Here is a 72,089-nt window from a genome sequence, read left to right as displayed (position 1 = left end):
AGCTCATAGGCATTCTAGAAATTCCCCATTTTGGGATCCAGCGTCAACCTGTTTTTCCCAATTTACCTGAATATCGAAATCCTCCATGACTGTTATAACATTGCCCTTTTGGCATGCATTTTCTATCTCCCCTTGTAATTTGTAGACCTTATTCTTACTACTGTTTGGGGGTCTATATATAATTCCCATCAAGGTCTTTTTACCCTTTTAGTTCCTCAGTTCCACAACAATTCAACACCTTCTAACCCTATGTCACCAATTTCTAATGATTTGATTTCATTTTTTACCAATGGAGCCACACCACCCCTTCTACCTACCTGCCTGCCCTTTCGATACAATGTGCATCCACAGGCATTAAGCTCCCAGCTATAATCTTCTTTCAGCCATGATTCAGTGATGGCTACAAAATCATACGTGCCAAACCGTAACTGTGCTACAAGTTCATCTACCGTATTCTGTGCACACTGAAATATAACACCTTAAGTCCTGTATTCACCCTTTTTGATTTTACATGGCAACTCATGCTGTTGACTGCAATTTGTCCTATCATCAACCTCTACTTGCTAGCAGTTTCACTATACAATGCCTCTGTTTGTAAATCAACTACCTCATCCTCAGCACTATCACTCTGGTTCCCACCACCCTGCCAAATTAGTTTAAATCCTCCCAAACAACCTGCCCTCAGGATACTGAGGGTACAGATGTAACCTATCCCATTTCTACAGGTCATATCTTCCCTAGAAGAGATCCCAATGATCCATAAATCTAAACCTTTGCCCCCTGCACCAGTTCCTCAGCCATGCATTCATCTGCTAAATCGTCCTGTCCTTACCCTCACAGGTAGCAAAGTAGAGGTTACTTCCCTGGTTTACAACCACTTTGACCATCCTGCACTAAAATCGACTTTTTCTGTTCTAATTTTGTTTCCTTGTAAAATTATGTATCATTTATGTTTAATTTATGTTTTTCTGGTGAATATTGCTACTATGATTCTTGAGCAAGTAAGTTTTTTGTTGCACCTGTGTATATAGGTACGTACTTGTGCACATGATGATAAACTCGATGTTGATATCTGTAGCTCAGTGAGTAACTCTCTTACCTCTGAGTCAGAGATATATGGGATCTCAGCATGTTTCATTGATTTTTGAGGGAGATTGTTGTTTTCTGAGGTGCCACCTTTTGGATGAGATGTATAAATGATTGCATTTACTAAAAAAATACATACTAAACTCTAAAACATTTTGGAATCTTCTCAGAGTGCAGGGATACTGAAAATTGTTGGAGAATTGGATAATGGGTTGTTTGGTAAAGAGGCAATGTGGACTTGATGTGGGAAACTATTTCCTTTTGTGCTATAATATTTTAATGATTCTGCAAAATGAAATATTGTTCTTGTTTCCTGTTCACTAACACATCGCCTTTGAAGAATGGGCCTCTCATTAGATCTCTCATTTGGAAAGCTGATATTTAATTTCAAAAGTTAGGAACTAATTCTGAGCCCCTTGTCTGTTCCATCTTTGGAGAAGGACATCTCTGTTGTACTACATTTGGGTGCCAATTGCAGTTGACATGAATGTTGGTGGAGTTGTGGATAGTATGGAGGGTTGTTGGAGGTTACTGCGGGAAGTAGAGCTGGCTGAGAAGTGACGGATGGAGTTTAACCAAGAAAATTGTGAAGTGATTCATTTTGGAAGGTCAAATATAAGGGTTAATGGCAGGAATCTTGACAGTGTGGAGGAACAGAGGGATCTTGGGGTTTACATCTATATATCTCTCAAAGTTGATGCAGAAATTGATAGGGTTGTAAGAAGATATATGACATGTTGGTTTTAGTGAGTCGGGAGATTGTGTTTAAGAGCAGTGAGGTATCGTTGCAACAGACGCAGTGACCACTATTTCTCTGGGTGTAATAGTTCGGCTGTCCCCTGCATGTCGTTGTTATGATCGGAAAATGCTGCTGACTATTAGATTTTATTCTTACTTTTCTAAGTTATTGTGTGTTATGTGTACTACTGTGCTTTACAGCCTAGTCCAGAGAAACATCATCTCGTTTGATGGTACACATGTATATAGTTAAATGACAATAAACTTAACTTGACTATAAAATGCCAGTTAAACAACACTTGAATATTGTGTTCTGTTCTGGACATCTCATTAAAGAAAGGATGGGGAAAGTTTAGAGAGAGTGCAGAGGAGATTTACCAGGATATTACCTGGATGAGAGAGCATGTCTTATGAAGATAGGCTAAGCAAGCTAGGGCTTTTCTCTTTGGTGTGAAGGAGTATGAGAGACAACTTGATAGAGATGTTTAAGATTATGAGAGGGCTATACAGAGTAGACAACCAGCACCTATGACCCAGGGCAACAATGGCTAATACCAGAGTACCTCTGTTTAAGGCGAATGAAGGAGAGTTTAAGGGGGATGTCAGAGGTACTGTAGATTTTTCACACACAGAAAGGTAGGTGCCTGGAATGCACTACTAGGATAGTGGTAGAGGTTGCTACAATAGGGACAAATAAGAGACTTAGGTAGGCACATATTGATCATGGAGTAGGCTTATATAGTATAGGTTTGTACAACATCTTGGGCTACATCCTGTCCATATCCCATTCTATGTTGTATATTCTAGAAGCTAAACCAGTCCAGATGGGTTAGTAAAATGGGAATTTGCTACATGCCAGGAACAAGAAAATATAGAAATGTGAAACAAAATAAAAAGAGACAAAGGAACAGGCAGTGTTGCAATGATATCTCTTGTGCATAGATCAGATTCTGTAACTACTTGGTTTATACACATGCAGCTAAGCTTTCATTCCCACGATATCTCTTTCCCAGAATGGGCTGGAAATGGAGACAATGCCAGGTTTTCCAGGAAGGGTGAGACAGAAAATGAAGCCATAAAATTTGCTTCAGCTTTCATGAGGGCCCATCCCAGTGCTAACACAGAGCAGCTGCCTGCTTTGCAACTCTTGAGAACAAGATGCAGATTTTAATCTGCACACAACAATCCTTTTCCTGTGCTGTTGTTTATCACAGTGACAGGTCAGGTCTCAAAAGGCTGAAGCTGAGCACCAACAATATGACTCCCACACCCCAGCCCAGATCCCATCAGATTTCTTTGCCCTCTTTTTATGACCCTGCTTTCAAAATGTTGCTGTGATATGGGATTAACAGGACCTGCTATCTCTCTTGTATCTCATACAAATACTCTGCTTTTCTATATGAGCTTAGAGAAAGAATGCCGACAGGAAAATAACTGTCAGAGGCTTTGAAATCTCAGTGTCTAATTGCAGTGCTACTGCGTATGTCATAAGTGTGACCAGGACCCTTGCATCTCTTTTCTACCTGTTCCTTTCCATATGCATAGATAACCACAAACTAATTAGGTATCCCATATCCATTAATTGTTTAAATAAAGCCTAGATTAAGTACAGGGTAAACCTTGCACCATTAAATATCCTCAGGCTCAGATTGTACAGGTTAAGGATGGAGTAAAGCTCCCTCTTAAAGCCTTGCAAGCCAGCCACAGTGAATGGCAAGGGTGCAGAGAGCTCAGTGATTTAGGTTGAGTCCAAACCAACGAAGCAACTGAATGACAAACACTGGTGGGGGTTGACTGAGAGGAGCTGCTGAAGACTTCTTGGTTGCAGATCTACCTAGAGAAAATATTCATAGCAGAAAATAAATGATATAGGGAAATGCTGAGAAAGTGTTGCAGGCTGAAGATCTTTCATCAGAACTAATCAGTTCTGATATGATCTTCAAAGCCTTAAATCGCTGCATTTGGTGTTGAGTCTCATTGGCAGTAATATTCCCACTTAGAAAACTCAGTAGTGTTCCTTGAGCTTCTATTGAGTTTCATTGGAACAATTTAACAGACCAAAGACAAAGAGTAGGTGAGAGATGGATAATTAAAATGACTAGCATCTGGAAGGTCAGGGTTACCACTGATAACTCAATGCAGAGGGGTTTCCTGATCTCCTTTTGGTTTCTCCAGTGATCTAATCTTTCAGAAGATCACTTTGTGAGCAGTGACTTGAAGGAGGATGACTGAATCACTGCTTCACGTGGAAACTGTGTTTGGGTCTTTGCTAACCGAAAAGGAAGAGGTAAAGTGCCATGTGTTGCACATCCTGTGGCTACAAGGGAAGATGGGAATGGGTATTGGTGGGTAGGAGTGCTACGGTCAAATAGCAGTTAGCGTTCTGGGGTTTGGAGTTCAATTCCAGCACTGTTCTGTAAGGATTTTCTGTGTATCCCTGTGGAATGCATGGATGTTCCCCCGAAGTTCCAGTTTTCCCCACAGACCAAAGATGTACCAGTAGGTTAATTGGTCATTGTAAGTTGTTCTGTGATCAGATGAGGGTTAATCAGGTTTGTGGAGGTCGCTGGGGCAATGTGGCTCAAAGGGCCAGAGGGCCTACTCCATACTGTACCAGTAAATAAATAAATAAATAAATAATAAAAAGACAGGAGAATGAAACAGGGAGACATAAGGGGAAGAACAGTTCATGGGGAATATTGAAAGGAGAAGGGAGGGAAATAAGTGTCTGGTGGAGACATGGTGAAAATGTATTGAGTTTTATTAAATTTATTTGTGCATCTCTGACAATGTTTCCATGTATTGTTCCTGCCTAATTGGACTCTGGCATGGTGCCAGAGGACTGGAAAATTGCAAATATCACTCCACTCTTTAAGAAATGAGGAAGGCAGCAGAAAGGAAATTATAGACCAGTTAGCCTGACCTCAGTGGTTAGGGAGATGTTGGAGTCAATTGTTAAGGATGAGGTTATGGAGTACTTGGAGACACAGGACAAGATAGGACAAAGTCAATGTGGTTTCCTTAAGGGAAAATTTGCCTGACGAACCTGTTGGAATTCTTTGAGGAGATTATAAGTAGGATAGATAAAGGGGATGCAGTGGATGTTGTATATTCGGGTTTTCAGAAGGCCTTTGACAAGGTGCCACACATGAGGCTACTTAACAAGTTAAGAGCCCATGGTATTTTAGGAAAGTTATTCGCATGGTTAGAGCATTGGCTGATTGGAAGAAGGCAGTAATTGGGAATAAAAGGATCCCTTTCTGGTTGGCTGCCAGTGACTAGTGGTGTTCCGCAGGGGTCGATGTTGGGACCAATTCTTTTTATGCTGTATATCAATAATTTAGATGATGGAATAAATAAATTTGTTGCCAATTGCAGATGATATGAAGATTGGTGGAGGGGAAGGTAGTGTTGAGGAAACAGGTAGGATGCAGAAGGACTTAGACAGATTAGGAGAACAGGCAAGCAAGTGGCAAATGAAGTATAATGTAGGAAAATACATGGTCATGCACTTTGTCAGTAGAAATAAATGTGTAGACTATTTTCTAAATGGGGAGAAAATCCAAAAATCTGAGATGCAAAGGGACTTGGGAGTCCTTGTGCTGAACACCCTAAAGATTAACGCAGTTTGAGGCGGTGGTGAGGAAGGCAAATGCAATGTTAGCATTTATTTCAAGGGGTCTAGAATATAAGAGCAGGGATGTGATACTGAGGCTTTATAAGGCACTGGTGAGGCCTCATCTTGAATATTGTGAACAGTTTTGGGCTCCTCATCTTAGAAGAGATGTGCTGGCATTGGAGAGGGTTCAAAGGACTTTCACAAGGATGATCTTGGGAATGAAAGGAATATCATACAAGGAATGTTTGATGGTTCTGGGTCTGTACTCGTTGGAATTTATAAGGATGAGAGGGGATCTCATTGAAACTTTTTGAACGTTGAAAGGCCTATACAGAGTAGATGTGGAAAGGATGTTTCCCATGGTGGGGGAAGTCTAGGACAAGAGGGCACAGCCTCAGGATAGAGGTGCCTTCATTTAAAACAGATGTGGAGACATTTATTTAGCCAGAGGATGGTTAATTTGTGGAATTTATTACCACAGGCAGCTGTGGAGTCCAAGTCGTTGGGTGTATTTAAGGCCGAGCTTGGTAGGTTCTTGATTGGCCACAGCATCAAAGGTTACGGGGAGAAGGCATGGGAGTGGGGTGTAGGAGGGGAAAAAAGGATCAGCCACGATTGATGGCAGAGCAGACTCGGTGGGCCAGATGGCCTAATGCTGCTGGTCTGTCTTATGGTTTAATTGCCCTGAAGTTTGGTGGGCCTGGTTAAACTGACCTGGTAAGGATGGCAGGTTTCCTTCCTTGAAGTATATTTGTGAACCACATCATTTAAAATATACCACAAATAAATAGTTACCATCAATGAGTCCAGCTTTCTTCAAAATGCAACATTTGTATTTAATTTCTTGAATTAAGCATCCAGCTGGGTTACTGGGATTCAAACTCAAGCTTCTGGTGCAGAAGTGAGGCTATTAGTCGAGAAACAATTACTACACTACCGTACCAACATCTGCTGAATGGATTAGAAAAATGAAGCAGTGTTCAGAAGGGGTGGAACCAGCTGCATTGACTATTGCAGGTCATTAAGTCTCCTGTGAATCTCCTCAGGGATTGAATTATCCATGAGTTTGACTTGAATGGGCCTCATGTCTGAGCTACAGGGGAAACCACGGCAAACATTTGAATACCTGGAAGGGTCCAAGCCCAAAAGTGACCAAACCAGTGAGACACAGGCTAAAGATCAGAATCCAAGTAATGAATTTAATCAGTGGCTTTCTTGTGTTTTCGGAAAAGTCCAACACCTTTTCATTTCCTTCTCTTCTTTGTGAAAGTAATTGAATTTGATTTCATACATTACGTCAAACAGTGTGCTTAAAGAAAGCACAATGAGGAGATATAGGTACTCATAGCTGTGCCTGTTCCCTCGTGACACATTGAAATCTGTGGCAATTGTGGGCAGCCAAGCACCAGCCAGGAAAACTAGTTTGTCTGTGGACTCCACCCACCCCCCACCCACACATTCACAGTAAAGTAAGACTTACAACATTTAACAAACAAACATGCAGTGAAATCCGGTTTATTCAATGATAGCTGCTCCGCCTTGATTTAGACTATTGTAGTTACAAGTAGGATTCTATCGCATAATCTAATCTGTCACATTATTGCAAAAATTGAAGGGGTGGAGTTATGTCAAGTGGAATTTTAGGATGAAAAATTAAACAAAAACCTAGTAGTTTCTTCTGGTTGAGAATCCAACTGTTAGAAGAGGATCTGAGAGCTCACCCGAATTATTCCAAAAACCTTCATTCTGGGACAGATTACAGTGGATTTCACTCTGTGGGACAGTGTATTAGACACTGTATTTTCACATTCATTACACCATATTGCAGTGTTCAATATCTCAGTTGTTGGTCCATCAGAGAGTGTGTGTCAAATGCAGACCTTTCGCTCTCTGGGACAATTAAACATGAAACATTTACACTTTGAGGCAATGAGTGCAGGCTATTTTTACATTCTGAAACAGTGGGCCAGTCATATGCAAATGCAATTGACTGTTTATGAAACAATATATTGTCCTGTCATACTCTGGAATAGTGGGGCAGGCACACAGAATTCACTCTATAGAATTAGTCAGATACAGTCCTTTCTCTCTGGGATATTGGGCCAAATACTGTGCTTTCACTGTCTGGGAGTGTGGGTCAGGTACTTTCTTTTGTCTCTCTATGACAGTAGGTCACATTCTATCCTGATACTCTCTAGTACAGTGAAACATATACACTGTATTCATTCTGTGTAAAAATAAATCAGATTTTTCTTACATTTTCTGTGAAAATTCAGTCTGGTGATCTGGCCAAGTCAACTGTCAATTATCATCAAAACATTAGAAGATTTTGTCGAGAATGCTATCAGGTTGAACTTGCTCTCCAATAAAGTACTTACTGATATCTAGTTTGGATTCTGTCAGGATCTCTTGCCTCTAGAGTTTTTCACAGCCTTGGTCTAAACATTGAACAAAGAGCTGAACGGGAGAGGTGAGGTGAAGGTGACTACCCTTAACATTAAGACAACATGTAATTGATAGACATTTTGGAGTTCAAATGGTGGAATTGCATTGCTCTGCCAAACATTTGCAGAAAGATACATGAACTTTCTGATAGGAATTACATTTATAATGTGTTGAATAATCTCCAGTTGCATAAACGCTGTTGTGCTTGGAGTCCAGACTTCAGTAAGTCTTTTGATTGTGAGAACTCTGAAAATGTGGGCACTATTATTTCTTGCATGTAGATTTCTGTCACACTGATTAGTAAATACACCAACCAGCCGTATTCATGTAGTGTTTCACTGCCAAGAAACTAAAATTCTCAATTTAATGGCCTCATCACTCTCTGCTGCATTAACTTTCTGCAGACGTGGTTTTGGCCAGAGCCTGTCATAGAACTCGTCCATGCTGACCAAGATGCCCATCAACCTAGTTCCATTTTTCTGTGTTTGAATCATATCCCTCAGCCATTACTATCCATCTTCCGGGTTTTAAGTGTGCATTTCCTTTGTCATTATAAACTTCAGAGTTATTTTATTATTTAACCACCACTCACCATGTGGAATGAGTGATGAGCTCTGGAAATCTCCAGGTCTCTTAGTACATTGTGTTCAGGTGCTTGTGAGACTCCTTATTGCTGGCCTTTATACCAACAATTGGCAAAAGAAGTGGCTCCTTTTTAGTGAAGAAATGTGGAACAATAAATAGGGTTTGGTCAGCTTTACCAAGTTTTCACATTATTTTTAATTCACTACTTCCCTTTCCCCTATGCAGCTTGCCCTGGTCTTATAAACACTCAACTATAAATCTCACCTAATTATTGTATATCTTAATCCTCCCTACCACACTTTCCTAATCCCTCTATCCCACCTACCCATCTTCATACCATATCCCTCAATTTCCTGACATTATCATCCTCGACATTTTTGTCATTTTTGTCTGTGGTAATTGACATTTCCTCAGCTATCATTGATATAGATGACAATCGACAATGGACCTAACACTGATTTCTTCAGCACACCACTAGTCACAGGCCTCCAATCAGAGAGACCACCATCTGCTACCATTCTCTGGCATCTCCCACAAGGCCAATGTTGAATCAAATATACTACCTCATCCTGGATGCCTAGCAAGTGGGACCTCCCATGTGGGACCTTGTCAAAGGCCTTGCTAAAGACCGTGTAGACATTCACTGCCTATTTGGCCTTGCCTTTGTCAACTTTCCTGGTAGCTTCCATGAAAAACTCTAGAAGATTGATTAGATATGATCCACCATGCACAAAGCCATGTTGACTATCACTAATCAGGCCCTGCCTGGCCTGGGAAATTCTAGACCAGTGAGTCTGATATCAGTTGTGGATAAGTTATTGAAAGGTATTCTAATGAACCGGGTATATAAATATATGATATAGATATATGTTAGAGCCTTTCTTAAACAACAAACAACATTAGTTATCTTCTAATTCTCTTGCACCTCACCAGTTGCTAAGAACATTTAAAATATTTCTGCTAGGGCCCTTGCAATTTCTGCACTAAACTTTGTAATCTAAATCTTTTTTCCCAGGTAAGGGTATCAAACACAAAAGGGCATAGGTTTAGTTTGAGAGAAATAGTATTTAGAGTCATAGAAAAGTACAGCACAGAAACAGGCCCTTTGGCCCATTTATTCTGTGCCAAACAATTGAAACTACCTACTCCCATCGGTCTGCACTGGGATCATAGCCCTCCAAACTCCTACCATCCATGTACTTATCTAAACTTCTGTTAAACGTTGAAATCAAGCTTGCATGCACCACTTCTGCTGGCAGCTCATTCCAGACTCTCATGATCCTCTGAGTGAAGAAGTTTGCCCTCATGTTCCCTTCAAACATTTCACCTTTCGCCCTTAACCCATGACTTCTGCTTCACCCTACCTCAGTGGAAAAAGTCTGTTTGCATTTGCCTTATCTACTCCCCTCATTATTTTGTATACCTCTATCAAATCTCTCAATCTTCTCAGAAGATGGTTTTCATGGTTTTAAGAAGGCATTTGATAAGGTGCCACACATGAGGCTGCTTGTCAAGATAAAATCTTGTGGTGTTACAGGAAAGATACTGGCATGGATAAAGGAATGGGTGACAGGCAGGAGGCAGTGAGTGGGAATAAAGGGGGCCTTTTCTGGTTGGCTCCCAGTGACTAGTGGTGTTCCTCAGGGGTAAGAATTGGGACCGCTACTTTTCACATTATTTGTCAATGATTTAAATAATGGAATTGATGGCTTTGTGGCAAAATTTGTGGATGATAGGTAATACTGAGGAAGCAATGCGATTGCAGAAGGACTTAAGACAAATTGGAAGAATGGGTAAAAATGTGACAGGTGGAATACAGTGTTGGAAAATGTATGATAATGCATTTTGGTAAAAGGAACAATAGTGTGGACTATTATCAAAATGGGGAGAAGGTTCAAATATCAGAGGTGCAGAGGGACTTGGAGCCTTCGTACAAGACTCCCAAAAGGTTAATTTACAGGTTGAATCTGTGGTAAAGAAGGCAAATGCAAAGTTGGACTTTATATTCAAGGGGAATAGATTATAAAAGGAAGGAGATAATGCTGAGCCTTTGTAAGACACTAGTCAGGCCACACTTGGAGTATTGTGAACAGTTTTGGGCCCCATATTCCAAAAGGATGTGTTGTCATTTGGGGGCCGATGTACCTGATCTGTTTTGTTCATTTTTTTGAGCGAGAGGAGGGATTTAGGGGTTGATGATCATGCTGCTGTTCTTTCTTTTCTTCATGGCAATCCAGAGTTGTATATTTTGATAATAAATGAACCTTTGAAAAATGTCTTATACAGCTTCAACATAACATCCCATCTCCTGTACTCTCCTGTATGAAGGCCAATGTGCCAAAAGCTTTCTTTACGACCCTAACTACCTGTGACACCACTTTCAACCAATTATGGACCTGTATTCCCAGATCTCTTTGTTGCACCACACTCCTCAGTGTGCAAGATCTACTCTGGTTGATCCTACCAAAGTGCCACACCTCACATTTGTCTGCATTAAATTCCATCTGCAACTTTTCAGTCCATTTTTCCAGCTGGTCCAGGTCCCACTGCAAGCCACGATAGTCTTTCTCACTGTCCACTACACCCCAATCTTGGTGTCATCCACAAATTTGCTGATCCAATTAACCACATTACCGACATCGATACAGATAACAAACAACAACAGAGCCAGCACTGATCCCTGCTGCATTCCACTAGTCACATGCCTCCAGTCAGAAAGGCAACCATGTACTACCACTCTCTGGCTTCTCCCACAAAGCCATTGTCTAATCCAATTTACTACCTCAGCTTGAATGCCGAGCAACTGAACCTTCTTGACCAACTTCCCATGTGGGACCTTGTCAAATGCCTTACTAAAGTCCATGTAGACATTCACTGCCTTGCCTTCATCCACTTTCCTGGTAACTTCCTCAAGAAACTCTATAATATTGGTTAGACATGACCATCCATGCATGAAGCCATGCTGACTAACTTTAATCAGTCCATGTCTATCCAAATACTTATATATCCAGTCCCTCAGAATACCTTCCAATAACTTTCCCGCTACTGATGTCAGGCTCACTGGTCTATAATTTCCTGGTTTATTTTTAGAGCCTTTCTTGAACAGCAGAACGACATTGGCTATCCTCCAGTTCTCCGATACCTCACCTGTCACTAAGGATAATTTAAATATCTTTGCTAAGCCCTTGGCAATTTCTGCACTTGCCTACCGCAGGGACTGATGGAACACCTTGTCAGACCCTGCGGATTTATCCACCCTGATTTGCCTCAGGACAGCAAAACATCTCCTCTGTAATCTGTACAGGGTCCATGAAGTTGATGCCACTTTGCCTCACTCTGTGTCTGGCTCCTGAGTAAATACAGATGCAGAAAAATAATTTAAGATCTCCCCCATCTGTTTTGGCTCCACACATAGATGACCATTCTGATCTTCCAGAGGACTAATTTTGTCCCTTGCAGTCCTTTTGCTCTATCTGTAGAATCCCTTAAGATTGTCCTTCACCTTGTCTTCTAATGCATCCTCATGCCTTCTTTTAGCCCTCCAGATTTCTTTCTTAAATTTTTAAGTTTCTTGCATTTCTTATACTCCATAAGCATCTCATTTGTTCCTACCTGCCTATAACTACTAGGCACCTCCTCTTTTTTTTCTTAATCAGGGCCTCAATGTCTCTTGAAAACCTATAATCTTTACCTTTTATTCTGTCAGGCACATATGAGTCTTGTACTCTCAAAATTTCACTCTTGAAGGTCTCCCACTTACCAAGTAAACTTTTGCCCAAAAAAAACCAGCCTGTCCCAATCCACAATTGCCAGATCCTTTCTGCTGCCATCAAAATTAGCCTTTCTCCAATTTAGAATCTCAACCCATGGAACAGACTTATCTTTCTGCATATTTACCTTGAACCTGTGATCACTGGATGCAAAGTGTTCCCCTACACAACTTCTGCCACCTGCCCTGTCTCATTCCCCAATAGCAGATCAAGTATCGCACACTCTCTTATTGGGATTCTACATACTGATTAAGGAAACTTCCCTGAATACATTTGACAAACTCTATCCCATCTAATCCTTTTTACAGTATGAGATTCACAATACTGTATGTGAAAAGTTAAAATCACCTACTATAACAACCTTATGTTTCTTGCAACAGTCTAAACCTCTTAAGACTTTAAAGGGGATTTTAAGGCCAAGTGTTTTACTCAGAGAGTGGTTGACATCTGGAGCTGACTGCCAGAGGAGGTGATGCAGTCCTATAGGATCAGGACCTTTAAAAAGCATTTAGACTGACACTGCATAGCATAGAAGCTGAGTAAATGGAATTAGTGTAGATGGGCAAAGAGGTGGACTGAAGGGACAGTTTCTATCTAAACAATTGTGGGGAATTTGGCAGAGTGATTGGAAAAAGGTTTGGGTTCAGAGATGGTCACGCCACCTTATTTGTTCTCACTCACTAATCTTGAGTCGCTGTTGTACCTAAAAATGCTATCCAAAAAATTGTAGAACTTTATTCATGAAAAGAGGCCAGTGCTGGGGCAGTGAAACAGGACTTTTATTTAGTAAGCTGGTGTACCGTTCGATAGAAGGTATTCCATTAAATACTTAACGAAAATATACACTGATTCGAGGTCCCGTTAAATTCACGCACGCCACTTGAAGCTGACCCCAGGATGATCAAAGTGAAACTGGGAAGCTGGACCATCAGAACTTCGGATGGTTGGGGCGAGCGAGATTTGCGAGATTTTGAAATGGGAAAGTGCGGGACATAAAGATGGCGGAGGCGGGGCGGGGGGTGCCGGAACAGAGCAGTACTGAAATAAGGTCTGCAGCTGAGAGTTCATTTAGCTCCACGCTGTTTTATGTCAGATGGAGAGAATTTCTACCACGTTATCGAACAACTACATTTCTCTTATTTAAAAAAAGACAAATAGTCAATTTAAATCGTCGAATCAATTGTGACACAGGTTAATGAAGTAAAAGCGGGAGTTCACCTGACCTGTGGCCAGCGGCAGCACTTCTGGAGACAGCAGGGAAACAGACAGAGAGTGAGCGCATTTTGGGGTTGGGGTTGGGGGTGGGGGTGGGGGTGGGAAGAGAGGGGAGAGAGGGAGACGGACACTATGAAAACTAGGAGGTAGAAGAACGTTTACGTGTTTAAACATTTTTGACAAGGTGCATCCCGGGTAACTGCGACAGAGTCCGCCGTGTGCGAAAATAGAGGTGTCAATAAATTAGTACAAATTTACACAGTAGGAGCTCCAGTTCGACACTGGCTGCTGTCCGGATCTCGCTGGCACTCACACAGTTAGACGCGAGTAATTAATTGCTCGGTTCCTTTGAATCCTCGGTTCTGAGAATAGCTCCATTTTGCCTCACAATCAGGTTTAATATCACAGGGATATGTCGTGAAATTTGTTTACCAAGTCCACATTTATGCGATTGAAATTAGCTTTTCCCCAATTCAAGACCTTAACTTGAGGCCTTAATTTGATGAAGAGATAATGGAGAATTTCTTTTTGTTTCACGAATTCTTGAGAAGGATCGACGTTGAGAGGTATTGGTAAACCCGGCGTTGAACAATCCATGTAGTATTGTCATTGCGAACTTCCGTGAGTTCAAATTTCCACCAGTGGCTTTAGGACCCAGGTAAAGTGGCTTGGACTTCTTGAATGGAGGGAGAATGTTTCCTAGATGATCATTTCTCTGCTGGTCATTAGTGCAGTCTGACTTTCTCTCCTCCTGGCTCGCTTTCTGCACTGTCTCACTCTCCAGCACACTGCACTGGACATCACCAGGAGGAATCCCAGTGCCAGCAGGACAAGCCCAAACACCGAGATGACTGAACCATGCGAGTTGAAACTGTAGGCGACAGCAGTAACCACCACGCCAGTAATGAGAATGACCAGGCCAAAGGGCACAGTGCACCTGGAGCAGGACAGTTCGGCCCCACCGGTGGCTGCCGTCAGCTGGTCCTGGCGGCCCAGGAGCTGATCAGCCGCGGGGGGCGGACAGTCAGATCCTTTATCCGGGATGCTGGGAAGGACCGGTAGCCCCGGCATCTCCTTCACCGGTTCCTCTATCATCCTTGACTTTCCGAATTCGTTTCTGTTCTCTCTTCACACGTCCATAACGTTCAGTTGGTACCTCCCTGGATCTAGGTTCAGAGACAATAAGATTGTTTATTGTTCACCAGGGTACTGAGCCACCAGAGTAACATTTTACACAGAGTGGGCGGCTGGGAAGGAAGTGCTCTTAATATTGTAGGTGTATCATCGCCAAAACGAACCTATAACACAGCTACAATAATAAGAGTAACCCACACAAAATCCTGGAGGAACTCAGCAGGTCAGGCAGCATCTATGGAGAGGATTCAGACTGAGACCTTTCATCAGGGCTGAAACGTCGACAGTCCGTTTCTTTCCTTAGAAACTGCCTGGCATGCTGAGTTCCACCAGCATTTTGTGTGTTACTCCGGGTTTCCAGCATCTGCACAATCCCTTGTGTTAATGATTTGCTGTCATGAAAACGCGGGTTGTTCTTCATAAATTCACGAGCTATTCGATCCGTCGTGCATGTACTGGCCTCAGTGTATTCCCGATCGACGACACTTTCCCTAGACCCCTGCTCAAACTCTCTCTCAGGCAGATGTTCACTGAGAGTTACTACTGAGTCGCTTCCTTCACTCATAACGGATCACTCCGGGGATGTCCCGGCCCGAGCGCCGCTGCTTTACTTGTTTGGGAATTCACACACTTACTTACCTTCAATGCCGCTTCCAGTTGCTGCTCTCAGTTTTCTGGTTCCTTGCAGTCGCCAGACGTTGCGCACTATGGTACTGGCAGCCGGGCTTGCAATTGCTGCTCAGGTACATTTAGCAGGACGGCATTGAGTAGGGAAAATATAACCTCCGACGGCGAGTTTCTGCTGTCCGGCGCCGGGTCGCGATCTCAGTCCTTGCTGCGCTGCGCGCGGACTCTTCCCCACCCTATCTCTCTGTATTAATCCCACGGCCCTGGCACGAAGAACTTGTCCTTTCTGTAACTACCGCTTATTTCAAATATTGTGAGTTAAGCAAAGACATCCCACCAACTTCAAAGAAAGCCGCCTCCGCAAGAAAACGTCAACATATTAATAATTTATTATAATACATTAAATTACTAAAAGTAGGAATTATTGCTTGTCTCTAGGCAAAGCCAAGTTCCCATCTCCAGAGGCAGTGAAACGATCAGGGTTCAGAGTCAATGCTGGATGTTACCGCCCATTAAAGGGGTTGCCGTTATATTTTCATCCCTTCCTGTGTTCCTGAAATTTGCCTTTAAAGAGACATGGCGCATGAAGTGAGACTGAGTAGGAGACAGGGACTGAGGCAGGCTGGGAGGCTCAGCTTCTCACACTCTTGCTCGAGGGGACCACTGCCACCTCCCACTACACAAAACAAAACTCATGAACACTTTGTATTCACACATCCAGTCTTTCACATTCTGACCCGTGTGTCCTCAGACAAACACAAACCTGTCACAATTCCACATATATTCTCATTGCCAGCTGGGTCTGCAGCCAATTACCTCGAGTCATAAGGGAGACACAAGAGGCTGTAACACTGGAATCTGGAGCACAAACAAAATGCTGCAGGAATTTGGCAGATCTAGCAGGGTCCATGGAGGGAAATAGCTTTTTTGGTAAGGACCCTTATCCTGGGCCAGAAGATTAGAGGGGAGCAGCCTGTAGAGAGGTGAGAGGGAGGCTGGGGCAAGAGCTGGCAAGTGATGGGTGGATATGAGTAAATTAGTTTAATATTGTTACCTGTACTTTGCATGCCATCCATACAGATCATTTCGTAACCCCAATGTGTTGATTTTCCTTGCATTGAGGCAGTTTAAGGGAAAAGTTTAAGGTAAACAGTGCAGAATGAAGTGATACAGTTGCGGAGAGAGAGGGCAGTGCAGGCAGACAGATTCATAATGAGGCAGATTGTGAGACAAGTTCGGGCAGATGGAGAAAGGTGGGGGAGGGAAGACTGGAGTTAGAGACAGAGGCTGAGAGGTGATGGGTGAAGACCACAAGATCTACCCGCCCTAACCCCATTTTCCATTGGTATGAACAGAAAAGAGACATCAGATGCTAGAATATGGAACACTGGAAGAACTCAGCAGGCCAGGCAGCATTTGCAAGGACAAAAGGTGTAAGATGCTGTTTTGGGTAGAGATTGAGAGACAAGGGGAAGGATCGCCAGTATATAGCAACAGTGGAAAACTAAAGTTCAAAGTTCAAAATACATTTATTATGGAAGTATGTATACATGGATAGCAAAGGAATAGGGGAATGTAGCCAAAATGCAAGAAAACACAATTATCATAGACAGGTATTTCAGTTAGCATGGATGAATTGGGCTGAAGGCTTGTTTCTGTGTTGTTTTCAAATCACAAACAAGACAGATTCTGCAGGTACTGGAAATCCGGGCAACACAGACAAAATGCTGGAGGAACTCAGCAGGCCAGGCAGCATCTATGGAAAAAAATACAGTCAATGTTTCAGGCGAAGACCCTTCGGCAGGACTGGAGAGAAAAAGACAAGGAGTAGATTTAAAAAGGTTGGGGAGGGGAGAGAGAAACAAGGTAATAGATGAAACTGGGAGGGGGTGGATGAAGTAAATAGCTGGGAAGTTGATTAGTGAAACATATACAGGGCTGGAGAAGGGGGGGTAGTCTGATAGATGGGGATAGAAGGCCATAGAAGAAAGAAAGGGGGTAGAAAGGGCACTAGAGGGAGATGATGGGCAGGCAATGAGATAAGGTGAGAGAGGGAAAAGGGGATGGTGAAGGAGAGGGCAGGGCATTATTGGAAGTTTGAGAAATCAATGTTCATGCCATCAGGTTGGAGGCTACCCAGACGGAATATAAGGTATTGTTCCTCTAACCTGAGTGTAGCCTCATCACGACAGTTGATATATCGTAATGGGAAGTGGAATTAAAATGAGTGACTACTGAGAGATTCCACTTCTTCTGGGGGACAGAGTGTAGATGCTCAGGAAATGGTGGGTCTCACTGATACCCTTCATCCACCATCAACACTGTCCTCAACAGCATCTCTTCCATTTCACACATGTCTGCCCTTACCCCATCCTCCCTATACCCTAACAGGGATAGGGTTCCTCCTGTCCTTAACTACCACCCCACCAAACTCTGCGTCCAGCACATACTTCTCTGAATTTCCGCCATCTCCCACAGGATCCCACCACCAAGCACATCTTCCCCTCCCCCTATTTTCTGCTTTCCACAGGGATCACTCCCTACGTGACTCCCTTGTCAATTCGTCCCTCCTGGCACTTATCATTGCAAGTGGAATAAGTGTTACACCTGCCTGTACACCTCCTCCCTCACTACCATTCAGGGCCCCAAACAGTCCTTCCAGGTGAAGTGACATTTCACCTGTGAGTCTGTTGGGACATATGTTGCATCTGGTGCTCCCGGTGTGGCCTCCTGTATATCAGTGAGACCTAACATAGATTGGGAGACCACTTCGTCGAGCTCTGACTACCAGAAGAAGCAGGAGCTCCCAGTGGCCGCACATTTTAATTCCACTTCCCATTCCCATTCCAATATGTCCTTCTCAGATTGTGGAAACAACATTTTATATTCCATCTGGGTAGGCTCCAACTTGATGGCATAAACATCAACTTCTCGAACATCTGGTAATGCCCCACCCTCTCCTTTACCAGTCCCCATCCCCCTTTTCCTCTCTCACCTTCTCCTTGCCTGTCCATTGCCTCCTTCTGGTGCTCCTTCTCCCCCTCCCCCCTTTTCCTTCTTCAATGGTTTTTATCCCCACCTATCAGACTCCCCCTCCTCCAGTCCTGTATCTCTTTCACCAATCAACTTCGCAGCTCTTTACTTCATCCCTCCCCCTCCCGGTTTCATCCATCACCTTGTGTTTCTCTCTCCCCTCCCTCACCTCTTAAATCTACTCATCATTTTTTCTCCAGTCCTGCTGAAAGATCTCTGGCCAAAACGTCGACTGTACTTTTTTCCATAGATGCTGCCTGGCCTGCTGAGTTCCTCCAACATTTTGTGTGTGTTCTGCGTTGTATGACTCTCTCACTCTCCGTCAGTTTGGCTCAGCTGGAGTTGTTTCCTTTGAAACAGGACAAGCTGAGGGGAATCCTAATTACAGCATTCATTATTCATTCATTTTGAGAGGACTTGAATACAAAAGCAAATATGTAATACTGAGGCTTTATAAGGCATTGGGCAGACTGCACTTGGAGTATTGTGGGCAGTTTTGGGCCCATTATCTAAGAAAAGATCTTCTGGCATTGAAGCGGGTTCAGAGGAAATTCATGAGAATGATCACAGGAATGAAAGGGTTAACATATGAGCAGTGTTTGATGGCTCTGTGCCTTAACTCGCTGGAGTTTAGAAAAATGAGAAGGGATCTCATTGAAATCTATTGAATACTGAAAGCCTTAGATGTGTAGATGTAGAAAGGATGTTTCCTATAGTAGGGGAGTCTGGGACCAGAGGGCACAACCTCAGACTTGGTGGGGGGGGGGGGGGGTGTCCATTTAGAACAGAGATGAGGAAACATTTCCTTCGCCAGAGGGTGGTGAGGCTATGGGGTTCATTGCCACAGACAGCTGTGCAGGCCAGTTCATTGGGTATATTTAAGGCAGAGGTTGAAATGTTCTTGTTTAAATGAGGTATCAAAAAGTACAGAGAGAATAGGATTGAGGGGGATAATAAATCAGTCATGATGGAATAGCAGAGCAAATTCAATGGGCTGAATGGCCTGATTCTGATCCTATGCCATATGATCTATAGTGTATGAAAGGCCTAGATAGATTAAACTCATTTACAACTCAATGGTACGGGCAGTTGAATTTTCTGATTTCAGGTCACTCAGACCCCTGTGTCCACCTCATTATCTTCTCTCTTTGTTTGCTGCTCCATCCGGTTCCATCTGTCCATCATCCACTGTAGGTCCATCTATCAGCTGCAAGCCTCAATCCTCATCTGCTGCCTTTGCTATGTACTGGCGATCTGTCTTCTTTCCTTACAGTTCTGATGTATTGTCTCAACCCAATACTTTGACTTACAACTTTTGCCTCCAAAGATACCGCTCGACCTGCTGAATCATTCCAGCATTCTTTTTATTTGTCCTTTTTTCCATCTTTTGGTTTGTGCCTTGTAGGTTACAATACTTTTTAACTGTGACAAGGACATCTGGCTCAACCAGACTGTGAATTTCAGGCCTCCATCTCCATCCTTTGGGGGGGGAAAGATTTATTTTGACAATATTAACCCTGCTAGAAGAAATGGGTCCTCCCTTTCAACCCAGCTAGGCCTCTCATAGTTCTACACATTGTAATTAAGTCACCCCTCAGCTTGAAAGGAAACAATTGCAGCTGAGCCAAACTTTCATCATAACTAATCTTGGCCAGTGGAGCCACATGTTCATGATTCTGTGCTCAATCTATTGAAACGTACCGACACAATTGTTAATCCATTGCAGCTTGTAAAAGGGTTGCAGGTTGCAATTCTTGAGGAATGTGTGTGCTGAGTTTGCCAAGAGGGTTGAACTGTTTGCTGCACTCCCTCTGTTCTTACAGCTGTGTGACCCACCGCTGGGAGATATACATCTGTCAAAGTTGGACAAGGAAGAGCGATGGGATTTGGCTGCTCTGCATTTGCAGCCCAACGCCCTTTAGAAACCTCATCTGGAGACTCCACAAATAGAGGTCATTGGGTGGGTTGCGTGGCAGAAGTAAATCATGGAACTGAGATCACACACCCTCTCTCATATCCATATAAACATAGAAACACAGGCACAAACATTATCTAATTCATGTAAGTAACAGAGATTCACACACAAGCAGTTAAAAGCAGGTAATGGACAAACTAGGAAATATAGGCCATTGAGCTTTGCGTCAGAGTGGGGAAATCAGTGAAGATTCTTGGGGACTGAATTTAATCTCATTCAATAAAGCATGGACCTATTGCATGTACTTAGCATTGCTTTCTGTGGTGAGGTCTTGTCTCACAAATTTGATAGGGATTTTTGAGGAAATGACAAAGATAATTAATGAGGGTAGAGCAGTGAATATTGTCTACATGATAGGTTGGTCGAGATCAAGGCACCTGGGATCCATAGTGAGTTGGTAAATATGACAAATGTTGGCTTTGTCATAGAAGGAGGACAGTAGTGGTAAAGATGTGTTTTATGACTGGGAGTCTGTGAGCAGTGGCGTTACACAAGGGTCAGTGATGGTAATGATTAATGATTAAAGAAACGTGTAGGTGGTCCAATAAGCTACTTTGTAGATGCCATGAAAATTGAAGGAGTTGTGCAGAGTGAGGCAAGTTGTGAAATGATACATCTGGGTATAGATCAGTTAGAAATTTGGGTGAAGAAATGGCAGATAGAGTTTAATCTGGAGAACTGTGACATCAAATGCAGCAGGAAATGGCAAGACACTTAGGACCACTATTGTGCAGATTGATTATGGGATACAAGTCCATAACTCCTCTAAAGTGTCAAAGCAAGTAGATAATGTGGCAAAGAAGGCAAATGGCATGTTATCTTTTGTCAATTAGGGCACTGAGTACAAAAATTAGGAAGTCATGCTGCAGCTGCATGAAACTTTGGTTAGGCCACCTTGGGTGCTGTTCTGGTCACCAAATTACAAGAAGGATGTGGAGGCCCACCAGTGGGCACCCATCCACATTAACCCCATCTTCCAGAACAAGACCATAGCCCTTAATAGCCTGGATGATTCTTCTTAAGTGCAGTTAGCAATTCTGCTTCCCCACACTCTCCGTTAGTTCATTCCAGGTATTGACCACTCTATATGAAAAGGATTCCCCTCAAATCTTCTTGAAATATTTTACTCCTTATCCTGGATCTAGGTCCTATAGTTTTATTTACCATTCAGAAGGAGAAAAGATCTCTGTGGTCTATCTTAGCTATACTCCTTGTCATTTTATACACCTCAATTATGTCCCCTCATACTGTCTTCCACTCCAGGGAAAATAGACCTATTGTCTCCTCATAACTAAAACACTCCAACCCAGGCAACCTCCTGGTAAATCTCTTCTGCCCTCTTTCACAGCCAGTCTATTGTGTGGTGAGCACAACTGCACTCAGTACACCAGCTGAGGTCTGACCTATGATTTATAGAGATGGAACATAACTACAATGCCCCAACTAATGAAGGCCAGTATCCCATTTCCCTTAGCCACATTATCTATCTGCACTGCTACTTTCAAGGTTCGTAGACCTGCACACCAAAGTCTGTCTATCCACAGTACTCCCTCAGTCCCTACCATTCAGAGTGTGCAATATGTCCTGGCCACATAAACACTCCCCAACTGCATCACTTCACTTTTGTTGGGATTATATTTCATCTGCCATTCTCAACCCAATTACTCAGCCTATCTACAGTATTAATGTAATGTCTTCATCACAAGGCACCCTTCCATGTACTTTCATATCATCAGCAAACTTGGAAGTCTTATATTTTGCTACCTCCTCCAGGTTATTAATGTAAATAGTGAACAATGGAGGACCAAGAACCAATCCCTGGGGTACTCCACTAGTTACATTGTTCCAGGCTGAAGACACATACTACCAGGTCTAAGGACAACTTCTATCCCACTCTTATAAGACTACAGAACAGTTCCCTTGTGTGATAAGATGGATTCTTGACCTCTCAATCAATATTATGGTCTTATTGTCTACCTGCACTGCTCTTTCTCTGTAACGGTAACACATAATTTTGCATTCTGTTATCGTTCCCCTTGTACTGCCTCAATGCACTGTTGTAACAAATTGATCTGTATGAATGGTGTGCAGGATAAATTCTCACTGTACCTCGGCACACGTGACAATAATTAACTAGTTTGCCAATGGCTTTTATGGGATGAAATCTTTTATTCTTATCCAGTTTAGCCTACATGTGGTTCCATACCATAGCACCATTGTTTATCCTTAAAAGCCCTTCAAATAGCCTAATGATTCACTCAGTTCAGTGACAATTTGGGATGGATAATACATATTAAGCCAGCCAGTCATGTCTGCATTGCGTTGCGTAAATAAAAATTAACCCACAACGATATAGTGATCCATCCCAAACTGAGGACTTATAACCTAACTATATCATGGCTTTCCTGATGTCCAGTAATTGGAATGAAGCAGGAAGTAATTTGGGTGGCATTTTTTGCACATGAAAAAGTAGAAAAAAAGACTTTTAAAAATGTATTAATAGTGCATTTGTTTTAAAAATATTGAGCTGGCTCAGACCACATTTGAGACACAGAATATAAAGTTAAAGTTTGGGTGGCAATGTATAGTGAAGAGAGGTTGTTGATAGGGCAAAATTGCAGTTGACAGGATGAGTTGCACCATAAAAGGCTGACAAACTCAGAAAGGTGAATACAGTACTGGACTGAAAGTGTTGTATCTAAATGCACGCAGTATATGGAATAAGGTAGATGAACTTACAGCACTATTGCAGATTGGCAGGAATGATGTTTTAGGCATCACTGAAGCATGACTGAAAGGTTATAACTGGGAGCTTAGTGTGCAAGGATACACGTTGTATCAAAAGGACAGACAGGAAGGCAGAGGGGGTGGCATTGCTCTGTTGGGAAAAAATAAAATCAAATCATTAGAAAGAAGTGACATAGAGTCAGAAGGTGTTGAATCATGTGGATAGAGCTCAGGAACTGCAAGGGTAGAAACACCCTGATGAGAGCTGTATACAGACCCCCAAACAGTAGGAAGGATATGGCCTACAAATTACAATGGGAGATAGAAAACGTATGCCAAAAAGGCAATGTTACAATGGTCATGGGGGACTTCAATATGCAGTTAGATTGAGAAAATCAGGTTGCTGCTGTATTACAGGAGAGGGAATTTCTAGAGTGCCTATGAGATGGCTTTTTAGAGCAGCTCATGATTGAGCACACAGCAGGATCGGCTATTCTGGATTGGGTGTTGTGCAATGAACCAGAATTGATTAGAGAGCTTAGGATAAAGGAACCCCGAGGAAAAGTTCAGATTCAGATTCAGATTCAGTTTATTGTCATTCAGAAACCACAAATGCAATGCAGTTAAAAAATGAGACAATGTTCCTCCAGAATGATATCACAAAAGCATATGACAAAACAGACTACACCAGAAAATCCACATAACGTTTGGCAATCCCCAATCCAGAGTCCGGAGAGGCTGCTGCATATTAATATCGCGCTACCATCTAGCGCGTTCCCCGGAAAGGAGCTCCAAATCCACCAGACAAAACAAGACCAAAAACTAAAGCTACAAGACCTGCACAAAACCACATAGTTACAACATATAGTTACAACAGTGCAAACAATAGCATAATTGATAAAAAAAAAGACCATGGGCATAGTAAAAATAGTCCAAAGATGTTAAAGGAATATAAGTTCAAAAGAAATCACCACACAGTTTCCACAAGTCCCCAGGGTCCCGACAGACTCGCCATCCCATGCCGGCAGCAGAAGGGAATACCCCTGCTATGGACTTCCACGGTGCCGTCCGACTCAGCCTCGCAAACGCAGCACACAATGAAGGCTCCGTCGAACCCAGCCTTGCAGACACAGCACACACCGAAAGCGACCTGACTGCAGTGGACTCCGAGTCCATCGAACCTCCGAGCCGACGACTATCCCCTCCGGCACAGCTTCTCCGAGCACCATCCTCTGCCGAGCGTATTAAGATGGCCCCGCCAACGGCCATCGGCAACGCAACCCCGAAGACTGGGGGCCTGTTCTTCCCAGCAGAGTCCCAGACCTCACAGCAGCAGCAGCAACGAAGAGATGGCTAGAGATGGCTATATTCCTAGAGATTTCCCGATGTTCCTCCATGCTCCCACGTCCGTTTTCAATCGATTATGATTGCGCACGGCACCCCACTTCACAAATAACAGATAATCAGCTCCAGAATGGCCGCTGCAAGCTGCGTCACGCCGCCATTTTGGAAAAGTGATCATAATATTACAGAATTCACCCTGAAGTTCGAGAAGGAGAAGCTAAAGTCAGATGTATTAGTATTAGAGTGGAGTAAAAGAGATTACAGAGACATGAGAGAGGAGTTGGCCAGAATTGATTGGAAAAGAACACTGGCAGGGATGACAGCAGAGCAGCAATGGCTGGAATTTCTGGAAACAATTTGGAAGGCACAGGATATGTACATCCCAAAGAGGACAAAGTATTCTAAAAGCAAGATGACATGACTGTGGCTAACAAGAGAAGTCAAAGTCAACATAAAAGCCTAAGAGGGGGCATATAATAGAGCAAAAATTAGTGGGAAGTTAGAGGATTGGGAAGCTTTTAAAAACCAACAGGAGGCAACTAGAAAAGTCATTAAGAAGGTAAAGATAGAATATGTAAGTAAGATAGCCAATAATATTAAAGAGGTTACCAAAAGTTTCTTCAGATACACAAAGTGTAAAAGGGAGGCTGTTGGTGGATATTGGACTGTTGGAAAATGATGCTGGAGAGGTTATAATGGGAGACAAGGAAATGGCAGATGAACTGAATAAGAATTTTGCATCTGTCTTCACTGTGGAAGCCACTAGCAGGATGGTAGAAGTTCCGGATGTCAGGGTGGCATGAAGTGTGTGAAGTTACTGTAACTAGAGAGAAGGTTCTTGGGAAACTGAAAGGTCTAAAGGTAGATAGGTCACCTGCACCAGATGGTGTACACCCAGTGTTCTGAAAGAGGTGGCTGAAGAGATCGTGGAGGCATTAGTAATGATCTTTCAAGAATCATTTGATTCTGGAATGGTTCTGGAAGACTGGGAAATTGCAAATGCCACTCCAGGGAAAGAGGCAGAAGAAAGGAAACTATAGGCCAGTTACTCTGACTTCAGTGGTTTGAAAATGTAGGAGTCAATTATTAAGGATGAAGTCTCAGGGTACTTGGAGGCACATAATAAAATGGGCCACTTGCCTGACAAATCTGTTAGAATTCTTTTAAGAAGTAACTATCAGGATAGACAAAGGAGAATCGGTTGATGTTATGCTCTTGAATTTTCAGAAAGCTTTTGACAAGGTGCCACAGATGAGGCTGCTTAACAAGCTACAAGCTCGTAGTATTAAAGCAAAGATTTTAGCATGGATAAAGCAGTGTCTGATTTGCAGGAGGCAAATAGTGGGAATAAATAGAGCCTTTTCTGACTGGCTGCTGGTGATTAGTGGTGTTCCACAGGGGTCCATGTTGGGACTGATTCTTTTTATGTTATATGTCAATGATTTGAATTATAGAATTGATGGCTTTGTTGCAATATGAACAATATGAAGATGGCTGGAAGGGCAGGTAGTTTTGATGAAGAGGCTACAGAAGGACTTAGATAGATTAGGAGAATAGGCAAAGAAATAACAGATGTAATACAGTGTTGGGAAGTGTATGGTCATGCACTTTGGTAAAATGAAAGGGTTCACTATTTTCTAAATTGAGAGAAAATACAAAAACCTGAGGTGTAAAGTGACTTGGGAGAAATATTAGCATTCATTTCAAGAGGACTGGAATATAAAAGCAAAGATGTAACATTCAAACTTTATAAAGCACTGGTGAGACCTCTCTTGGAGTATTGTGAGCAGGTTTGGGCTTCTTGTCTTAGAAAGGATGTGCTGAAACTTTAGAAGGTTCAAAGGAGGTTCATGAAAATGATTCCAGGCCTGTTATATGAAAAGCGTTTGATGGCTCTGGGAATTCAGAAGAATCAGGGGTGTCCTCATTGAAACCTATTGAATGGTGAAAGGCCTCGAAAGAGTGGATGTGGACATGTTTTCTATGGTGGGAGAGTCTAAGACCAGGGGACACAGCCTCAGAATAGAGGGGCATCCTTTTAGAATGGAGATGAGGAGGAATTTCTTCAGCCAGAGAGTGATGAATCTGTGGAATTCTTTGCCACATGCAGCCATGGAGGCCAAGTCATTATGTATATTTAAGGCAGATGTTGGTAGATTCTTGATTGGTCAGAGCACAAAGGGATATGAAAAGACAGGATTGAGGCTGAGTGAAATATTGGTTCAGCCATGATGGAGCAGACTCTGGGGGCCATAAAGCCTAATTCTGCTCCTATATTTTATGCTCTTATGGTCTTATTTCTATAACTTCAATAATCTATTTGTACTTATTTGTCCACTGTTATTCCTGATACAAAGGTAAAAATGGACAAGGTATGTTTACAAAGCAGCTGGTTCTGTTTGCACACAACCAAATAAACTCCTGATGAAGGGTTTCGGCCCGAAACGTCGTTATTACCTCCTCCGATAGATGCTGTCTGGCCTGCTGAGTTCTGCCAGCATTTTGTGATTTTTTTTTTCAAATAAACATTAAATCTGTACACCATGTTCGCAAAAGTACACTTTAATGAGGAAAGTTAAAGTATTTGTATCATCCTTTCCTGAATAAGCCTCATTCAAGAAGTAAAGGAATAGAAATTGTCAGCCACTCAACTTATGTGACTGCTCTTACATTCAATATGATCATGACTCATTCTTTACTTACTAACCCTACAAACTCACTTTCAAGGACTCCACAACTCATGTTCTCAGTATTATTTATATATTTGCACCATTTCTCTTCTTTTGCACATTGGTTGTTTATCAGTCTTTGTTTATGTATATTCTTTTCATAAATTCTACTGTATTTCTTGATTATTCCTCCAAGAAAATGTATCCCAGTAAGTATACAGTAACATATACCTACTTTTATAGTAAGTTTACTTTGACTTTACCTTTCAAGCTATTTTCCTGCACCGCACCCATGTTCCTAAATTCTCTTCATATCCATAAATCCATCAAATTATGTTTTGAGTATGCTCCATCACAGAAGAGTATTTGTTAACCAGTGGGACTGGCTGGTGCTGCTGTTGAAAGAGCCCTAGGTATGCTTATTGAAGGATGTGCAGGTGCAACAAGTAATCAGGTGGGGAACTAGCCCTTGTTACAAGAGGGTGCAAATGGAAGGTCTTATTGCCATTCTGTGGTGTGTTGGTGGACTGTTTTAAGGAAGAATGTACATGCCGTGGAGAGTGTGCAGGAAAGCTTGGGTGGACTGGTTCCAGGATGGCAGCACCACTGGAAATTCATTGATTTATTGTTGTCACATGCACCAAAGAACAGTGAAATCTTTGTTTTCCATTGCAGATCTTCTGAGAGCAGCTTGCAACAAGTTGCCACACTGCGGTGCCATGTTGCATCAGAGATTGAGTCGAACTGGAATGTATTCGCTGGAGTTTATAACAAGGAGAACAACCTCCAAAATTCTTAAAGAGCTTGTCAGGCAGGATGTTTCCCTCGGCTGAGGACTCTAGGACCAGAGACAACAATATCAGAGTAAGGACCAGGCCATTCAGGACTGCACATTGGATAAATGTTTTCACTCAGAGAAGGTGAATCTTTGGAATGCTCTTCCCTGCAGCACTGTGCAGAGATTGCCTCTACTGCCACCCTCAGTTTGGAGGAACAACACATATTCCATCCGGGTAGCCTCCAACCCGATGGTATAAACATCACCTCCCTCTGGTTCCCCTCCTCCTTTCTTTCATGCTTCACTGTCCTCTACTATTAAGAGTCTTCTTCAGCTCTTTACCTGTTACACCTATCACCTCTCAGCTTCTTACTTCACCCCTCCCCCATCACCTACCACATGCCAGTTTGTACTCCTCTTCCCTCCCCACCCACCTCCTTATTCTGGAGTCTGACCGCTTTCTTTTTAGTCCTGATGAAGGGTCTCGGCCTGAATGTTGACTCTTTATCCCCCTCCGTAGATGCTGTTTGACCTACGGAGTACCTGTAATAGGTCCTGTGTGTTGCCAGACAGTGTAGTTGGTATATGAAGGGAATTCAAGCATAGTACAGGGAAATTGCACTGAGGTAGATCAGCTGTGATCTTGATGGATAGCAGAGCTGTCTCAGAGAGCTTACCCTTCTGAACCTTCACAGCCCTCTTGGGTGGACAGTTCCAACAATTCACTCCACTCAGGGTGAGAATGTTTCCTGACTGAGTGATGATGTAATCCAAGAGTCCTGGCTAATCACTGGGACTAGGGTCTATAGGGCAGATGGCATTTAACCTGGAGGTACAGTGAGGGGGCAAACACGTCAAGGACGGTTGAACTGGCCTGATAAGTGTCAGGTGAAATTTAATGCTGAGAACTGTGGTGTACATTTTGGTCCAATGAATGAAAGAAGGGCTACAAAAAGAGGGGGATATCTGGAATATCTTCAGTAAATCATTGAAGGTAGGAAGCCAGATTGACAAAATATTCACAGTAGCATACAAAACACCAGGCTTTACAAATAGCGAGCAGGAGAACAAGTGTAAGGAATTCCGGTGAACCTTTATTAGAACACTGGTTCAGCTACAGCCAGTGTGTTGTGTCCAGGATGGACACCACTTTCAGGAAGATGGAAAGGCTTAGGAAGGAGAGGTTGCAGAAGAGCTTTACCAAGATGGTGCCAGGGATTAAGGATTTAAGTTATGTGGATGCATAGAAGAACCCCTCAAAACAAAGGTAATTGGGGGAGCTGATAGAGGACTTTAACATCACTGAAGGTAGATACACCCAAGGTAAATAGAAACTTCCCACTCTTTCAGAGTTAGGAACTAGGGATAGTGAATGAAGAACAGAGTAAATGGAAGGTCCTCTTTTCCTGAGCAGAGGGGCCAAGAGTTTAGATAGGGGGAATGAATGGGGAGGTGAGGAAAAAAATTGTCACACGGAGGATACAGTGTGGGGACTTAGGCAGGCAGCACTTTCTTACTAGTAGGTAGTCGGCAGACCGAACGGCCTGCTTCCTGTTGTACTTTCCGTGCTTCCAGGTCTGGCAGCATTGTCCTGGGCGGGGGTAGCCAGCACCGACAGGCCGCTCGTCCCGACGGGCGGGGAGCCAGCGGCGCGCCCTCCACCGGGCAGAACTTGCCGGCACAGTGGCGTCAGCCGCCCGGGGCCCGCACGGTGGCCATGGCTCAGAGCTGCCTGGAGTCGATGTGGCGAGAGCTGGACGAGCCGCAACTAGGTGCGGGCTGGGAACTCTTCGTGGACATCGCTGGGATCCGCATTTACCGCTTCTACCGCGAGGTAGGGCCAAGCAGCGGAGCCTCAGGCTCCGGCTCCGCGGAGGGGAGGGGAGGGGAGAGTTGGGACCGTCATAGCGAGGGCTGTACTTAAGTTATTTGCCAAAAGATGGCAGTTTCCCTCCCACTAAGTTTGAAATTTAGAACAGGGAACAAGCCCTTCGGCCCAGAATATTGTGCCGGAATAATTAGATTAGTAATCTAATGCCAAACCAAACTAATTCCCACAGTCTCTACAGTTCCAGAGAAAACAACACCAACCCCACTTCTAATCCAGGCAGCATCCTGGTAAACATGTAGAAGCCTCCACATCCTACTGTAGGGCAACCAGAACTGAATTTAACTCCAGATGCGGCCTAACTAGAGTTTTGTAAAGCTATGACATAACCTACCAACTCTTGACCTTAGTTGCTCAACACTGTAGAAAAGATCTGTGGTATTCTCACCCATCTGTCAACGAGTGATCTTCCAGCAAGAACTTGTGAAGTGTTAACAATCTTACTCAGAATTTATGCATCTAACCCAGCAGTTTGCTTATCCAAGGAGTTTGAGTCGTGAAACTAAAAAATGGAAGCTTCTAGATGTCACTATTATGCTTTAGTGATAGGAATGAGAATGAGAAATTTAGAATAAATATGCTTGTATTGATTTTGTCTGGCACTCCGAGCTCTAGTACTTGTTCATACCAAGTGAGGGGAAAGGGATATTGCAGGGGGATCAGATGAGATGGGTGTGTTTTAGTAGAGTTAGTTTTGGTCAGGTATTGTCAGTGGATTGGGGGTAAAAGATCACTCCCCTCTCCTGCAAAAGAGCAAAGATTTCCACAGCAAATACCTTAGTGAAAAAAATCACATGAATACTGGACAAGAAATACTAAGTAGCATTGGACAGTTAGGAGGGGGAAGGGGAAGAGTCAGGTACTAGAGAGTACCCCAGTAGTTGTACCCCTTGACAATAAGTACTCCTGTTTGAGTTCTGTTGGGGAGACAGCCTACCTGGGGGAAGCAACAGTGGCCGTGCCTCCGGCACAGAGTCCAGCCCTGTAGCTCAGAAGGGTAGGGAAAGGAAGAGGAAGGCAGTAGTAATAGGGGACTCGATAGTTAGGGGGTCAGATAGGCGATTCTGTGGACACGATCAGGAGACCCGGATGGTAGTTTGCCTCCCTGGTGCCAGGGTCCGGGATGTTTCTGATCACGTCCAAGATATCCTAAAGTGGGAGGGTGAGGAGCGAGAGGTTGTGGTACATATAGGTACCAATGACATAGGTAGGAAAAGGGAAGAGGTCCTGAAAGCAGAATATAGGGAGTTAGGAAGGCAGTTGAGAAGAAGGACTGCAAAGGTAGTAATCTCGGGATTACTGCCTGTGCCACGTGACAGTGAGAGTAGGAATGGAATGAGGTGGAGAATAAATGCGTGGCTGAGGGATTGGAGCAGGGGCAGGGATTCAAGTTTTTGGATCATTGGGACCTGTTTTGGGGCAGGTGTGACCTGTACAAAAAGGACGGGTTACACTTGAATCCTAAGGGGACCAATATCCTGGTGGGGAGATTTGCTAAGGCTACTGGGGAGACTTTAAACTAGAATGGTTGGGAGGTGGGAATCAAATTGAAGAGACTAGGAGAGAGGAGGTTAGTTCACAAATAGAGAAAGCTAGTAGACAGTATGTGAGGGAGGATAGGCAGGTGATAGAGAAGGGGAGCGCTCAGACTGAAGATGTAGGGGAGAAAGAAGAAAAAGATAATAAAGTTGATCACATTGTTAGGGATAAACAGAGAGGAAGAGGTGGAGAGTTTCTTAAATGCATCTATTTTAATGCTAGGAGCATTGTAAGAAAGGTGGATGAGGTTAGAGCATGGATTGATACCTGGAAATATGATGTTGTAGCTATTAGTGAAACATGGTTGCAGGAGGGGTGTGATTGGCAACTAAATATTCCTGGATTTTGTTGCTTCAGATGTGATAGAATCAGAGGGGCAAGAGGGGGAGGTGTTGGATTGCTTGTCCGAGAAAATATTACAGCGGTGTTTTGGCAGGATAGATTAGAAAGCTCGTCCAGGGAGGCTATTTGGGTGAAATTGAGGAATGGGAAAGGTGTAGTAACACTTATGGGGGTGTATTATAGACCACCTAATGGGGAATGAGAATTGGAGGAGCATATTTGTGAGGAGATAGCAGATATTTGTAGTAAGCACAAGGTTGTGATTGTGGGAGATTTTAATTTTCCACACATAGACTGGGAAGCCCATACTGTAAAAGGGCTGGATGGTTTGGAGTTTGTAAAATGTGTGCAGGATAGTTTTTTGCAGCAATACATAGAGGTCCCAACTAGAGAAGGGGCAGTGTTGGATCTCCTGTTAGGGAATGAGATAAGTCAGGTGACGGAGGTATGTGTTGGGGAGCACTTCGGGTCCAGTGATCACAATGCCATTAGTTTCAATATAATTATGGAGAAGGACAGGTCTGGACCCAGGGTTGAGATTTTTGATCAGAGAAACGCTAATTTTGAGGAGATGCGAAAGGATTTAGAAGGAGTGGATTGGGACAATTTGTTTTATGGGAAGGATGTAATAGAGAAATTGAGGTCATTTAAAGGTGGAATTTTGAGGGTACAGAATCTTTATGTTCCTGTTAGGTTGAAAGGAAAGGTTAAAAGTTTGAGAGAGCCATGGTTTTCAAGGGATATTGGAAACTTGGTTCGGAAAAAGAGGGAGATCTACAATAAATATAGGTAGCATGGAGTAAATGAGGTGCTTGAGGAATATAAAGAATGTAAAAAGAATCTTAAGAAAGAAATTAGAAAAGCTAAAAGAAGATAAGAGGTTGCTTTGGCAAGTAAGGTGAAAATAAATCCAAAGGGTTTCTACGGTTATACTAATAGCAAAAGGATAGAGAGGGATAAAATTGATCCCTTAGAGAATCAGAGTGGACAGCTATGTATGGAGCCAAAAGAGATGGGGGAAATTTAAAAAAAAACTTTTAATTGAATTTTCAAATGGGTTACAAAATAGAAGGAAAAAAATATATATATATCAACCCTCCCCCCCCCCCCCCAACATATCCCTATATATAGAAAAAGAGAAAAAAAAGAAAAAAAAAGAAAACAGAAAGAAAGAGTGCCTGGATATCGGAAGATCCCCACATGCTCCATGGAGTTCAAATTAGCTTTAATGTATATATATGTTTCTTTCCCCAGGTGACCAATAATTTTATCTTCGGAGCACCTATATATTTAATCCTATCTTTTGTAAATAAGGGCACCAAATTTTCAGAAATATATCATATTTATTTCTTAAATTGTAAGTAATTTTTTCAAGTGGAATGCAGCTGAAAATTTAATTCTTCCAACGATTTATACTTAAGTATAAATGCAATTTCCAAGTAACTAGAATGGCCTTTTTGGCTACTGCCAATGCAATTTTTATGAACTCTTTCTGATATTTGTTCAATTTGGGTTTCGGTTTTATCCCTTCAATATCACCTAGTAAGAATAATATTGGATTGTGTGGAAGCTGTGTTCCAATAATTTGTTCCAGTAAAACTCTTAAATTTGTCCAAAAAGGTTGAATTTTAAAACAAGACCAAGTAGAGTGTAAAAAAGTACCAATTTCTTGATTACATCGAAACATTGATCAGATAAATTTGAGTTTAATCTATTTATTTTTTGTGGTGTAATATGTAATTGATGTAAAAAGTTATATTGTACTAATCTTAGTCGAACATTTATTGTATTTGTCATACTGTCAAGACATAATCTTGACCAACTTGTTTCATCAATTTTAATATTCAAATCAGTTTCCCATTTTTGTCTTGACTTATGAATTCCTTGTTTAATTGCCTGTTTTTGAATCAAATTATACATACCAGAAATAATTTTTAAAATTTTTCCTTTATGAATTAAAGTTTCTATTTCATTAGGTTTCGGCAATAACATTGTTTGACCCAGTTTATCTCTTAAATAAGCCTTTAATTAGAAATAACAGAAAAGAGTATTATTTGATATTTTATATTTATTCTTTAATTGGTCAAATGACATTAATATACCTCCTTCAAAACAGTCTCCTATATATCTAATCCCTTTGTGAAACCAGTTATATAAAAGTTGATTATCCATTGTAAAAGGAATAAGTTTATTTTGAATTAAAGGTCTCTTTGCTAATAAAGATTTCTTTATCTCATCATCAACACTTATCTTATTCCATAAATCAATCAAATGTTTTAGTATAGGAGATTCTTTCTTTTCCCGTATCCATTTAGATTTCCATTTATATATAAAATCTTCTGGTATATTTTCTCCTATTTTATCTAATTCTATTCTAATCCATGCCGGTTTATCTTCATCAAAAAACGATGCAATAAATCTAAGTTGATTTGCTTTGTAATAATTCTTAAAATTTGGTAATTGTAACCCTCCTAGGTCAAATTTCCATGTCAATTTTTCCAACGATATTCTTGACATCTTACCTTTATCTAATCCCTTCTGTTCTTCCGAATTCAATTTTGGAAGAGTTATTTGTGATAAAACCTTTCTATCTCAACAATATCATTTTGTGATTCTGATTGATACAGTTCAGAATAAAAAAATTTATAAGTTTCATTGATTTCTAAAGGTTTATAAGTAATTTTATTTACACTTGTTCTAATTGCATTTATCGTTTTGGAAGCCTGGTCTGTTTTTAACTGCCAAGCAAGAATCTTGTGTGATCTTTCACCTAGTTCATAATATCTCTGTTTAGTTCCCATAATTGCTTTTTCTGTTCAGTATGTCTGAAGTGTATTATATTGTAGCTTCTTATTAACAAGTTGTCTTTGTTTTTCTTCTGTCATATATCTTTGAGATTCTTTTTCTAATTTTGTAATCTCTTTTTCCAATTGATCTATTTCTACCATATATTCCTTCTTAATTTTAGAAGTATAACTTATTATCTGGCCTCTCAAATATGCCTTCGTCGCTTCCCATAATATAAATTTATCATCAACTGAATGTGAATTTGTATCTAAAAAAACTGAATCTGTTTTTTTCATAAAATCACAAAAATCTTGATGTTTTAATAATATTGAATTAAATCTCCATCTGTAAATCGATTCCTCCTTATCCATCATTATCATTGTCATTATCAAGGGGGAATTATCTGACAATATTCTTGCTTTATATTCCATATTTTTCACTCTGTCTTGAATATTCGCTGATAGTAGGAAAAAATCTATCCTTGAATAAGTTTTATGTCTATTTGAATAAAATGAATAATCTCTTTCTCTTGGGTTAATTCTTCTCCATATATCAATCAAATTTAAATCTTTCATCAATGATAAAGTTAATTTTGCTACTTTTGGTTTTGTAACAACCTTTGTTGACCTATCTAAAACTGGGTCTAGACAAAAGTTAAAGTCACCTATTAACATTTTATCATGTGCGTCAGCCAAATTCAAAAAAGCCTCTTGTATAAATTTTACATCGTTTTCATTTGGTGCATGAATATTCATAAAAGTTCTGAAAAGATTTGACAATGTATAATTACATATCTTCCCGCAAAATCAATTAATACATTTTGTATTTTAATTGGTAAAGTTTTGTTAACCAAAATTGCAACTCCCCTTGCTTTTGAATTAAATGAAGCTGCAATAACATTTCCGACCCAATCTCTCTTTAATTTCTGATGTTCTATCTCTGTTAAATGTGTTTCTTGTATAAAAGCTATATCTATTTTCATTTTCTTAATGTATGTTAAAATTCTTTTTCTTTTCACCAGTCCATTAAGCCCATTAACATTAAAACTTTAAAAATTCAGTAAATTAATCATTATTTTTAATGGTGTTACTTCAATCTATAATAATACATAATATTTCAACTCTCATAGTACCTTGGGGAATTATTTTAAAATTCTCCATGTTGCTATGTGTCTCCCCTCCGATCATCCAGGCAAAGAAAGAAAGATAAAAGAAAAATAGATTATAAAGAAAAAAACAATGAAAACCCCCCCCCACTAATGTTGTGAATGAAAAAAAACACAACATTACCCCCCTCCATTGTACAGGTCATGGCAAACGCCATGGTTACACACGTGAATCCCGTAGCGATCGATCCGAAGCTCCCCCATAGCATGAAAAAAGTATATGTAAGAGAAGAAAAAATAATATCACTACTCTCGATTAATATTTCTCAAATTTTTACCTTTCTCCCCCGTATCATATAATTAAAAGTATATTTAAATATTCTTCTGTCCTTAATGTCCATCAACTCACTTCACTGTCCCGTCTTCATCTTTAATCTGTTTCACTTTTAAATCTTTATTGTGTCTAGCGAATATTTGGGAGTTCTTGTGCAAACCCCTCTGCATCCCGATGATCAGTAAAAAAATCTTCTTTTTCCATCATCCAAAAAAATTGTCAGTGCTGCCGGGTGGCGCAATTTAAATTTATAACCCTTTTCCCATAAAACTTTTTTCGCTGGATTAAATTCTTTCTTTCTCTTCAAAAGGTCGTAACTTATATCAGGATAGAAAAGAACTGCTTTCCCTTCTATCATCAATGGCTCGTTTCTCTTTCTGGTACATTGGGCAGCCGCCTTCAGGATCTTTTCTTTATCTTGATATCTTAAGCATTTTATCAAGAGTGGTCGTGGGTTTTGATCAGATTGAGGTTTTGGTCTTAAGGCTCTGTGGACCCTTTCGATTTCAATCAACTGGGTTCCCTCTTCCATTTCCAAATTTTCCAGGATCCATTTTTGAAAATTTTTTATTGGATCCTCTCCCTCTATCCCTTCTTTAAGACCAACAATTTTAATATTATTTTGTCTACTAAAATTTTCAAGCACGTCTATTTTTTCCAACAGTCGTTTTCTTTCTGATGTCCAGGCAAGAATATTATCTTCCATTTTATTCACTGTATCAATAGTGTCTCCCGTTATTTCTTCCAACTTTTTAACTTTCTTGTCCATTTTCTCCTGTTTTTTCACCATTTTATCAAACATAGTCTTCATATTTTTAATATCTTCTTTTATTATTTTTAATGTTTTTAATTCTTTTAATTCATGCATTATTTGCGCCAAAGCTTCTCTTATGTCTCCAGAAGATCTTCTACACCTCCAACCTCTTCCTGTTGTTCTTCTTTTACCTCCTCATCTTCATCTGTATGTTCCAGAGAATCCAAATCCACCTCAGATTCATTTTCACTTCCACTTCCAATCGTAGCTGGGATTTGTAGTTCAAATTGCTAATGTTTGCGCATGCCCCTTCCTTCGCGCACGCACAGTTCCTGTTGTTCCTTCTTGGAGACTGTTGATGTTGCCGCCGATTCCTGTTCTGTATCGCCGGAGATAAGATGCACTTGAGTCCGAGGCTCCTTCATGGTGGCCGGCCCAGCTTGTACTGTCTTCAAAATAGTAGTTTTCTCCTGCGTCTGTTTAGGAGGCATATCTAAGGAAAATCCTGAGTAGTTTAGAGATAGTTTTTAGAAAATATTTACTAACTTTTCTTCACTTAAACATTGATTTATTAGTTTTTTACGGGAGAGCTGGATTTCCACGTCTTGATCCTACGTCATCATGTGATGTCCCCCCAGATGGGGGAGATTTTGAACAATTTCTTTTCATTGGTATTCACTAAGGAGAAGGATATTGAATTGTGTAAGGTAAGGGAAATAAGTAGGGTAGTTATGGAAACTATGATGATTAAAGAAGAGGAAGTACTTGAGCTTTTAAAGAATATAAAAGTGGATAAGTCTCCGGGTCCTGACAGGATATTCCTTAGGACCTTGAGGGAAGTTAGTGTAGAAATAGCAGGGCTTTGACAGAAATATTTCAAGTGTCATTAAAAACGGGGATGGTGCTGGAGGATTGGCGTATTGCTCACATGGTTCCATTGTTTAAAAAGGGTTCTAAGAGTAAACCTAGCAATTATTGACCTATAAGTTTGACGTCAGTGGTGGGTAAATTAATGAGAAGTATTCTTAGATATGGTATATATAATTATCTGGATAGACAGGGTCTGTTTAGGAGCAGTCAGCATGGATTTGTGTGTGGAAGGTCATGTTTGACAAATCTTATTGAATTTTTTGAAGAGGTTACGAGGAAAGTTAACGAGGGTAAAGCAGTGGATGTTGTCTATATGGACTTCAGTAAAGGCCTTTGACAAGGCTCCACATGGAAGGTTAGTTAGAAAGGTTCGATCGTTAGGTATTAATATTGAAGTAGTAAAATGGATTCAACAGTGGCTGATGGGAGATGCCAGAGAGTAGTGGTGGATAACTGTTTGTCAGGTTGGAGGCCGGTGACTAGTGGTGTGCCTCAGGGATCTGTACTGGGTCCAATGTTGTTTGTCATATACATTAATGATCTGAATGATGGGCTGGTAAATTGGATTAGTAAGTATGCAGATGATACTAAGGTAGGTGGCGTTGTGGATACTGAAGTAGGTTTTCAAAGTTTGCAGAGAGATTTAGGCCAGTTAGAAGAGTGGGTTGAAAGATGGCAGATGGAGTTTAATGCTGATAAGTGTGAGGTGCTACATTTTGGTAGGAATAATCAAAATAGGGCATACATGGTAAATGGTAGGGCATTGAGGAATGCAGTAGAACAGAGTGATCTAGGAATAATGGTGCATAGTTCCCTGAAGGTGGAATCTCATGTGGATAGGGTGGTGAAGAAAGCTTTTGGTATGCTGGTGTTTATAAATCAGAGCATTGAGTATAGGAGGTGGGATGTAATGTTAAAATTGTACAAAGCATTGGTGAGGCCAAATTTGGAGTATTGTGTACAGTTCTGGTCACCGAATTATAGGAAAGATGTCAACAAATTAGAGAGAGTACAGAGAAGATTTACTAGAATGTTACCTGGGTTTCAGCACCTAAGTTACAGAGAAAGGTTGAACAAGTTAGGTCTTTATTCTTTGGAGCGTAGAAGGTTGAGGGGGGACTTGATAGAGGTATTTAAAATTATGAGGGGGATAGATAGAGTTGACATGGATAGGCTTTTTCCATTGAGAGTAGGGGAGATTCAAACAAGAGGACATGAGTTGAGAGTTATGGAGCAAAAGATTAGGGGTAACACAAGAGGCAACTTCTTTACTCAGAGAGTTGTAGCTGTGTGGAATGAGCTTCCAGTAAAAGTGGTAGAGGCAGGTTCGATTTTGTCATTTAAAAAAAATTGGATAGGTATATGGACAGGAAAGGAATGGAGAGTTATGGGCTGAGTGCAGGTAGGTAGGACTAGGTGAGAGTAAGCGTTTGGCATAGACTAGAAGGGCCGAGATGGCCTGTTTCCGTGCTGTAATTGTTATATGGTTATACGGTTATAAAAAAGGCAGTCACAATGAACTGTCCTCCATGACTCAGCTTTCCTTCTCCTGCAAATCTGATTACAAATTATTTAACAGCCATCTCAGATCAGCAAGAGGAAGGTCAGTCTCTGGCCTACAGAGAGGATGCTGAGCTCTTGAGGGATAACAGACTGTAAACATGCATTTACAAGGAGGGAATGAATAGCAGATATCCAGATTTGTAACGTGTATCTGCAGACTGACATCTGTAGGAAGCAAATGTAATCATATCTGGTTCTCTGATGCTAGCCCAGTATTACCATGGAAGCAACAGTTGTGGAGGTTCTGACAATGATTCTTGGTGCTGCGATCTCAACATGCCTCATTTCTGTGGTGGGTGTTTCAGAGGCGGCCATTTTTCATGAGCTGGCGAGGTCCTTGGTGTGGCATTTTATTTGTTCCTTAGCCCTTTGCCAATCACTCTCTTTCTGTGTTTTGCAGGAATCATGCCTCTATGAATATAAAATCTGTGGAACTATTTCAGATTGTGCTCCGGAGTTGTTTGTGGACGTGTACATGGACCTGGACTACAGGAAGCAATGGGATAGTTATGTGAAAGGTTGGTGCCTGGTGTGTTGTTAATTCTTCAATGGCAGCTCAGTTTGTTTACTCAAAAAGATTGCTGCAGAACACAATTTCTTACGAGCTTTTCAAAGGTTGTCTGTGTAGGCCTGAAAACAGCTACATTTCTTCAACTGCAGGTTCCTCATCCACTGAAAGGAAATATCAGTGTTCACACCCCAGCTGCAAACCAATAACCTTTGCTGTAATAAAGATGGAATTGCATTGGAGTGTCATGCTTGCAAGAAGGAATAACTCCTAAACAGTTGCCAGGAGAACAAGGTACAGAGACTGGCACTTTTAGAGCCTTTCTCAGGAGAAGCATCAGCGCCTTGAGAGATGAAAGGAAAAGGCTTTGTATTAGAGAAGGTGCAGAGTGGCATGCGTTTTGTTTAAGTAACGTGGAGACACAAAGCTGTGTGTTTAGCCCTCTGCTCTACTCGCTTCATACTTATGCCTGTGGCTATGCATTGCTCCAATGCCATATTCAAGTTTGCTGACATAGGCTGAATCAAAGGTGGTGATGAATCAGCATATAGGAGAGTGAAAATCTGACTGAGTGGTACCACAACATCTGATTATTGACTTCAGGAGGAGGAAACCAAAGGTCCATCAGCCAGTCCTCATTGGAGGATCAGAGACGGAGAAGGTCAGCAACATTAAATTCCTCAGTGTTATTATTTTGGAGGACCTGTCCTGGGCCCAGCAACCAAGTTGAATTACAGAGAAAGCTCGGAGAGCCTCTACTTCCTTAGGAGCTTGCGACAATTAAACCTGACATCTTCAACTTTGATAAACTTCTATAGATGTGTGGTGAAGAGTATATTAATTGACTGCATCACAGTCTGGTATGGAAACACAAATGCCCTTGAATGGAAAATCCTACAAAAAGAAGTAGATACAGCCCAGTCCATCATGGGTAAAGCCCTCTCCATCACTGAGCACATCTACATGAAGTGTTGTCACAGGAAAACAGCATCCATCATCAGGGTCCCCTACCACCCAGGGCATGCTCTCTTCTCACTGCTGCCACCAGGAAGGAGGTAAATGAGCCTTAAGATTCACACCACTGTGTTCAGCAACAGTTATTACCCCTCAACCATCAGGATCTTGAACCAAAATGAATAACTTCACTTGCCCCATTACTGAAATGTTCCCACAATCTATAGGCTTGTAGCGATGTGCTACACACAGCGCTGAAATAACGACACGCAGTCGGTAAGTCATTTCGAGACTAGTTTATTCAAACTTCGCAGTGCTGGCATTTAATCCCTAGCGCCCGCCCACTTCAGGCGGAAATGATGTCAAAGGTGCATTACCAAAGTCTCCCCCCGTGCGCTGGCTATTTGTGAGCCGGTTCGCCTGCGCAGAAAGTGAGTCGCCACATAACCCCCCCCAGAACCGGCGATACACCCCCCAATGTCCACAGTCTGGATCAGCCTCTGTTTGGGAGGTCTGCCTCTGTGCCACGGTGCCTGAACCTCGACCGGCTGCGCCAAGTCCACATGGGCTGGTTTGAGTCGGTCCACCGTGAAAACCTCCTCTTTCCCCCCAATGACCAGAACGTACGTGGACCCGTTGTTGTTGATCACCTTGAATGGCCCCTCGTACGGCCGCTGTAGCGGTGCCCGGTGTGCGCCCCTTCATACAAACACAAACTTACAGTTCTGCAGGTCTTTGGGTACATGGGTCGGGGTCCGTCCGTGCTGTGAAGTCAGTACGGGGGCCAGGTTGCCAAGCCTTTCATGTAGCCTGTCCAGGACTGCTGCGGGTTCTTCCTCTTGCCCCCTTGGGGCTGGTATGAACTCTCCTGGGACAACCAGGGGTGCGCTGTACACCAACTCGGCCGACGAGGCGAGCAGATCCTCTTTGGGCGCTGTGCGAACTCCAAGCAGGACCCAGGGAAGCTCGTCCACCCAGTTAGGTCCTCTCAGGCGGGCCATGAGAGCCGACTTCAAGTGACGGTGGAAGCGTTTCACCAGTCCGTTCGACTGTGGGAGGTAGGCAGTTGTGTGGTGTAGCTGCATTCCCAACAGGCTGGCCACAGCCGACCACAGGCTGGAGGTGAACTGGGCGCCTCTGTCGGAGGTAATGTGGGCCGGTACCCCGAAGCGTGCTACCCAGGTTGCGATCAGTGCTCGGGCGCAGGAATTGGCAGATGTGTCGGTGAGCAGGACCGCCTCTGGCCACCTCGTGAACCGGTCTACCATAGTTAGGAGGTACCGCGCTCCTCGGGACACTGCTAGGGGGTCCACGATATCCACATGAATGTGGTCGAACCTCCGGTGGGTGGGTTCGAACTGCTGCGGCGGGGCTTTAGTGTGCCGCTGCACCTTGGCTGTTTGGCACTGCACGCACGTTCTGGCCCATTCACTGACCTGCTTGCGAAGTCCGTGCAACGCAAACTTGCTGGAGACCAGCCGGACGGTTGTCCTGATAGATGGGTGCGCCAAACCGTTTATGGAGTCGAAAACTCGCCGCCTCCAGGCTGCCGGGATGTATTGGAGAATAAAGTTGCGTTGTTTGCTGTGTAACCAAAACTATGTAGCCAGCTTTGTGTTTGCTATTTGCTATGTATGTATCCAATTTAGTAGGAGAATGAAATCTCTGTATTGTCTCTGTACTATTGAACACATCAATGCCTTGAGAATGTAGCTAACAGTGAAAGTAAGCAATGTAGAGATAACGGTGGTAGACAGGATCGTGGAGTGGTGTGATGGTATGGGGACCAGTCAAAGCCAGGAAGGGGGACACGTGTTCCAGGGAGTAGACCAGAGCATGTATGGGCTATGGACTGGTGTGATGGTATGGGGACCAGTCAAGGCACGAGAACAAGTATATGCTAATGCGACTAAGATAAGAAATTACTATAAAGAGTGCTGTGAACTAGGGCTCGGCGGACAATTAGTGACACGCTCATTAATTGTCTCAGCTTTTGTTTGCAAATAAAGGCTTAAAACTTCTCGAAGAATCATCTGCGTCTCCTGGTTATTTCAAGAAACCACGACAAAAGACGATGGGGCGAGGTTGGCTGGTAGCCACGTCGCACAGGAGGGTCCTATCACCTGGGCCTACGAGAAAGTCCTGCAGCTGCAAACCCGAGACTGCGGTCCTGTAGCTGGGCATCTCATTGTCTGCCTGTTGCGCCTCCGCCAGTGCTGCATAGTCCACCCCCAGGAACAGGGCCTGGACAGCTGGTCTGGAAAATGCGTCCGCCATGACGTTGTCCTTTCCCAAGACATGCTGAATGTCCATCGTGTACTCAGAGTTGTAGGACAGATGTCGCTGCTGGCAAGCCGACCAGGGATCGGACACCTTCGTGCACGCGAAGGTCAACGGTTTGTGGTCCGTGAACGCGGTGAACAGCCTGCCTTCTAAGAAGTACCTGAAATGCTGGATTGCCAGATACAGTGCCAACAGCTCCCGGTCAAAAGCACTGTACTTGAGTTCGGGTGGTCGTAGGTGCTTGCTGAAGAACGCCAGGGGTTGCCAGCACCCCTCAATGAGCTGCTCCAGCACCCCACCGACTGCTGTGTTGGATGCATCCACCGTGAGTGCGGTTGGAACGTCCGTTCTGGGGTGCACCAGCATCGCGGCATCTGCCAAGGCTTCCTTGGCTTTAACGAAAGCGGCTGCGGCCTCCTCGTCCCAAGTAATGTCCTTGCCTTTACCTGACATCAGGGTGTACAAAGGGCTCATGATACGGTCTGCTGAGGGGAGGAAATGGTGGTAGAAGTTCACCATACCAATGAACTCCTGCAGGCCTTTGACCGTGTTGGGCCGGGCAAAGTGGCGGATCGCGTCTACCTTGGCGGGCAGAGGTGTTGCCCCGTCTTTGGTAATCCTGTGGCCCAGGAAGTCGATGGTATCGAGACCGAACTGGCATTTGGCCAGGTTGATCGTGAGGCCGAAATCACTCAGGCGGGAGTAGAGCTGGCGGAGGTGGGACAGATGCTCCTGGCGACTACTGCTGACTATGAGGATGTCGTCCAAATAGATGAACGCAAAGTCCAGGTCGCGTCCCACCGCGTCCATTAGCCGCTGGAACGTCTGTGTGGCATTCTTCAGGCCGAACGGCATTTGGAGGAACTCGAACAGGCCGAACAGGGTGATGAGTGCTGTTTTGGGGATGTCTTCGGGGTGCACCGGGATTTGATGGTATCCCCGGATGAGGTCTTCTTTGGAAAAGATTCTTGCCCCGTGCAGGTTTGCTGCAAAGTCCTGTATGTGCGGCACGGGGTAGCGGTCTGGAGTGGTAGCCTCGTTCAGTCTGCGGTAGTCACCGCATGGTCTCCAACCCCCGGCTGCTTTGGGCACCATGTGCAGGGGGGAGGCCCATGGGCTGTCGGAGCTCCATATGATCCCCAATTCCTCCATCCTCTTGAACTCCTCCTTCGCCAGGCGGAGCTTTTCCGGGGGGAGCCTTCGTGCGTGGGCGTGGAGGGGTGGTTCCTGGGTTGGAATGTGGTGCTGTACCCCGTGTCTGGGCATGGCTGCCGTGAACTGCGGTGCCAGAATCGATGGAAAGTCCGCCAGGATTCTGGTGAATTCGTTGTCCGACAGCGTAATGGAGTCCAGGTGTGGGGCCGGCAACTTGGCTTCACCCAGGGAGAACGTCTGGAAAGTCTCGGCATGTACCAGTCTTCTCCCTTGCAAGTCGAGCAGCAAGCTGTGAGCTCGCGAGAAGTCCGCCCCCAGGAATGGTTGGGCCACCGCGGCCAGTGTGAAGTCCCACGTGAACAGGCTGGCGCCGAACTGCAGCTGCACTGTGCGGGTGCCATAGGTCCGTATCGTGCTGCCGTTTGCGGCCCTCAGGGTGGGTCCTGGCTTCCTGTTGCAGGTGTCGTACCCCATCAGGGGCAAGATGCTGATCTCCGCTCCGGTGTCTACCAAGAAGCGGCGTCCCGACTGTTTGTCCCTGACGTACAAGAGGCTGTCCTGGTGGCCAGCCGTCATAGTCATTAGCGGCAGCTGGCCCTGGCCCTGGCCCTTGCAGGGCAGGCGACAACGGCGGGCTTTTGTGCCCCACCGCTGGTGGTAGAAACACCACTGTTCACTGGCCTCCTCATTCCTGCCTCTGTGTTGTGTGCGCCCCCCCTGCCGAGCCTGGTCTGGTCTGCTGTTGGGTGCGTGGCCTGGTAATCTGACCGACGGACGCCACGCTCTCTCTCTTGGCTTTCCACAGCACGTCTGCCCGGGCCACCACCTTCCGGGGGTCGCTGAAATCTGCGTCGGCCAGCAGCAGATGTATGTCTTCGGGCAGTTGCTCTAGGAACGCCTGCTCAAACATGAGGCAGGGCTTGTGTCCGTCAGCCAGGGCCAGCATCTCGTTCATCAATGCTGATGGCTGTCTGTCTCCCAAACCGTCCAGGTGAAGCAGGCGGGCACCCCGCTCATGCCGTGAGAGGCCAAAGGTCCCAATGAGCAGCGCTTTGAATGCTTCATATTTGCCTTCTTCCGGGTGCGACTGTATGAAATCCGCAACCTGGGCGGCTGTCTCCTGGTCAAGGGCGCTCACCACGTGATAGTAATGCGTGGAATCAGAGGATATCTGCCGAATCTGGAACTGGGCTTGTGCTTGGCTAAACCACACGCGTGGTCGCAGCGTCCAGAAAGTTGGCAGTTTTAGCGGAACTGCGTGAACAGATGAAGAGTCAGTCATCTTTGGTCCAAATCCCGTTTGGACCATTGGGGTCACCAATGTAGCGATGTGCTACACACAGCGCTGAAATAACGACACGCAGTTGGTAAGTCGTTTCGAGACTAGTTTATTCAAACTTCGCGGCGCTGGCATTTAATCCCCAGCGCCTGCCCACTGCGGGCAGAAATGAGGTCAAAGGTGCATTACCAAAGTCTCCCCCCTGCGTGCTGGCTATTTGTGAGCCGGTTCGCCTGCACAGAAAATGGGTCACCACAGGCTCACTTTCAAGAACTCAATCTCATTTTTTGGGTATTTATTGATTATTTATTTATTATTATTTCTTTCTTTTTGTATTTACAGTTTGTTGTCTTGAACGCCCAAGTTGGTGCAATCTTTCATTGATTATATTATGGTTATTATTATATTACTGATTTATTGATTATGCCTGCAGGAAAATGAATCTCAGGGTTGTATATGGTGACATATATGTACTTTAATAATAAATTTACTTTGAACTTTGATTGTTGGGGTGAATCTGCCAATGAGGGGTTCGGAGTAATGGGTGTGCTAGTGACAAGGAAGCAGGAAGGTAAGGTGGGGGGGGGGGGTGTCTGTGTCTTTGTACTAGTGAGCAGGGTGAGGTTGTACCGGGAATGTGGTGATGGTGGGGTAAGGTGTTTATGTACTGTTGAGAGGATTGGCAAGGCACTAACTGGTGTGATCTGTGTGAACTTTGTTCAACTGATCAAGATGTATATTAAGATACAATTTGTAAGTTGTATATTGTGTGAATTGCCTAGGAACTTCAAAGTCTGGCAATTGCTATTGAGCTTGCATGCCTCCTGCACTACATCACAGGGGGAGCAGTGGCAGGATAATTCCCAGCAGAAACGTTTTGATGCATTTCTTTGTTTAAACAGCTGCCCTACATCTGTGAGCGTTGCTGAACTACAGGTCAAGTAGTCTTTATACAATCTTTTTCTTTCCACTTGCCCTGTGTGAAGTTAGAGTCCTCTGATGTGTGGTGGGGCGGGGGTAGGTTGCTCGTCTTTTTACATGATACACAATTTATGTGTTTTGAAATAACCAGCCCAGGAAGCTGCTGGGAAGTTCCACCCTGTGCATTCTGTGTCTAGCAATGCTGATATTTTCTCTTTTGTTAACCGTTTTTTGGATGTTCTGTTCTCTTAATTGTGTGGCTGAAGTGTTCACATTAGTAGCCTTCATCTGGGTTGGCCATCCACCTGGCCTTTCTAACAGGTGTCTCCTTTTATTGACCTGTGAGGCACCCTTTCCTCTGGCCCAGTAAGGAAGATGCATTGTCACTCCTGTAGTGGTGCAGAGCTCTGAGATCTCTCCACATGCAATAACATATTTGGATACAAACTTCTTCCTCCCAGTAGTCTCCCATACCAAGGTTAAAGCAAAAGGTTCACTGTATCTCATAAATGAATTTTAAACTGATAACAAAAGTAAACTGTTGTTTTTTTCTGGGCTATTTGCTGTATTGGCTTCCTTCAGCATCTCTTTCAGGTACTGTTCATTTCATTTCTACCCTTGTCTGGGTGTCAGTAGCTAAAGTTGTTATAGTAATTTAGAATTGTAGATTAGGTGAAATGGAATGTTGAAACTCCTCAAACAATGATGTTGCATTGAACATCCAGTGCTGATCCTGGCCTTTCTGACCCAATAGATCTGTAAAAGGGTCTCACTTAATCTCATCCTCACCACATAACTTTACCTTTCATTCTCTTTTGTGTTTATCCAGCTGTGATAATTAGCCATATGAATGTCCTGAGTCCCTGCCTTGCTGAGAATTGAGTAGAGGTGAGTGAACGAGCCAAGATTGCTCCCAAGTGTAGATACATGATGAGAAAAGACCAGGGATTGTCTGTCCTGCTTCTGACAGTTAAAGTCTACAGTGTACCAGAGGGCTGCTGTTGCCTGTGGTGCCACACCCTGGAATGTGACTCCCTTCCTGACAATAGTGTGGTGGTGGATGCTAAAGGAAATGGAGAGAAACACATATTAAAGGTGTAGTCCTATGCTGGTGCTCAACGAACCTAATAAATCAATTAATCAACATATAATTTTTTTTTAACCCTGCAGAGCTGAAGGAACTGGAGCATAGCGGGCAGAAGGTGATTTACTGGGAAGTTAAATACCCCTTCCTCATGTCTAACCGAGATGTATCCTTCACTATTCTGAATATCCATCTGGCCACAGAGTAGTCCTGGCATCTGGTGGGTTCTACGTGGGGAATCTGGATTAACTTGGAGTTAGAATGTTGTTATTTTCTCAGTTATCTTGAGGAAGTGGTTTGTTGTTAATCATATATTTAAAATATACAGCCACAATCACCTTTGGAGTTCCCTCCTTAAATATTTTAAGCCAGGGATTCCCAACCTGGGGTCTACAGATCTCCGTTAATGGTAAGGCTTCATGGCATAAAAAAGGTGGGGAATCCTTGCTTTAAGCAGTAAAGATAATGTTCCATTGTATGCCTGGTAACGCCCAAACATCAGCTGTTCAGCAGAAAAAGCGAAGTATTTAGTTGTGCATGATACAAAAGCAATAGGATAAGTACTGAAGGAAGGGAGTCACAGTCATGTGGTCAGGGTGGGGTAGAATTTATAGGATTATGGGAGCAAGGTAGAATTAGACTATATTACTTTAACACATTCAGAATAACTGGTGGAGTCATGAGGGGCTGAACAGTTGCCTACTGTGCTGAGTTTAGTTGCTATAAGTGATTCTTTAGAACAGTTCTTTTAACAACATCAATGTTCAGACACTGAAAAGAAAGCGAAACCTTTCAGACAAGATCACATGAACTTTATTACTTTGCGAAAGCAGTACAGTGCAGACATAAAATACGGTTTGGCCCAGGAGAGATGAACTCTTTGCATCACAGCCTCCTGTCAGATGCACTTTGTAGCTTCCTGTGGGGAACGTGCTTGAGACAAGACCAGATTTCTGACTGTCTTCCTGGGAGCTAAATGCAAAGCTTTGGTGATAGCCTGACTGAGTGCCTCTGAGGTGTTGCATGTCTGATGGACTGAGGAGTCACAAGGCACTGTAGAGATGATAGCAGTGTAGAACTAAGCATGGGAATTGCACTAAATGACAGCATGCAAGTTACTGATGAAGGTCTGCAACCTAGAACATTAACTCTCTCTCTCCCATCCTGCTAAAGAGAAAGTTTGTAAGGTTATTGTCACAGTTTGGCACTGGTTCTGCTGTAGGAGTGTAATGATTCTACTAAAGGGCATAAATTGGTTAATGGGATTAGTCCAGATGAGTCAAAGTGGGCAGGGTGACCAAAGACCCTGTTTGGGTGTGGTTTGTCTCACAATGGGTTATTGGAAGGAAGATGCCGCCAGTAAGTGGTGACTCTTTGCATGCAGCTCTGATGGGAGTCATCAAATTTTCCCAGTTAGGACTACTACAGCTGAAATCCACAGCTAGAGCCATATGTGCTTCAGTAAGCAAAATGTTTTTTAAATGTCTTAAAACAATATCAATCCTCAAAATTGATGGATCTGGATGGCAGACTCAGGTCATGAGTGCAGTTCCCCTTTTAGGAAAACGGAATGAGGAAGGCACAGGTACATATGAAATGCACAACCCTTAGTCCCCATTCCCGACTACCCTAATGGTGAATATACAGACTCTGGAAAATAAAATGGAAGATCTCAGAGCAAAATTGCAGTACCAGAGGGACATCATGGACTGCAGTGTACTTTGCTTCACGGAAACTTGACTCGCTCCCGCCATTTTCGTTGTACCACTCACCAAAAAGACAGGTCAGTTGAGTCTTTTAAAGGTCGAGGAGGCAGAGTATGCTTCATGATTAATTCATTGTGGTGCTGTCTCAGTCATTCTCACCTGACACCTAGTGGCCAAGTATCATCCATTTTATCTGCTGAAGGAGTTTTCTGACATCATCCTGATAGTGGTGTACATTCCACCTCTGGCCAATGTCAGACAGGCTCTGAAGGAGCTGAACACAATGATCAGCAGTCATGAAACAGCACACCCTGATTTCTTCCCTATCATTACGGGGGATTTCAACCTAGCCAGCTTGAAGAAGCCGCTGAACAATTACCACTAACATATCACCTGGGGAACCAGAAGAGCCAACACACTTGACCACTGTAATATCACTATCAAGAATGCTTACCATGCTATCCCATGCCCACAATTTGAAAAGTCCTGGCTGTACTACTTCCAGCAGAGACTAAAGGCTGCGGCACCGATGGTGAGGACCAAGAAGGGTATGGTCAAGGGAGGCAGAAGAATATTTATAGGACTGCTTTGAGTCAGTGGAATGGACAATATTCAGGGATAAATCTTCGAATCTGCCACATTTGTCACTGACTTCAAGACCTGTGTGGATGATTGGGTGCCTTCGAGAACATACTGGACATATCCAAACCAAAAGCTCTGGATGAACCAGGAGATTTGTAGTCTGCTGAGGACTAGATCTGCAGCATTCAGGACCTGTGATCCAAAACTATACAAGAGGTCCAGGTATGACCTACGGAAAGCTATTTTAAGAGTGAGAAAAAGAGCAGTTGAAGTTAGAGATGGAAAGGGATGCAAGTCAGCTCTGGCAGGGTTTGCAGGTCATTACATCCTACAAGGTGAAACCTAATATCATAAATGGCTACACACACAAAATGCTGGTGGAACACAGCAGGCTAGGCAGCATCTATAGGAAGAAGCATTGTCGACGTTTCGGGCCGAGACCCTTCGTCAGGACTAACTGAAAAGAAAGATAGTAAGAGATTTGAAAGTAGGAGGGGGAAATGCAAAATGATAGGAGAAGACTGGAGGGGGTGGGGTGAAGCTAAGAGCTAGAAAGGTGATGGGCAAAAGAGATACAGAGCTGGCGAAGGGAAAGGATCATGGGACAGGAGGCCTAGGGAGAAAAGGGGAGGGGAGCACCAGAGGGAGATGGAGAACAGGCAGAGTGATGGGCAGAGAAAGAGAAAAAAGGGGGGAGGGGTAAAAAACTAAATATATCAGGGATGGGGTAAGAAGGGGAGGAGGGGCATTAACAGAAGTTAGAGAAGTCAATGTTCATGCCATCAGGTTGGAGGCTACCCAGACGGTATATAAGGTGTTGTTCCTCCAATCTGAGTGTGGCTTCATCTTGACAGTAGAGGAGGCCATGGATAGACATATCAGAATGGGAATGGGACATGGAATTAAAATGTGTGGCCACTCTCACAGCTACCTGGACTATTCCTCTTTCCACCCTGTCTCTTGCAAAAATGCTATCCCCTTCTCGCAATTCCTCTGTCTCTGCTGCATCTGCTCTCAGGATGAGGCTTTTCATTCCAGGACGAAGGAGATGTCTTTCCTTTTTAAACAAAGGGGCCTCCCTTCGTCCATCATCAACTCTGCTCTCAAATGCATCTCTCCCATTTCCTGCACATCTGCCCTCACCCCATCTGCCTGCCACCTCACTCGAGATAGGGTTCCCCTTGTCCTCACCTACCACCCCACCAGCCTCTGGGTCCAATGTATAATTCTCCGTAACTTCCGCCACTTCCAACAGGATCCCACTACCAAGCACATCTTTCCCTCCCCCCTTCCTTCTGCTTTCCGCAGGGATCGCTCCCTACGCGACTCCTTTGTCCATTCGTCCCCCCCCCCCCCCATCCCTTTCCACCGATCTCCCTCCTGGCACTTATCCTTGTAAGCGGAACAAGTGCTACACCTGCCCTTACACTTCCTCCCTCACCACCATTCAGGGCCCCAGACAATCCTTCCAGGTGAGTCGGCTGGTGTGGTATACTGCGTCCGATGCGGCCTTATATATATTGGTGAGACTCGACGCAGACTGGGAGACCGTTTCGCTGAATACCTACGCTCTGTCCGCCTGGGATAGCAGGATCTCACAGTGGCCACACCTTTAATTTCACGTCCATTCCCACTCTGATATGTCTATCCATGGCCACCTCTGCTGTCAAGATGAAGCCACACTCAGGTTGGAGGAACAACACTTCATATATCGTCTGGGTAGCCTCCAACCTGATGGCATGAACATTGACTTCTCTAACTTCCGTTAATGCCCCTCTCCCCTTCTTACCCCATCCCTGATATATTTAGTTTTTCCCCCTCCCCCTTTTATTTCTCTCTCTCTGCCCATCACTCTGCCTGTTCTCCATCTCCCTCTGGTGCTCCCCTCCCCCTTTCTTTCTCCCTAGGCCTCCCGTCCCATGATCCTTTCCCTTCTCCAGCTCTGTATCTGTTTTGCTAATCATCTTTCTAGCTCTTAGCTTCACCCCACCCCCTCCGGTCTTCTCCTATCATTTCGCATTTCCCCCTCCCCCTCCTACTTTCAAATCTCTTACTATCTTTCCTTTCAGTTAGTCCTGATGAAGGGTCTTGGCCCGAAACGTCGACAATGCTTCTTCCTATAGATGCTGCCTGGTCTGCTGTGTTCCACCAGCATTTTGTGTGTGTTGCTTGAATTTTCAGCATCTGCAGATTTCCTCATGTTTGCATCATAAATGTTTATCTTCTTCAAAATGGGCGACAATCAAACCAGTGCCCAAGAAAGGCAGGGTGAGCTGCATCAACAACTGTCACTTACATTTTCTGTGATGAGGTGCTTTGAGAGGTTGGTCATTGCCTAGGCAAGGACTGGACTGCTGAATTTACCTATCACCACAGTATGTCTCCAGTGGATGCAATCTCACTGGTTCTTCACTTTGCCTTGGATCACCTGGACAATAGCAATGCCTGCAGTAAGTCTGGATGCTGTTTATTGATACAGCTCAGTGTTCAACACCATTGTACCTTCAGCACTAATCAACAAGCTATAAAACCTGGGCCTCTGTACCTCCCTCTGCAACTGGATCCTTGACTTCCTCTAGTCAGTGCACATCAAAACCCACATCTTCACCTCACTTACAGTCAATACTGACACGTGAGGTAATGTTAAAACTACATAGGACGTTAGTTAGACCTCACTTGGAATACTGTGTTCAGTTCTGGTCACTTTACTACAGGGAGGATGTGGATACTATAGAAAGAGTGCAGAGGAGATTTTCAAGGATGTTGCCTGGATTGGAGACTGTGCCTTATGAGAATAGGTTGAGTGAACATGGTCTTTTTTCCTTGGAGCAACAAGGATGAGAGGTGACCTGATAGAGGTGTATAAGGTGATGAGAGGCAATGATCATGTGGATAGTCAGACGCTTTTTCTCAGGGCTGAAATGGCTAACATGAGGGGCCATAGTTTTAAGGCGCTTGGAAGTAGGTACAGAGGAGATGTCAGGGGTAAGTTTTTCACACAGAGAGTGGTGGGTGTGGAATGCACTGCCAGAGATGGTGGTAGAGGCAGGTACAATAGGGTTTTTTAAGAGACTGTTAGGTACATGGAGGTTAGTATAATAGAGGGCTATGTGGTAGGGTAGTTCTAGGCGGTTTCTAGAGTAGGTTACATGGTCGGCACAACATTGTGGGCTGAAGGGCCTGTAATGTGCTGTAGATTTCTGTCTTCTACACACCTCAAGGATGTGTGCTTAGCCCACTGCTCTACTCTCTCTACACCCACAACTGTGTGGCTAGGCACAGCTCAAATGTCATCTACTGTATAAATGTGCTGAAGATACAACTATTGGTGACAAGGCGATGAGATGGTTCAGCTTGTTGAGTAGTGTCACAACAACAACCTTACACTCAATGTCAGTAAGACCAAGGAATTGTTTGTGGACTTCAGGAAAGGGAAATGGGGGGACACACACCAGTCCTCATCGAGGGTTCAACAATGGAAAGGATGGGCAGTTTCAAGTTTCTGGTTGTCAACACCTCCGAAGAACTATTCTGGGTCCAACATATTGATGCAGTTACAAAGAAGGCATGACAGCGGCTACATTTCATTAGAAGTTGCGGAGACTTGGTATGTCACCAAAAACTCTGGCAAATTTCTACAGATGTACCGTGGAGAGCATTCTAACTGGTTGCATCACAAATCTGGGGTCACTACACAGGACCAGAAAAAGCTCCAGGAAGTTGCAAACTCTGCCAGCCCCATCAGTGGCCCTCGCCTCCCCAGCATCGAGGTGATGCCTTGAAAAGGTGGCATCCATCATTAAGGACTCCATGTCTGCTGCCATCAGGGAGGAGATGCAGGAGCCTGAAGACAAACACTCAATGTTTCAGGAACAGCTTCTCATTGCTGCCATCAGGGAGGAGATGCAGGAGCCTGAAGACATACACTCAACGTTTCAGGAACAGCTTCTTCCCCACTGCTATCAGATTTCTGAATGGACAATAAACCCATGTAAACTATCTCACTTCTTGTTCTCTTTCTGCACTACTTATTAAATATATAAACATTTCTTAATTCATAGTTTTTAATATTATGTATTGCAATGTACTGCTGCTGTAAAACAACATATTTAATGATATATGCCAGTGATATTAAACATAATTCTCTTACTCTGTGACATTATTTAGGAAATAAGTTTAAATCAGTATTATGACAATTAGTGAAAAATCATTGAAACTCATGCAGTAGCAGGATTGTTGCAAAATCCAGCTGGTCACTGATGTACCAGAGAAGGATTATCTCTTGCCTTGGGTAACCTGTCATATGTGACTCAGTCCATTCAACTGAACAGTACTTGAAATAGCCAGCAAGCCATTTGTTCAGTCATTAAACTGTTTAAAAATAGGCAACATTATGACAATTGATAAATTGAAGATGTTTTTGTCTACCACTGGTCAATAATTATTTGAATGTCAAATGTACCCTTGCTCATGGCACCCATATATCGAGGCTTGAACAAAGCATCATTTTAAGATTGAGAGCACCTTTCCCTAACTTTACCCACAGTATGTGTATGGGCGTGAGCTTCATGACCTAGATATCAACGGACGGAAAATTTGGGTGATCATTGCAAAATCGAAATATGTGCCAGAGTTACCAGCCAAAGCGGGCATCATCCGAGTGGAGGACTACCATCAGACTGTGGCTCTGGAGAGTGATGGTAAACAAGGCACGAAAGGTACAACTGTACAATATTACTTTCAGTCTTGTCCACTCCAAATCTCACATTAGAAGGCGGGGTAGGAAAATTAAAGCCCCAAAGTAGAAAGAGCCAGGGAATGAGGCTGACTGGATCGCTGACATGGACTAGATATCAGAGGTAGGTTTTTTATGCATGGAATGGTGGATACATGGAATGCATTGCCAGGGGTGGTGGTAGAGGCAGATACATTAGGAACACTTGAGACCCTTAGATAGGCACATGGATGAAAGAAAAATGGAGGCCTTGTGGGAGGAAGGGCCTGTTTCTGTGCTGTACTCTTCTATGTTCTATAATTTAAACACCTTCAAGAGATGTTGTACAAGTATCTGGTTATTGACAGCTTCTGGAGAGAGCCGAGGAGGAAGGGAAGGTCTATGAACAAGGAAATATTACTCTATTCACTTTAACATTTTACTTTTCATTGGCTTATCTGAAATTTCCAGGTGACTATTTGGCCAGTAATGTTATTGTGACTGCTATATGTTTCCTAAATGGACATTGAACCCATGAACACTACCTCACTTTTTAAAAATATATATTATTTCTGTTTTTGCACTATTTTAATCTATTCAATATACATATATATGTACTTACTGTAATTGATTAACTTAGTTATTTATTTTTCCTTTTTATATTATCAAATATTGCATTGAACTGCTGCTGCTAAGCTAATAAATTTCACGACACATGCTGGTGTTAATAAACCTGATTTTGTTCTAAGTCCTTCGATAAATAAAGGAAATGATGTCCATTCCATGATGTTTTCTTCTCCAGTGTTTCTACATTACTTTGATAATCCGGGAGGCTTGATCCCAACCTTCCTCGTTAACTGGGCTGCAAAGGTGAGTGAGTGTTTTCAGCGTTGTAGCAGCTATGTTTCTAAGAAGCAATAAATATTTTGTCCTTCAGGGGTTGCACAGTAGTGTAGTGGTTAATGTAATGCTGTTACAGCACCAGCAATCCGGGTTCAACTCACACCAGTCTGTAATGAGTTTGTATGTTCTCCCCATAACTGTGTGGGTTTCCTCTGGGTGCTCTGGTTTCCTCCCACATTCCAAACAGCATGTGAGTTAGCAGGTTAATTGGTCCATAAGACCATAGGATATAGGAGCAGAAGTAGGCCATTCGACCCATCGAGTCTGCTCTGCCATACACATGGGTGTTATTGGGCAGTGTGGGTTGAGTATCTTGGTGGGTTTGTGATAAAGACATGAAGCTCTGTCAAAAAGATGAACAAGTATCTTCCAGGGGAACAGCAGTAAAGGTAAATAAGGAAGAGAATGGATCCTGTCCTTGGCTGAAGTGGCTCAACTCAAGAGATGCTTAGGTCAGGGAAGATGAAGAATTGGCCACTTAATTACCTTTCTGAGATCTGAGCCACATTGTAACATGCATTAGGCAAAAAACAAACTGTTGGATGAACCCAGCAGGTCAGGCAGCTTATGTGGATAGAAAAGAACAATTGGCATTTCGAACCAGTTCTCTTTTAAGAGGTATTTGAATAGGAAAGGTCCCAAGGAATACCAGCCTAATGGAATTGCTGTAGATAGGCATAGACAAGATGGACTGAGAGCACCTGTTGTTGTGGTGTTCAGTGCTACAATGTCTGAGGCTGGTGCCAGGAGTTGATTTGAGCCAGTGTCAAGGAGGAAGTATATCTTTTTTGTCACAAAGCAGCAGGAATAATGTTTATACTGTAGCAACCATATTGTTCATAAAGATTTAACATGACCAAGGGGGAACTCAACATCTTTAGTCCCCTAAGCCAATGAGAGGAGCCCTTTTTTAAAGTGCACCCTACCATCTTTGTCTCTTCTATATCTATATTTCTGTGAGACAGCAGGTGCACCTGTGCACAACCTGACTCTGCTTTTGATGCAGGATGAACTTGTGAATGATCACACTCCAACAAACTAATTCTGCTCAGCAGTTTTAAAATGCAGGACCAAGAGTTCTTATTCCAATTACAAAAGTGTTGATCTTCAGGGCAGGGGTTTGTTACACTGTAATATGCTGCTTATTTATTGCTAGGTTTATTGTTTGGAATCTACACCTTACTTCCCTCAGATTATTTACACCAATGTATTTTTCCACAGACTGGAGTGCCTTCCTTTCTGAAAGATATGCAGAAAGCCTGTGCTAACTACCCTGAATACTGCAAGAAATCTGGAAAAAAGTCAGCATTGCATTGAGTCTATATCCAAGGAGATGACAATGGGCTCTTCTCACTTTATTGTGTTTTGAAGTGGAGGGGTATTGTTCTCATTTGTATATCACATTACATCACATTGCATTACTGCCCAATCAGTTTCTTTTCATCACTATCAATAAGATTTATGGATCATGGGTTAAAGGTGAAAGGTGAAATGTTTAAGGGGAACATCAGAGGATAGTGAAAGCATGGAACGAGCTTCCAGTGGAAGTGGTGGATGCAGGTTGGATTTCAACGTATAATAGAAGTTTGGATAAGTACATGGATGGGAGGGGTCTGGAGGGCTGTGTTCTGGGTGTTTGTTGATGGGACTGGGCAGAAGAACAGTTCAGCACAGAATGAATGGGCTGAAGGGCTCTCTCTATGCTGTGGTGCTCTCTGCCTTGATTTTGGAAAGCCACCACATCCAATTTCAAAGGGAGACAGCACTTGTAGATTTGGGAACATAACTGTTAGGTGTGGGCTGGTGCCAAGGAGGGAAAATGTGATCTAGTAACCTGCTCCCACTTGGACATCTTAGTTTCCTAGTTTCATCAGAAAACTTTGCCATTATTCAGAGCTGGACAGTGCATTGTAGGATGATTGTGAAAAAGAACAGAATCCATGACGAAATCCATCTTTAGACATATTTTTGGCCATCTTCTTTCCTTTCTTTCAGTCGCCGTTCACCGCTGCCCACTTTCCTCAATGCTGTTTCACACAGGGTTTGAATTGGGCACTTGTGTATTTGAAGACCATGAGGATTGGAGAGGTGAAATATGCTACTCTGGTGGGAAAATTTAAAACTGTTCTTGTGTGGTTGAGGGCTGGATTAATGCATAGCCCGTGGGAAATAAATACCCTCTCTGGAAGCTTGGAACTTCTCACTGGAAACAGCTCGAGAACAGCATGGGCTTCTGTCCAATGTGATGGTGTAAACACCGGGAATTGCCAAGAATGTTCAGTTTTCCATGTCACACTAATGTGCAACCCATCATGTGTTCCTGGAGGTAAAAGTTCTTTCTTTAGCTTTCGTTAATGCACTCCTTTCGAGAGGAAGAGTCAGCTTCAATTCCTGCCAGCAGATAGCACTGGGGTTCCCTCACTGAGTGCTGCCTTTCACAGGTGCCAAGCCATTTCTGTAAAATCCATGGAAAATCTGTGACAGATTTTCAGCTGTTCACCTGAATGGTCTAATGAATTAAATATCCACCTCTCCATTTGGTATCTGATCATCCTTTAAAATATATGGCACACATTTTAGACTCTCAGACCAGTGTGTTTTCACATTCAAATAGCCTTTTAGCACTTTAGGAGCAATTTCTAACTGTTAGCTATGTATACAGTATTATACTGGTGAACAGTTGTGTCTCTAGGTTACTGAGGGCCATGCACCATGCTGTGAACAAATCCGTTACTACTTTGGCATCCTTAGCTATTAGCACTCCTGGCTGATGCTGGGATGTCCATCTGTGCCTACTCCTTTGGTAAGCACATTTCATTTCCCACAATGGGGCAGTTTACAGGTTTCCTTACATTTCTATAGCTGACAAACTGTTCCTGCCCCTCTACATTCACAGCCATTTAGAAATCCTCTCCATTCCTTTTGATAATTGTACCTATCTCTGCATTTGCAATACCACCCACTGAAAAATGCTGTCGTCTCGCAACTGTCCTGACTGCTGTGTGTTCAAACTAATCGTTGGCCTATTACCAAGTCAGTTTGGTTCCATTTTGCTGAAGTGCCCTGGGTTCCTTGTACCTTGACCTCTGGGCCAGCCTATCGTGTCAGACTTTGTCAAAAGTCTGAAAATCACTAAAGTCCATGAAAATCACATTTCTTGCTTTGTCTTTGGCAGTTTTCTTAATTAACTGCTCAAAAAGTGAATCATGAACTCTTCTGTTGATTTCTGCGAATCAGACCCTACCTTTCCAGGTGTCTGTAAATCCTGTCCTTTGAATCTTCTCCACTGACTTCCCTGTCACTCATGTAAGGCTCAGTGGCAGAGTTGCAGACTTTTCCCCACTGTCCTTTTTGAACAAGGGGCATTATTAATCATCCCTCAGCCTTTGATACTTCACTCCTGGATAACAAAGATGGAAAAAGTCCTTGAATAATCTCCTCACTTGCTTCATAAAGCAACAACATAAAGAAATGGAGAATTGTCTAGTTGACTCCCTCACTGGTGTAGAATAGGCCTCATCATATAACAATCAATCACAGCACGGAAACAGGCCATTCCGGCCCTCCTAGTCCGTGCCGAACTCTTAATCTCACCTAGTCCCACCTACCCGCACTCAGCCCATAACCCTCCACTCCTTTCCTATCCATATACCTATCCAATTTTACCTTAAATGACACAACTGATCTGGCCTCTACTACTTCTACAGGAAGCTCATTCCACACAGCTATCACTCTCTGAGTAAAGAAATACCCCCTCGTGTTTCCCTTAAACTTTTGCCCCCTAACTCTCAAATCATGTCCTCTCGTTTGAATCTCCCCTACTCTCAATGGAAACAGCCTATTCACGTCAACTCTATCTATCCCTCTCAACATTTTAAATACCTCGATCAAATCCCCCCTCAACCTTCTACGCTCCAATGAATAGAGACCTAACTTGTTCAACCTTTCTCTGTAACTTAAGTGCTGAAACCCTGGTAACATCCTAGTAAATCGTCTCTGCACTCTCTCTAATTTATTGATATCTTTCCTATAATTCGGTGACCAGAACTGTACACAATATTCCAAATTTGGCCTTACCAATGCCTTGTACAATTTTAACATTACATCCCAACTTCTGTACTCAATGCTCTGATTTATAAAGGCCAGCGTTCCAAAAGCCTTCTTCACCACCCTATCTACATGAGACTCCACCTTCAGGGAACTATGCACTGTTATTCCTAGATATGCACTGTTATTCCTAGAATCATGAGTACTGAATAGATCCGTTTGGAGGAGGTTGATGAAAATCTCCAGCGGAATTACTTCCTTTCCAGTGTAAGGGTGTGTACTCCGTACTGTATTGCCCCATGACTCTATAGTGTGTTGCCCAAAGCTGCATACAGTTTTCCAGCTACACCCTAACTAGTGTTTTGTAAAGTTGCAAAAAAATTCCCAACTTTTTTATGCCGAGCTATGAACACAAGTAAGACACATGCCTTTTCACACTTTATTGACCTGTGTTGATGCTTTCAGGGAACTAGGCACAATACACCCAGGGGCCCTGTTAACCACTTCTTATGTCCTGCCCTGATTTGACTTCTCAAAATGCATTAACTTAAATTCCATCTGCCATTCCTTTGTCTGTTATCCTGTATAACATTAGACACCCATCTTCACTATCCACTAGACAACCAATTATAGTGTCATCTGCAATCTTTCGTCATTACACCTATGTTCTCACCCAAATCACTGATATATTTAACCAACAATGGAACTGCAGCACATGCTACTGGACATGGGCCTTCATTTTGAAAAACAATGCTCCACCACTACCTTCTGACTCCTACCTCCAATCCAAATTTGTATCCACAAAATGCTGGAGTTCCTCCACTTTTTCTGTGTGTTGTTTTGGATTTCCAGCATCTGCAGAATTTTTTGTGTTTCAAATTTATGTCCAGTTGGCTGGTTCAAGTTTTGCAGGTGCTCTAACCTTCCACACTAGCCTTCTTGTAGCTGACATGATGTCAATCCTCATGGGTAGTGAGACATCATCTCCCTACCACTGATGCAAGGCTCACTATTCCTCACCTTATCGGCTCAGTATCTCACCAGAGACTAATAAAGTCACTCCTCCCCCGTTGCCGCTCTTAGATACAATGAAATATGGGTTGGTGTGGGAAATTAATGGCACAATGTGAAGGAAAGGCCAAGCAAGCAGGAAGTCTGATGGCTCTCTCCATGAACATTTCACACTCCTTTGTCAGGATGAAGCTGCTCTTAGCCTCTATCCTATCCCTTGCTGGTATCCCCCATCTCCAGGCAGCCCAGGCTTCCCCAGCACAAATATACCCTTCCGACCAACTTGCCTCTCTGCACCTTCACTGCGATTTCCAACCAACTAGTTCCCTCCTGTTCCCCTTCTGCAAAACAGCTGCGACCTGAAAGTGCACGGGTCCTCTTTCCGCACAGACCGCCTGGCCTGCTGAGTGTTTGCAGCAGTGGGGGGTTATTTTAAGATGTGCACCCCTGTCGCGTGTACCGTGAGCTGTCCGGTTCGGGTCCGTACCTCCAGCCCTGACCCCTGACATGGAGGCGGGTCGGGGGTGAGAAGAGGAGGGAGTTAGTGCGGGTGTGGGTTCGGGCTGTTGTGGACCCACTGTGTAGGTTCAGCGTGCACCGGGTCTGAGGTGGGCGCACGGCCGGGGACGGGACCGGGCTTTGCATCGCTGCCTGGATGCAGCTTGCACCCTCGCTGAGCAGTGTGAAGCGGCGCTTGTCGTGTCGGCTTTCCTACTCTCCGGTTCGCAGGGAGCGGGAGCTTGATCCCATGGCGAAGGAAGTGTGCGCCTCCCCCGGGTCCTGCAGTGACACTGTCCACGGGCCGCCCCTCCGAATATTCCCACACCTTTTCTTTAGGTGGGATAGCTTTGTAATCAACCTAATGACCCATGTAACAGTGGAGCGCCTTACAGATGTTTCCTGGACGAAGGCAGCTTTGCTTCCTCTGATCGACCGCTGGCCAGTAGTTTATCGCCGCGCTGCATCTCGTGGGTTGCTCCGGCCGCCACCTTAAACTGCCCCTGTCCCCGCAAGCGCTGTCTGATCCGCTGTGTGTTTGCCGCAAGCGGTGAGGTCACTGGTTCCGCAGACCTCGCCACCGCACGTTGGACAACCCCAAGAAACGGGGGCACTCGTGAGGCGTGATCACCCGTGTGCAGGAGTACTGCCCCAGGCCTGCAGAGTACTCGGGGAGGGAGTGGGATTGCCCGGGTGCCTGGGTTGAGCGCTGTCCCTGCACTAGCTTGTTGCTGCCATCTGCAGCTCTGCTCCGTCCCTGCACTGTGAGAGAGCTCAGCAGTAGTCCCGCCTTGGCATACAGGATTGTGTTCGGTTCTGTTCTTCTCAGTGTAGGAATGATGAGGACGCGTTAGAGAGGGAGCTGAGGAGATATACCAGGATGCAGAGGGGATTATCAGGATGCTACCTGGATTTGAGAGGGTCCAGAGGAGATTGACCAGGATGCTGCCTGGATTTGAGAGGGTCCAGAGGAGATTGACCAGGATGCTGCCTGGATTTGAGAGGGTCCAGAGGAGATTGACCAGGATGCTGCCTGGATTAGAGAGGGTGCTGAGGGGATTTACCAAGATGCTGCCTAGGGAGGGAGAGGGAGAGGGAGAGGGAGAGGGAGAGAGAGAGAGAGAGAGAGAGAGGAGAGAGAGAGAGAGAGAGAGAGAGAGAGAGAGAGAGAGAGAGAGAGAGAGAGAGAGAGAGAGAGAGAGAGAGAGAGAGAGAGAGAGAGAGAACGAGAACACGAACCCTTAACTCCTGGTGGAGTCGTCGGGGCGCCATCATGACAAGCTGTTTGCACAGGAATGGATCCAACACGTGCAAGGCCCTCTGTAGCAGTGTAGAGACGCTGGACACGGGCCATAGGCTTAACACTGAAAGTAGTTCTGACGCTCCCTGTCAAACATCAGATCCTGTCTAAGGAAGAAAATGTGCTGTGACCAGCCGTCTGGGAAAGGACCCACCAGACCTCACCGAGTTCTTCTAACTCTCCTTCTTCCTCTCCCCCCCTCCTTTTTATTCTGGCATCTTCCCCCTTCCTTTCCAGTTCTGAAGAAAGGTTTCGGCTCCAAACGTTGACTGTTTATTCATTTTCGTGGATGTTGCCTGACCTCTAGCGTTCTGTGTGTTATAGAGTCATAGAAAAGTACAGCAAAGAAACAGGCCCTTTGGCCCATCTAGACTGTGCTGAACCGTTTAAACTGCCTAAGTCCCATCAACCTGCACTGGGACCATAGCCCTCTATACCCCTACCACCCATGTACCTACCCAAACTTCTCTTAAACATTGAAATTGGCTCACATGCACCACTTGTGCTGGCAGCTCGTTTCACACTCTCATGATCCTCTGAGTGAAGAAGTTTCCCCTCAAATTCCATTTAAATTTTTCACCTTTTACACTTAAACCATGATCTCTGGTGTAGTCCGACCCAACCTCAGTGGAAAAAGCTTGCTTGCTTGCATTTACCCTATCTATACCCCTCATAATTTTGTTACCTCTATCAAATCCCTCAATCTTCTACATGCCAAAGAATAAAGCCCTAACCTATTTAATCTTTCCTTATAAATCAGGTTCACCAGACCCAGCACCATCCTCGTAAATTTTCTCTGTACTCTTTCAAGCGTATTTACTTCTTTCCTGTGTAAGTGACCAGAATTGCCCACAATAGTCCAAACTCATCACTCAAAAACGGTCTGAGGGCAAGGCTGCTGTATCTGAGGCAGATGAGGCAGATCTCAATAGTTTGCTGTATTGAGACTTGGCTATCAGCAGCTATGCCAGGCACAGTGGTCAGACCAGAAGACTTTATGATTTTCAGAATGGATTGAATCGTGAACTCTGCTGAGGAAAAAGGTGGCATGTGCATTTTAGTCATTTCTCTTTGGTGTATTGACATGGGAGTAAGGTCGACCTCTTGTTTCCCTGACTTGGAACACCTAACTATAAAATGTAGACCATTCTATTTGCCTCGGGAGTTCTCACCCATCATCCTGACTGCAGCTTATCTTCCACCAGTGGCCGACTATAAGAAAGCATGTGCAACATTGCACGCTGTCATCTGCAGACAAGAAACAGCCCATTCCGATGCATTTCAAATTATTGTCAGTGACTCCAACCAGACCTGCCCAGTTATCACCAGCATATAACCTGTAGCACCAGACATCCCAACACACTAGATCACTGCTATACTACAATAAGTAGTGCCTATTGTTCCTTTCCAAGTCAGATCATTTGGCTGTACTCCTGCTACCTGCATACAGACAGAGTCTAAAGACCAAGACTCCAGGATCAACTCAACTAAGAGGTGGTTGCAGGAGGCTGAGGAACGGTTACGGGATTGCCTCGAGTCAGTGGACTGGTAGTGTTCAAGAACTCATCTGAGGATCTGAATCACTACATCAGGGCTGTAACAGACTTTATTAAAACAGCTGTAGATGATGTGTCCCTACGAAATCATTCAGGGTTTACCCCAACCAGAAGCCCTGGATGAATAATGAAATCTGGAACCTGCTGTGAGCCAGATCAGAGGCAATCAAGTCTGGAGATCGAGAATGCTACAAAAGGTGCAGGTATGATCTCTGGAAAGCCATCTCACAGGTGAAGTGGAGATTCTGGACTAGACTGGAATCAATGAAGGATGTTCAACAGCTTGGCAGGGTTTGAATGCCATAACCTCCTTCAAAGCTAAATTAGGTGACATCGGGAACAGCAGAACTTCACTTCCAGATGAGCTCAATGCCTTCTCGGCTCGTTTTGAGCACCAGAACAGGGAGGAACCATCGCATACTCCCACATGTCTCCCGATGATCCTTTGCTCTCAGTATCTGAATATGATGTACAGGCTTCCTCCAAGAGAGCGAATCCAAGGAAAGCATTCGGTCTGGCCGAGTACTGAAGACTTGTAATGACCAACTGGCTGGTGTGCTCACAGATATCTTCAACCTCTCACTCCGGCAGTGTGTGGTACCATCCTTCTTCAAACAGGCTTTAATCATACCAATGCCCAAGAAGAACGTGGTAAGCTGTCTAAATGACTATCGCCCAGTGGCACTTACATCCACAGTGATGGAGTGTTTTAAGAGGCTGCTGTTGAAATGTATCAACTCCTGTCTGAGTAGCAACTTGGATCCAGTAAAATTTGTCTACCAGAGCAACAGGTCCAGAGCAGATGCTATCTCGTTGGCTGTTCACATACTCCTGGAACATCTGCATTTAACGCCATCATCCCCTCAACACTAATCAGTAAACTCCAAGACCTAAGTGTCAATACCCCCTTGTGCAATTGGATCATGGAATTCCTTATTTGCAGACCCCAGTCAGTTTGGATTAGCAAAAACATCTCCTCCACAATCTCCATCATGCATCACAGGGCTGTGTGCTTAGCCCCCTGCTCTACTCACTTTACACCTATGTCTGTGTGGCTAAGCACAGCTCCAACACCATATACAAGTTTACTAATGACACCACTGCTGTGGGTTGTATCAAAAGTGGTGATGAATAAGGGAGATTGAAAACTCCACTGAGTGGTGTAATAACAACAACCTCTCTCTGAATGTCAGCAAGACCAAGGAGCTGATTGTAGACTTCAGGAGAGGGAATCCAGAGGTCCACTGTCAGAGCCAGTCCTTGTCAGAGGATCATGAGGTGGAGAAGGTCAGTAACTTTAAATTCCTGGGAGTTACTACCTCATCTTGGATGCCAAGCGATGGAACCTTTTTGACCGAACTCCTATGTGGGAGCTTGTCAAATGCCTTGCTAAAGGATTTCCAGCATCTTCAGAATCTCTTGTATTTATGATTTCCTTGCTGATAGCCATGTGAAGGATGGGACACATCACCCTAACCTTGGGAGGGCTCACTGGAGAGGATGGAGTGGTGTTGGTGGATGAGGGGGAGGGAGAGAGGAAGGAGAGTGGTGGAGGTGGGTGAGGGGAAGGGAGGACAGTAGTGGTTTGGAGAGAGAGTGGGGAAGGATTGTTGGTGGGGGAAAGGAGGGGGTGAGGGCACTAGTGGGGGAGGGCAGGCAGTGTTGCAGTTTTTCGGCTGTGAGTCTTCAGCCTTTCCATCTACAGCACTTTGCTCAGGCTGTGCTGCTGGGGTTGGCTTCCCATCCCTGAGCACCTCCCTTAGTCTGAGCCTCCTATCTGGAGAAGAAAAAGCCTCCCACCCCCACCACCACCATACACTGTGCCTCTGACCAAGGACCACACTAGGTGGTCCCATAAACCTGACTGTACAATACCAGTAATGGTAACCCAGGATTACTTTGAGCCCAGGCTGAGTAGGTGGTGTGATATGATAAGCTCGAATTTCTAGATTGTGTCTCAGGTTTTGAAGTGTGAACTTGAAGAAAGAGTTTTACCAGCTGTGAAATGCTGCCAGTGAAAATACTTAAATGGAGCAGAGTCTGTGAATGCATTTCCAGGATTTGTGCAGTAATGTAGTTCTGCCATCAGGTGGTGCTGTTCCAGGTTGTGTGCAGTAATGTAGTTCTGCCATCAGGTGGTGCTGTTGGTGCATCTACATCTTTCTCCACTGTAAATAGTGTACAGACGTGTGGCCAAGTGGTTAAGGTGTTGATCTAGTGATCTGAAGGTCACTAGTTTGAGACTCAGTTGAGGCAGCGTGTTGTGTTCTTGAGCAAGGCACTTAACCACTCATTGCTCTGTGATGACACCGGTGCCAAGCTGTATTGGCCCTTCCCTTGGACAACTTTGGTGGCGTGAAGAGGGGAGACTTGCAACTGCCGGTCGCCCAGGCCTGCGCCCTGGAAACTTTACAAGGCGCAAATCCATGGTCTCACGAGACTAACAGATGCCTATTTTAAATATTTGTGGACCACGCCTGTTTCCTGTGGCTCCACACATACTTAATCTCTGTGATTTCAAGGGGCCCTACTCTCTCCCTAGTTACTCTTTTGCCCCTAATATACTTGTAGAATCTCTTGGGATTCTCCTTTACCTAATCTGCCAAAATTAACTTCTGCTCCCACCCCCGCTTTGCCCTCCTAATTTCCTTCCCAGCATTCTCTCAAATATCATATGTGCTTTGAGGGATTTGCTTGATCTTATCTGCTTATGCCTCTTTTATTCATCAGAGCCTTAATATTTCTCAGAATCAGTTTTATTATCACCGGCATGCGTTGTGAGATTTGTTAACTTAGCAGCAGCAGTTCGATGCAATACATAATATAGAAGATAAATAAATAACTAAATTGCAATATATGTATATTAAATAGATTAAAAGTTGTGCAAAAACAGAAATAATATATACTTAAAAGATAAGGTAGTGTTCACGGGTTCAATGTCCATTTAGGAATCGGATGGCAGAGGGGTAGAAGCTGTTCCTGAATCGCTGAGTGTGTGCCTTCAAGCTTCTGTACCTTCTACAATCATGGCTGATCTTTTTTTTTCTCCTCCTCAACCCCAGAGCCTGGCCTTCTCCCCGTAACCTTTGATGCTACGTCCAATCAAGACCCATCAAACATTCCTGGTATCATAACCCTTTCATTCCTGGAATCATCTTTGTGATTCTCCTCTGGACCCTCCCCAATGCCAGCACATCTTTTCAAAGACGAGGAGCCTAAAACTGTTCACAATACTTAAGGTGGGGCCTTAGATTTTTGGATTTTATCCCTGTTTAGAAAATAGTCCCCACATTTCTTTCTACTACCAAAGTGCATGACCATGTATTTTCCAACATTATATTTCATTTGTCACTTTCTTGCCCATTCTCCTAATCTGTCTTTCTGTATCCTACCTGTTTCTTCAACACTATCTGCCCCTCCACCAATCTTCGAATCATCTGCAAACTTGGCAACAAAGCCATCTATTCCATCATCTAAATTATTGATATACAGCTTAAAAAGAAGCAGTCCCAACACCGATCCCTGAAGAACACCACTAGTCACTGGCAGCCAACCAGAAAAGGATCCTTTTATTCCCACTCACTGCCTCCTACCAATCAGGCAATGCTCTAACCATGTTAGTAATTTTCCTGTAATACTATGGGTTTTTAACTTGGTAAGCTGCGTCATGTGTGGCACCTTGTCAAAGGCCTTCTGAAAATCCAAATATACAACATCCACTGCATCTCCTTTATCTATCCTACTTGTAAATTCCTCAAAGAATTCCAACAGGTTTTTCAGGCAGGATTTTCCCTGAAGGAAACCATGCTGACTTTGTCCTATCTTGTCCTGTGTCTCCAAGTACTCCATAACCTCATCCTTAACAAGTGACTCTAACATCTTCCCAACCACTGAGGTCAGGCTAACTGGTCTCTTATTTCCTTTCTGCAGCCTTCCTCCTTTCTTAAAGAATGGAGTAATATTTGCAGTTTTCCAGTCCTCTGGCACTATGCCAGAATCCAATGATTTTTGAAAAGCCCAGGTTCTGTAACTTCTCAATCAGGATTGTGGGAACGATGGTGTTAAATGCTGAGCTATAGTCAATGAACAACATCCTGTCATAGGTGTTTGTATTGTCCAGGTGGCCTAAGGCTGTGTGAAGAGCCAGGAGGCAGGAGTTCAGACTAGTCACGACCAACCACTCAAAGCATTTCATCCCAATTCATGTGAGTCCTACTGGACAATAGTCATTAAGGCAGCTCACATTATTCTTCTTCGGCACTGGTATAATTGTTGCCTACTTGAAGCAAGTGGAACATCTGCCCGTAGCAGTGAGAAGTTGAAAATGTCCTTGAACACTCCCGTCAGTTGGTTGGCACAAGTTTTCAGAGCCTTACCAGGTACTCCATCGGTGCCTTCCGCTTTGCATTGTCCGTCTCTCTAACATCCTGTCACACTCCGGTCGTGTTCATTTCCTACAAAAAAGGTGTCTCCCAATCATCTTTGGTAAGGACGTTTCTTAACCTCTTCTCAATATAGAACTTAAACTTGTGGACCTGTCCTATCATTTTCCACATTTATTGTTATCTAGTGGAATCATAGTCAGTAGTCCCAAAGTGCACCCCACAAACACTTCTGTCACGTGTCTTGCTTTGTTTGTGAAGAAGAGGTCCATGTTCCCTCCATCCCTCATTTGGCAATTTACATACGTAACCAGTTCTTCTCCCATTCTGGTCTGTAGCATTATGGAATTCCTGGTATGTGTTTGGAAAGCTAAAATCTCCTACTGTTACAGCTATTTGTAATCTGCTAACACAATCGCTCTGCTTGCCTCTGGCTATAATACAATTCCGTCAAAGAGATAACCCCCCGCCTCGCCTCCTTTTATTCCTTAGTTCCACTCATGTAACCTCGCACTGGATGATTCCAGAGGAATGAATGATGTTGTCTCTAATTTAAAAAGGCATCTCTTCCCTCCACCTCTTTCTCTCCAGTTGAATATGTAACCCAGAACTTTGTATACAAAATTATGAGGGATAAGCTTTTTCCACTGATTTGGATAAGACTAGAAGTAGAGGTCATAGGTTAAGGGTAAAAAGTGAAATATTTAGGGGGAATCTGAAGGGGAGGGGGACTTTGATGTTTCTGTCATTCATTCTTTGGGGTTTCTTGTTCAGTAGATGTCTGTGCAGAGTAGGAATTTCAGGTTGATACTGCTTACATTCTGTGGTATTAAAATGAACCTGTGAACGTCTTCACCCAAAGGACAGTGAGAGTGCAAGAGGTGAGTGTGTGTTCAGTTTCAGTATTTACATGATGCATGGATGGGTGGGTGTGGAGAGTTATGTCCAGGTGCAACTCAATGGACTGGGCAGAATAACAGGTCAATACAGGCCCGAAACGTCAACAGTGCTTCTTCCTATAGATGCTGCTTGGCCTGCTGTGTTCCACCAGCATTTTGTGTGTTGTCAGTACAGACCAGATGGGCTGAATGGCCTCCTGCACTGTAGTGCTCTGTGACTCTATGGCATTGATCTGCCAGTCCTGCCCCTTCTTGAGCCAGGTTTCTGTAAGAGCTACAATATTCCAGCCCCTTGAGCCACCCATGCCCTGAGTTCACGTGTTTTACGTTCAGGCTTCTTGCATTGAAATAAAAGCAGTTTACCAATCGTTCTTCCTTCACTCCCTGCCACGCTCCTTTCTACTAAACTTGCTCACTTTAGCTTCTATAATTTCAGCGTTGACTCATTACTGTTTAGGGCCCCATCCTCTGTCAGACTAGTTAACCCTTCCTGAGTAATTCTTGCAATTCTCCTGGCCAGTCCACACCCTCCAGTCCAGACTCCTCTGCTTTTGCACTCTGTCCCTAAAGCCTAGATTACATAAATACAACAAATTATGCAGAAGCGGGACGTCTGGAGCAGCACACTTAAAATTGCTGGAGGAACTCAACAGGTCAGGCAGCATCTGTGGAGAAGACTTTTGGGCTGAGACCCTTCATCAGGACTCCTGGACAGATAACCCAGGGGATGGATGTTTCGAGGGACTGAAATGTTGTTGCTCTTTACAGAAACATGGCTGAAGGAGGAACAGGACTGACAGCTCAATGTTCCAGATCCTACTGGAATGACAGAGGTGCAGAGAAGAGGGGAGATGAGAAGCATTTTTAATTAGCAGTAACACGGGTATGTTATTTAGACAAAGCGTTTGGTAATTTGCTACACAGGGTGCTGTTGCTGGAAAGCAGCATCCATCATCAGGGACCCCCACCACCCAGGCCATGCTCTCTTCTCACTGCTGCCGTCAGTAAGAAGGTACAGGAGGCTCAGGTGTCACAATGTGTGCTGGCTATATCAGATCGAAGTCTGGGGAAAGACAGGCTCCAATGTTGAGTTGGTGGTGAGGGATTATTCATAATAATTCCAAAAGAACATCAGGGATGGTCAAGCAACACCGTGAGATGTAACATTTTCAAAAGTAGGACCCCATGATTAGCGCTAATCAGGCATCTGTTGAAATAATACAAGTTACTCAGAATCCCTGAGCCTATCAGCAAGCTAAAACAGAAAGCATCAGGAGACTCATTACAAAGAGCAAGTTGCTCGAGAAAAACAGAAGGATCTCTAAATGATTAACAACTCTCCTTAAACACAATAAACCAATTCAGGTGCTCTAAAAGCCTTGGAGACCAAAGCTGTCTGGCACCCCACACTAGCCTGAAGAGCTCATTACATCAAGACTCACGCCATCAGGAAGAGTTATTACCCCTCTTCCACCAGGCTCTTGAACTAAAGGGGATAACTTTACTCAACTTCACTCACCCCATCACTCAACTGTTCCCATAACCTATGGACTCACTTTCAAGGACTCTTCATCTCATGTTCTCAATATTTATTGCTAATTTATTAACTGTTACTATTTTTCTTTCTTTTTGCATTTGTACAGTTTATTGTCTTTTGCACACCTGTTGGTGCAGTCTTTCACTGATTCTATTATGGTTATTGGATTTACTGAGTATGCCCACAAGAAAATGAATCTCAGGGTTGTAAATGGTGACTTATATGTACTTTGATAATAAATTTACTCAGAATATTAGAGCTGGAATGGTGGGCTGTGACAAAGGCTGGGTAGGATGACAGGGTTCTGTGACAGGATGGAAGGAGGGAGCAGACTGAGAAGGAGAGAATGTGTGTGGAGAATCTGGGCCAATCCATGTGACAGAGAACCCAGTCATACACTGCATGTGGTGTTGGTGAACAGGAGGGTGACCTGGTTTGGTTTCCATTGCTACTGATCAGTGCAGAAGCCATGTTTTTTTAATATGAAATGTAAGTTGTGTGATGTTGATAAAGTTCCTTTTGTTATGGTTGCCCGAGAAACTGGGACTGTGGGGACGGGCAGTCAGGTTCCACAATGGAGCTGCCGTTATCTGCTGTGATATCAGTGACTCGGGCTCTGGTGTCAGTTAGCAGCTTGGTGATATGCTGCAGGAGGCAAAGCTCCATTCAGCCCATCATGCCAGGCTGGCCCACTGAAAACTCCAGTTGAACCTCCTTGCACCGTGCCTTTGGCAGATCACAGGCTGCAGCCTCTGTTTCTCTGGCCTGTGCACCTGGCAGAGGAGATAGGAACACGGAGGAGAATAAAGAGTGGACAGGGAAAAGTAAGCGAAAAGACAGAGATGCTGCAAGCAGAGGCCAAGTGAAAAGGGGAGAGATGAGGATGGTGAACAGAGAGAATGAGGTGTGACAGGAGGGAATACAGCATGGCGACTGAAAAAGAGATCATCCAACCATCTCCCAACAATGACATAACTAGTCCCTGGATGAGTCCTTCCTATGCTACCAGCTATAAACCATGCTCATCTCTCACTATATCCACTGTCCAGCATTTAACATGAGAATTATCAAATAAAACCAAAATGATAGTAGGCATCGATGACAAACATCTGAGACAGAGAGGAAATGCTATATCGGAAAAAATTTTTGTTTGAGGCACTCCCGCAGTATTCAAATGTCTTTTTCCCATTCCAGTTCCCAGCCGCAGGTTCTCCTACTGACGACTGAGTGGTTGGTTAGTGTGTGGGGTGGCCCACACAGTGTTGTACATTGGGAAGAGCTCGTGCATGGCATTGTGCCAGTGTGCGCAGGAGGAACCCCTGTGTGGCACTGTGCCAGTGTGTCCGGGAGAAGCATGTGTGGTACTGTACCAGTGTGTCTGGCTGGAGCCTGTGTGTGGTACTGTGCCAGTGTGTCTGGCTGGAGCATGTGTGTGGTACTGTGCCAGTGTGTCTGGCTGGAGCCTGTGTGTGGCACTGTGCCAGTGTGTCTGGCTGGAGCATGTGTGTGGCACTGTACCAGTGTGTCTGGCTGGAGCCTGTGTGTGGCACTGTACCAGTGTGTCTGGCTGGAGCCTGTGTGTGGTACTGTGCCAGTGTGTCTGGCTGGAGCATGTGTGTGGTACTGTGCCAGTGTGTCTGGCTGGAGCATGTGTGTGGTACTGTGCCAGTGTGTCTGGCTGGAGCATGTGTGTGTGGCACTGTGCCAGTGTGTCTGGCTGGAGCCTGTGTGTGGCACTGTACCAGTGTGTCTGGCTGGAGCCTGTGTGTGGTACTGTACCAGTGTGTCTGGCTGGAGCATGTGTGTGGTACTGTGCCAGTGTGTCTGGCTGGAGCATGTGTGT

General features: G+C 43.9%; 2 protein-coding genes across 5 annotated transcripts; one reads left to right on the top strand and one right to left on the bottom strand.

Annotated features, from left to right (window-relative positions):
• Positions 1-13,001: 13,001 nt before the first annotated feature.
• Positions 13,002-61,250, bottom strand: tmem100a (transmembrane protein 100a). 4 transcript variants are annotated; one of them, XM_073026529.1, is made up of 3 exons: positions 60,966-61,250; positions 58,261-58,416; positions 13,002-14,624 (listed from the first exon to the last, which is right to left on the bottom strand). In XM_073026529.1, exon 3 carries the CDS (start codon positions 14,551-14,553, stop codon positions 14,158-14,160), a length of 396 nt encoding a protein of 131 aa, XP_072882630.1. In that variant the 5' UTR covers positions 14,554-14,624; positions 58,261-58,416; positions 60,966-61,250; the 3' UTR covers positions 13,002-14,157. The 4 variants fall into 4 exon arrangements, 3 of the variants coding, with proteins under 3 accessions (XP_072882630.1, XP_072882631.1, XP_072882629.1); XM_073026530.1 differs by lacking the exons at positions 58,261-58,416; positions 60,966-61,250 and adding an exon at positions 29,263-29,309; XM_073026528.1 differs by lacking the exons at positions 58,261-58,416; positions 60,966-61,250 and adding an exon at positions 15,232-15,693.
• pctp (phosphatidylcholine transfer protein) lies at positions 29,447-57,552 on the top strand. The gene is made up of 6 exons (XM_073026527.1): positions 29,447-29,579; positions 39,328-39,445; positions 47,198-47,277; positions 53,946-54,117; positions 54,916-54,983; positions 56,238-57,552. The coding sequence occupies exons 1-6, from the start codon at positions 29,463-29,465 to the stop codon at positions 56,331-56,333; spliced, it is 651 nt and encodes a 216-aa protein (XP_072882628.1). The 5' UTR covers positions 29,447-29,462; the 3' UTR covers positions 56,334-57,552.
• Positions 61,251-72,089: the final 10,839 nt, after the last annotated feature.

The sequence above is a fragment of the Hemitrygon akajei genome, chromosome 22 (assembly GCF_048418815.1).
Source record: "Hemitrygon akajei chromosome 22, sHemAka1.3, whole genome shotgun sequence".
Taxonomy (NCBI): Eukaryota; Metazoa; Chordata; class Chondrichthyes; order Myliobatiformes; family Dasyatidae; genus Hemitrygon; species Hemitrygon akajei.
The sequence above is the reverse complement of the archived record's forward strand: the minus strand, read 5'-3'. Positions and strand labels throughout refer to the sequence as shown.

Bases quoted from the DNA above. Each gene is read 5' to 3' on its own strand.
- tmem100a (XM_073026529.1), bottom strand. From the start codon at position 14,553: ATGATAGAGGAACCGGTGAAGGAGATGCCGGGGCTACCGGTCCTTCCC.
- pctp (XM_073026527.1), top strand. From the start codon at position 29,463: ATGGCTCAGAGCTGCCTGGAGTCGATGTGGCGAGAGCTGGACGAGCCG. The intron at 47,278-53,945 runs GTATCCTTCACT...CTTTACCCACAG, and splicing joins TCCTCATGTCTAACCGAGAT to TATGTGTATGGGCGTGAGCT. The intron at 54,118-54,915 runs GTACAACTGTAC...TTTCTTCTCCAG, and splicing joins TGGTAAACAAGGCACGAAAG to TGTTTCTACATTACTTTGAT.